The sequence below is a fragment of the Solea senegalensis genome, linkage group LG1 (assembly GCF_019176455.1).
Source record: "Solea senegalensis isolate Sse05_10M linkage group LG1, IFAPA_SoseM_1, whole genome shotgun sequence".
Taxonomy (NCBI): Eukaryota; Metazoa; Chordata; class Actinopteri; order Pleuronectiformes; family Soleidae; genus Solea; species Solea senegalensis.
In genome coordinates this window covers 36,834,583-36,906,671 of record NC_058021.1, presented here as the reverse complement: position 1 = coordinate 36,906,671, position 72,089 = coordinate 36,834,583, and the positions used below count along the sequence as shown (strand labels likewise).

Sequence of the window (72,089 nt, the reverse complement as noted above, 5' to 3'; positions counted from 1 at the left end):
AGTTGTCCGCAGTAAAAGCATCTCCCCTCTCTGTGTCGACGTAGACGCTCCTCTGCGGAGAGATGAGCGCGTCCCAGTTGCATAGGCTCCTGAGGAGGAAGAGGAGAGGCAGGCGGACTGGTTGTTGGGCGTTCGTGGCTTGGCCGATCCTCAGGGCTTCTCCTCCATCCCCAGTGAGGCGATGAACGAGCCCGAAGATGTCCCCGCTCCTGGTCCAGCTCGGTGAGGCGCTTGTCAATCTTTACTGCAAGCGCGATGAGGGAATCCAAATCTTCCGGAAAGTCGATGTTGATCAGCTGGCCCTTCACTGACTCGGAAAGTCCTTGAAAAAATGCATCAGACAGGGCGACAGGGTTCCACTCGCTCTCGGCGGCGATGGTGCGAAAGTTTATGGCATAGTCCGTTACCTTGCGCCTACCTTGCCGTAACTTGAGCAGCGATCTAGCAGCGTCTCTGCCTAGCGCGGTGTGTTGGAATATCTGCTCGAGAGCCCGTGTGAACCTGAAACAGAGACAAGGGTGAGTGATTTCCAAAATAAAACAGGAAGACAAGACATGGAACATGAAGGGAGAAACAAAACAAGATACTTAACGGAGGTGACAGATCATGACATTATGTAGTCATGTCTGTTCTTTCTCGACCCATTTAGATCAAATAGGTGTTGTCCAAACTGCAAGAGAATGTTGTCATTTTGAATCAGCCGAGTGACGTCATCATTGAGCATGGAGGAAATCATGTTCTTCAAGCCCACACCAATCTCACGCACAATGGCAGTTTTAAGGGCACATTTGGATCGAATTCGCCTCTTCCCGCTGCTGGATTACTCACTAGTTTCTTTGTTCGCCGGGCAGATTTTCATGTGCTTCCACAATGTTTTCTTGGCATAAAGTCCTTGACAATGAAAACAATGAATAAATTCAGAGGCATGTCTAAGCTCTCCAGCTCCCTCCCTCACAAAATTGGTGTTGTGGGCAAAGTTTCCGCGTCTTCTAAGAACTTGTCTTTCATTTGAATTCTTTGGATGCTGAAATGCTCGGGCAAACTCTGCTTCATTCCCATGTACAGCTTCCAGGTGTCGTGAAATTTTTGATGTGGGATTGAGGCAAAAGAGACGGTAATTCCTCTTGTTGTATACTCGATGAGTTTCAGAATTTGAGGGAGGCAATACTCTAATTGAGCCACAAATTTTTTGGATTCTGCTTTTCTCAGGAGTGTTTGAGTTGCTCTTTCGTGGACTGGGGGATGAGATCTTTCTCTTCCTTTGAGTGATCAAGTTCATCTTCTTAGGGCTGACTGCAGTGTCTCTATTTTCTGTGCTTCCTGAATCAATATCTTGTTTTGATAGAGATAAAATGGTATATCCCAGGGGCAGCAGTCGCTTTTCCCCAACTGGAGACAGTGGTGTGTTTTCATCAGGCTCAGAGGAACTTCCTGAGTCTGGGATATAGTCACGATCACTATTGTCTGTCACATCGGATCCATCAAGGGATAATTCCATATATGAAAAAAAGAAAAAAAGATTCTGTTAAGTAACATAGATCTTCCTTTACTATACACGAGTGTCATGTACTGTGTTGATGCTTTGGACTTTTATTACAGGAACATTATCTCTTTTAGCTTTGGGATATGACATATAAAGACTACCATTATCAACTTTTATTTAATGAAAAGGCACATAATATATATACATCAAAATGAACATGACTGTAACTACACTGTAGGAAAATACCTGTCTTTGTCTTGAAAATGTCCTTTTTGAGTAATCCACTGAACAATTCCAAGATCTTTGACCATCTGACAATGTAGCACATGTAAGAGGAGTTGTTGTCTTAAAAGAGAAAAAAGGACAAAAAGATAAAAACATTCCATTAAGTAGGGCTGTGCGATGAATCGATTTTAAATCGAAAATGGATTTATTTATTTGGACGGTGTTAAACAAATGAAAATAGATTTTTCAGATTTTTCCTTTTTACTGCGCTCACTCAGCTCCAGTTCCCTCCGCTCCATTCGTCTCCCCCTCCCTCCACTAGTTCTCTGACAATATCAACATGGCAGCGTACGCAGAAAACAGCGCAGAGTGCCATCACAGGAAGAAACGTCCGACACAAGGATCAAACCAATCAGTGCCGAACTGTAAATCAGTTAAAAAGACTTAGGAACGATTGGTGAGCTGTGACTGTATCAGACTGAGTCTCTGCTCCGGAGACCGCCGACACAAGGATCAAGCTGAACACTGCCGAACTGTAAATCAGTTATAAAGACTTAACAATCCTAAAAACGTGGGTTAATATCCAACAATTACCAGGGAAATGTCTAAAATCTCAATATTTAAGCATCACACTGCTGCTGTATTTCAGTCCAGAGTCTGTGCTCCCGCCATGGAGGACGTACTGAACAAATATTTTTAATTAACTGACAGTGAAAACAACTGCTTTACAAGTCACGAGACACTTGTTTGTGTGTGTGTGTGTGTGTGTGTGTGTGTGTGTGTGCGCGCACTTGCTGGTGTGTGTGTGAAGAATGTCATTCATTTGCATAATTAAAATAAGAAATATAATTATTATTTTGTATTTAGTAGTTTTAAAAAAAAATCGATTAAAATGGAAAATCGGATCTGGTATAAAAAATTGGCAAAGTTGTACCAGTTTTTTTTTTTAGTATTTTCTGCATTCACCAGGAGGCGCTGTTTTAAAAATGTACCGTTTCAGCAACATAGTTGTCTTCAGCCACTACCTATCAACAAAGAAGTTTGGTTGGGATCGGACCTTCCATCGCGAAGTTATAAGAGTTTCGTTTTCTTTTGTGAAAAATATGAATTATCTTGTACGCCATGCGACTTATTAAAAAACGTGCGATGATTTAAGCTCCTCAACTGGTCCACGGTGACCTCACCAGGTTTGAAGGTGATCCCATGAAAGCTCTATGATGTGTTTGTTCAAATACCATTGGTGTGAAATGGCCAGAATCGCCTCCGATTTGGCGTGCAATCCAAGATGGTGGCCTTCCTGTATAATTAACAGGGAAGTCGTTGTCGACTTTTTTGACTGTACCCACCTAATGAACGTGTGTACCAAGTTTCATTCATGTACGTTTAACCCGACAGCAGATGACCTAATAAAAAGTTTTTTGCGTCAGTTTGTAGCCCCGCCCACTTTAATTTTTTGACGCACATTCCCCGAAACATTAATATACGTAATTTTACAACAGGTTGCAAAACTTGGTAAGTTTTAGGGTATGTTCAGGGCCTCAAAAACGCGATTCATTTGGAGAAGAAAAATAACTAGTACTGTAGCTGTGTGAGAGTCCGGGAAGACTAAGGTCACTGACTGGGTGTGGTGGGTAATCTTACCCAGAGGGCTGCCATCTATGGCTCTCACCTCAAGGGGGCGTGGGAGTGTGAAAACTCTCAGTCCGAGTCTTCTGACCAGGGAAGAATTCATTATGCTGGCATCTGCACCAGAGTCAATGAATACAGGCAAGAACATAGAACCAGAGTCAGAAATAATCTTTACCTGAGGCTGGTGCAGGGCTGGGTTACTAATTACCAGGCTTCGACTCACTGTGAGCAGTTCTTTTGGCTTTGCTCCGCCCCCCTTAATGTGGCAGGCACTGACTAAGTGTCCCAGTTGTCCGCAGTAAAAGCATCTCCCCTCTCTGTGTCGACGTAGACGCTCCTCTGCGGAGAGATGAGCGCGTCCCAGTTGCATAGGCTCCTGAGGAGGAAGAGGAGAGGCAGGCGGACTGGTTGTTGGGCGTTCGTGGCTTGGCCGATCCTCAGGGCTGCTCCTCCATCCCCGGTGAGGCGATGAACGAGCCCGAAGACGTCCCCGCTCCTGGTCCAGCTCGGTGAGGCGCTTGTCGATCTTTACCGCAAGCGCGATGAGGGAATCCAAATCTTCCGGAAAGTCGATGTTGATCAGCTGGCCCTTCACTGACTCGGAAAGTCCTTGAAAAAATGCATCAGACAGGGCGACAGGGTTCCACTCGCTCTCGGCGGCGATGGTGCGAAAGTTTATGGCATAGTCCGTTACCTTGCGCCTACCTTGCCGTAACTTGAGCAGCGATCTAGCAGCGTCTCTGCCTAGCGCGGTGTGTTGGAATATCTGCTCGAGAGCCCGTGTGAACCTGAAACAGAGACAAGGGTGAGTGATTTCCAAAATAAAACAGGAAGACAAGACATGGAACATGAAGGGAGAAACAAAACAAGATACTTAACGGAGGTGACAGATCATGACATTATGTAGTCATGTCTGTTCTTTCTCGACCCATTTAGATCAAATAGGTGTTGTCCAAACTGCAAGAGAATGTTGTCATTTTGAATCAGCCGAGTGACGTCATCATTGAGCATGGAGGAAATCATGTTCTTCAAGCCCACACCAATCTCACGCACAATGGCAGTTTTAAGGGCACATTTGGATCGAATTCGCCTCTTCCCACTGCTGGATTACTCACTAGTTTCTTTGTTCGCCGGGCAGATTTTCATGTGCTTCCACAATGTTTTCTTGGCATAAAGTCCTTGACAATGAAAACAATGAATAAATTCAGAGGCATGTCTAAGCTCTCCAGCTCCCTCCCTCACAAAATTGGCGTTGTGGGCAAAGTTTCCGCGTCTTCTAAGAACTTGTCTTTCATTTGAATTCTTTGGATGCTGAAATGCTCGGGCAAACTCTGCTTCATTCCCATGTACAGCTTCCAGGTGTCGTGAAATTTTTGATGTGGGATTGAGGCAAAAGAGACGGTAATTCCTCTTGTTGTACACTCGATGAGTTTCAGAATTTGAGGGAGGCAATACTCTAATTGAGCCACAAATTTTTTGGATTATGCTTTTCTCAGGAGTGTTTGAGTTGCTCTTTCGTGGACTGGGGGATGAGATCTTTCTCTTCCTTTGAGTGATCAAGTTCATCTTCTTAGGGCTGACTGCAGTGTCTCTATTTTCTGTGCTTCCTGAATCAATATCTTGTTTTGATAGAGATAAAATGGTATATCCCAGGGGCAGCAGTCGCTTTTCCCCAACTGGAGACAGTGGTGTGTTTTCATCAGGCTCAGAGGAACTTCCTGAGTCTGGGATATAGTCACGATCACTATTGTCTGTCACATCGGATCCATCAAGGGATAATTCCATATATGAAAAAAAGAAAAAAAGATTCTGTTAAGTAACATAGATCTTCCTTTACTATACACGAGTGTCATGTACTTGTTGATGCTTTGGACTTTTATTACAGGAACATTATCTCTTTTAGCTTTGGGATATGACATATAAAGACTACCATTATCAACTTTTATTTAATGAAAAGGCACATAATATATATACATCAAAATGAACATGACTGTAACTACACTGTAGGAAAATACCTGTCTTTGTCTTGAAAATGTCCTTTTTGAGTAATCCACTGAACAATTCCAAGATCTTTGACCATCTGACAATGTAGCACATGTAAGAGGAGTTGTTGTCTTAAAAGAGAAAAAAGGACAAAAAGATAAAAACATTCCATTAAGGAGGGCTGTGCGATGAATCGATTTTAAATCGAAATTGGATTTATTTATTTGGACGGTGTTAAACAAATGAAAATAGATCCCTCAATCCTAGGGAGTGGAAAAGCATCCTTATCAGTCACAGAATTGAACTTCCTACAGTCCACACAAAATCTCCAACTGCCATCTTTCTTTCTCACCATGACGATAGGGGCTGCCCAGGGGCTAGAGCTTTCAGTCATTTTGCAACATACCTGCTAGGAGGGCTCGCATATCTTTATACAGCAGCGGTGGCAAGGGTTGGAAGCATTCTTTTATAGGGGCTGCATCACTTTTGGGGATGGAGTGCTTTACAGTGTCTGTCCTCCCAAAGTCCTCCTCATGTGTGGAGAAAACTCTCTCCCACTTTTTCTGTTAGCTGACTTTGTTCCTCCTGAGCCAGGTCAGTCCGATCAGCCAACACCTTGTCTTCCTGCATCTCGTCATAGACATTCACCAACCTCACCTCCACCATGCCATCCGTACCTGGTATCAGGCTGACATCACAGGCTCCATAGATGTCTGCTTAGTCCTTCTGAAACAACCTGGCCAGCTTCTGGTAGCATCCTATGGTGACAGGGAAATAATGTAAATTGCGGAGGCGGATGTGGAACCGGCCTTGCCTTAGCTTGACCAGTGTCCGAGCAGCAGAAACAGCTCCAGGCTCCTGGAGTGGCTCTACCAGTCCGTAATAATCACGTCCCTGCGTCTCAGCCTTGGCATGGCCCCAGACCACCACCTCACTTGGTTGGCTGGTATGGTGACTCCTCGGCGATAGGCCGGCCAGATGTAGCCCAAGAACCCATCACTTGAGGCTACCACGGTCCTGCGGCACACAGCGAAGGCTGACCTCCAGGCATTCTGAAATCTGGGGTTCTGACAGAAGGACACTGGCTCATTTGGGTTATTAAATACAGCATCCCAGCACGCTCGTACCACATTCATGCCTACAATGAGGGGGTTAGATGAAAACTCCTCTTTTTCAATAAAGACCCCACGCTGCTTTATCTTATGGCCTTCAATGACAAAGTCCATTGTGACATAGCCTAGACAGGGGATACGAAAGCCATTGGCCACTTTAAGTTTAATGATGTCTGGGGGATCTTTAACCGCATACTCCAGGAAGTGCTGAGTAACAATGTGGTCTGTGAGCCCGTGTCCAGCAGTCCTGACATTATAACTCCATCCATCTCCACTTCAACATGGGGGCACTGTCCAATTAAGGCTGCAGCAGGCTCTTTTAACCCCTCCTCCTGTCCTAACCCCACCGCCTGAGCCTCAGTGGTGGGGCAAGTTAGTTTAAAGGTGATGTAGACTGTCTAGTGTTCCTGCAGAAGCGAGCAATGTGGCCTACTTGACGGCAATGTCTACAATAGGCTTACCATCCATTGACCACAAGTTAGAAGACGCAGGCCCTCCATGCTGTCGTTCCGGCTCTCGCTGCCGTGTGTACCTTCTTGCATCCAGTCTTTTAGCTGGTCTTTCAGCTCCGTCATGATCTCCTGTTTAAGCTCTGTTTTCCAATCTGTTTTCTGCGGGTGAGAATGAGGATTATTTGCCCCCCCCACAGCAGTGGGCCACTTGTGTCCACATCCATCCTCTTCTAACAACAAGGCCTCCTGTCGAAGGGCACTTAAGGTCCCATCTGGGTGCTGACAGGCGTACCTCTTCAAGGTCTGAGTTAAAGGTCCTTCCCCCAACCCAAGCAGAAACTGTTCTTTCAAATGGTTGTCAGTGGGGGCTCCGTCTGGGTCGAGTTGCTGCAACTTACCATGGAGCTCCCTTAACCTGAGAACATAAGATTGTACAGGTTCATCCGGCTTCTGCCGGCATCCATAAAACTGTGTTTGGACCATCGACACTGAAGCCCGCCCCCCATACAGACCATAAAGTGCTGTAAAGATTTTTACAGTCGTGTTACACTCTTCCTCCTCTAACACACTGATCTGCCTCTTCGCTTCCCTGGTTAAAGCCCCCATTAAAACACCCACCCGCTGCTGTTCTTTCTGAACATATTGCACCAGCCCTCGTAAGGTTTCTTTCCAATCCCGATATTTAAGTTCTGAATTGGGGCCTCCAAACTTTGGTACCCACAGTGCACCTGGAAACACAGGCATCCTCATCATTTTCAAACGTCTTTAAATCCCAAAAACTAAACAAAATAATGAAACCTATAACACAAAAAACTGACCATGTCACATATAGACTGGCTCGCCGTTGAGAACCCGGGGGGGAGGAGGGGGTCTGGGTGCAGGAAGGAGGGAAGAGACACGGACAGATGTGTTTCAAACACCAAAGACATAAAATAACACATTTCAGTTCTGGAAGCGTTTAAATCCTGTTGGCAGCTTGTTTTCAGTGAGATGAGCCCCTGTGTGTCAGGCGTGTTCTTCATGCAGAGAGTGCTTACAGTTAAGTGTTAGTACTTCAATCACACTTTAAATGAAGCTCAGTTTAAATCTTTAAAGATTTCTAACAATCAAATCATCAGCAGGCAAATCAAGTTCACACAGAGTGACTGCACTATGAGCTGCTGGAGTCAAAGACGGTGTGAGTGGACTCAGTGATGGGATAATTCACCTATAATCAACAATCCTATGAAGGAATGTCTTTGTGAGTAAAACAAAACATCTTATAAGACAGACACACTGAGACCATGCTGCTGTTATTCACACAAGGGCAGGACCAGTGAACTGCTGTTGCTCCCTGTTGGAGGCTATTCTCACAGACCTTCAGAGACTCTACACCCTTGTACCAACCGGCAAACTTACAACATGGCAAAACACCATTAAAACACCGTCTGGATATTTTCTCTTCTTATGAACTAAAAAATTTCAGAATGGAGAAAATATTCACATTTAAGAAGCTGAAAATTGACAGAAAGTCGAAAACATTCACATTAAAGAAGTTGAAAATGTCAGAAAGTAGAAAATATTCACATTTAAGAAGCTGAAGAATATTCACATTTAAAAAGCTGAAAATCGTCGAAAATTCGAAAATATTCACATTTAAGAAGCTGAAAAATGTCAGAAAGTCAAACATTTGAAAATGTCAGAAAGTAGAAAATATTCACATTTAAGAAGCTGAAAATGACAGAAAGTATAAAATATTCACATTGAAGAAGTTGAAAATGTCACAAAGTAGAAAATATTCACATTTAAGAAGCTGAAAAATGAAAGAACGTAGAAAATATTCACATTTACGAAGCTGAAAAATGACAGAAAGTAGAAAACATTCACATTTAAGAAGTTGAAAATGTCAGAAAGTAGAAAATATTCACATTTAAGAAGCTGAAAAATGAAAGAACGTAGAAAATATTCACATTTACGAAGCTGAAAAATGACAGAAAGTAGAAAACATTCACATTTAAGAAGTTGAAAATGTCAGAAAATATGTAAGAAGCTGAAAAATGAAAGAACGTAGACAATATTCATTTAGAAGCTGAAAAATGACAGAAAGTAGAAAATATTCACATTTAAGAAGCTGAAAATGTCAGAAAGTAGAAAATATTCACATTTAAGAAGCTGAAAATGTCAGAAAGTAGAAAATATTCACATTTAAGAAGCTGAAAAATGTCAGAAAGTAGAAAATACTCACATTTAAGAAGCTGAAAAATTACAGAAAGTAGAAAATATTCAACAATTATTTTACATGTAATCACTATGATGTGATATAATTGTCATATAATAAATTAATTTGACCATTTCCTTTTCAGTATGTTGTAATCACTTCCAAAAGAACTTCCAATAGGATTTTTGAAAACCGGAAATAAGACTGCTTGGTTATGGCAGTTTAAGTAAAATTGACAAAATGGAATGAAGGGAGTTCAGGTTACTCCAAAAGTATACAGTAAAAGTACTCCATACTACTAGTATATGAAGTACGCCCCCCACCCCCGCCCCAATTATTTTTGTTGTTTATATTATTTCAAAGGCCTGTAAAATGTGTCATCTGTAAAAAAAAAAACAACCCAGCAAATACTCAAGTAACAATACCATTTCTCGCCAGTAGGTGTCAGAGTGAGGATGATGAATGAGTGACTGCCACCTGAAGTACACAGTTAAGACAGCGCCACACAGATCATGGATGGTTTTTCATGAACGTCTTCACTATATTCACAGATTCACAGTGTTTCTTACACAATAAAATCACTGGCACCACAAGAAGAATGTTGTTATCATTGTGCAAGTTCGACTCCACCCCTGGTTGATTGTACTCAATTCCATTGTATGTCGCTTTGGATAAAAGCGTCTGCTTGATCAGAATCAATGGAACCTGCCAAGTGCTGGAGACACTGACCTCAATGACCAGCAGCTCCTGTGTCCCTGTGACCTAAATGTGAAATGACATGTGGAAAAATAGGTATAATGTTCATCCAGCTTCTATCGCTTTAGGAGGGTCACGGGGCTGACATACGGCACATGAAGCTTCTCAAGTTCTCATGAAGAACTTGGAGAGCTGCACAAATAAAGCGAGTGAACAGGGCTGAAGCTTCGGGATGGACAGAGATGGTGTGATAGAGTTTTATTTTAGGTTGGTAATGAGTTACAAAGATATTCTCAAACGCCTGGCATTGCAAGCGTTGTGTGTGAAGTTGTGTGTGTGCCCACACTGGTCTCTGCAGTCACTGTGGTTTTCTGTGGTGAAGCTCAGTCATGATTCCTTTGCCCTGACACTCCCTCTCTCTCTCTCTCTCTCTCTCACTCTCTTCTGTCTGTCTCTCTCTCTCTCTGACTGTCTGTCACTACCAAGTCAGGACCTGACTCTCTTCACTTTCTCTGTTTACACAGTGACATTCATCAGCAATCAGTGGCTTGTTGCAGTGGCAGGAGAAGGTAAGAGCCTGTAACCATTTTCATGTTCATCGTCATGATCCATGTGCTTGATGTGTCTCTTCAGTCTAAAGTCATACAGTGGGACGTAGACAGAGGCATTTTATTGACTGAGTGACTGTGATGTATTAGTGAACGTGTTGTTTTTTTTGTTCATGTACAGCTGTTATCTGCTGTATATGCACGCATACATGTACCAAAGTAAAGTCTTTTCCATACTTGATGATACCATGGCATGTGTTCGGCTTCTGCCACAAATGAGCAGCCAACAGGACAATGAGAAGACAAGCTAAATACAGCCTAACTAAGTGCATACATCACCCTCTGTGATTATGGCTCAGAAAAGTCCTCTGCCTTTCTTTCTGTGTCTCTTGGCACTTTTAGAGTTTCGCTGTTCGTTGAGTCTGACGCCTGAAATAGCTCGTCTTCCAGTCTACGTACAAGTCAAGTGGAAACGATGGAGGAGGTGGTTTTGAACTGTTGATAGTAAGACACTTAGAGTAAATCAATAGTCTTCAGAGTTAGTCACCGATCATCTGTCACAGTGAACGTGACCCAGACAAGAATGAGCCTTTAATATTTATGTTACACCAGCATGAGTTTACATAGTTTCTCCAACACACGTGGAAGAGGGGACATTCAGGGACAACATGAAACAGTAAATGTTGCTACATTTGTCGCACTGTACCTTTAGATGAAACTATTTTTAAATGAGTTCACTCGGTGCTTAAGTCTAACAGCTCCGTGTCACAGTATAGTGGTGTTTAGATGTGTCGTCCAGCGCTGCACACAGGAAGTGATTTGTTTGATGATGGAGACAGATGGAGGCAACAGTAACACTGTAGCAGTAAAGTGAGACGAGTGACTTTGACAAAGAAGCACCCTCTAAAAGTTTCAGAAGTGAATTCTTGATATACAGCAGTTGGCATCTGTAATGTTGAGTTACTGCCTTCTACTGGAACTTCTTTTCTTTCATTCTTTACTTCCTCCTTTAAACCTGACCTTTCCTGTACCTTCAGGTCACTGCAAATAGATTTTAATACCATAGTGTAATGATAGGAATATAAATCAATGACTGGAACGTGGTAAAAGAGAATCAAAAAGCAACATAATGTCTCATCTTTTAGTTCAATGAGCAAATAACAAACTCTAAACTCCACGTACAGTCAACTGCTCCCACTGTCTGATCTATATATATATTCTGCTAGTGTTTTATTTATAAACACTGTTTACATGTTTTCATGAGAAGGATTTAGCTTTCTGATTATTTTGTCTCCATATTGTCAGTGATGGATGTAGCAGATATGAGCACGTTAGGGACACAGTATGTGGCAATGATAGAATGCCTGTCTCTCTCTCTCTCTGCTGTCATCTCTGCTTCATAAACATCTGTGCACAAGGAATGTTGTGTGAGGCCGGAGCCAGTGGAGGCGGCTGATGTGGTTGTTCACTGCGCTACTGGTTTGCCAAATGTAGAGTGAGGTTTGGAGGAATTCAGGTTTACTGGCCACCTCTATCCACGCTCCGCGTCTCTAATGACTGATGTGCTTTAACATGAAAGAGTGAGGCAGCGAGCAGAGAATGTATAGCTGCATATGAGGAAAGAAAAGAAGTGTGTGTGTGTGCAGTTTGAAGGAGCGCAGCAGACACTTTTAGAAGCAGTGAAGCACACGCATCTTTCTGCAGTGGCATGACGTCTGTCTCTGTTATTTACTGTGGACAACATTTGCTGTTCTGGCATTTATTTCCTCCATGAAGGACATTTGGAGCAGATCTGAGTAAGACAGCGGATACAGGACTTTTCTTTAACATTATGAGATATAGTGTTTTATGTAATGGTGGCGGTACACATTGCAAACTCTGAGCATGTCCTCGAGTAGTGTTACTCATTGTTGTAAATTGTATTTTAACACATTTTAGGTGAACTTCCTTTAATATAACTGTCTTTATGTCCTCAAAACATGGCCCATATGGACCAAGCACCATATACCTGGAATAGTCTGCACAATGTATGTAAACTCTAGACTTTAGTCTAAATCTGGCCAATACATGACAGCTGTGCCGGCAGCGTGTGAAAGATGTGTAGTAGAAAAATACCCTGTACCATAGATGTGCTGTATGAATGTGTGAGTGAATGCATGTGAATAAGTGAATGGCAAAGAACTGTAGTGTAAAGCAGGTTGGAGTGGTCATCAAGACTATAAAAGTGTTATATAAATGTGACCTTTATCATTTTCATCTTGCATTCTGTGGGTACTGCCGTTTTATTTATGTCAACACAGATTAGCTATTAGATTAGATTATAAAATATTTGTCTAGAAATAGATTCATGTTATCATTGTAAAGGATAGACTTTAATCTATAACTCTGATGAAGCTATAACACAGAATTAAACCCTTTTAACTCCATAACTGAACTGAAACAATCTGATCTCTGGTGCATCACTGAAAGCAGTGTTTCCACAACTGTTCCAAATCACCTGCATATATTTCCTCATCTGTTTCCACTGTGAATAAAAACTATGGTCAGTGTCAGAAGAAACCAAAGCATGAGGAAATGAAGTGGTCAGCAGGTTTTACATGGTTGGAAACTGGAAATTGAAGGATAAAGCAGTTTATTACGCGCATGTTTTTTTGTTTTCAGCACTGTGTAATGTTTGTCTGCTAAACAAAGAGAGGGCAATAAATTCTGTGTTAAACCTCAAAGCTAGCAAACGTTATAGTTACACCCATGTTTGACATTTTAAAATATCTGCTCAAACAAGATTTCATTGTCATAAAAGGCTTTTTTTTTTCTGCATCAATGAATGTATTTTTATTCTCTTCAAATGACACATTGTTTCTAGATATCAGACTTCCTGTCATTCATTTTACGTCCAGATTAAACCAGAGCTGCACATTAAGTCTGACGTTAACTGCTCTGTCAAATAGTTATTACTTTTTACATCTAATATGTGCCGCTAGAGGTTTTTTATTTCAAACAATAACAAGTTTGAGTGAGTAGACGTGTTCCATCAGACACACAATACATTAAAGGGGACATATTATACCCTATTTCCCCAATTAAAATAGTTCCCTGGTGTCCTAATGAACATGTCAGTGACATGCTTTGGTCAAAATACCATAAGGATGAAGCACCATAGCAGTTCAATAACCCTGCTAAACCCGCCCCTTTCAGAACGCTCGGTTTTGTGCCTGGTCCCTTTACATGCAAATGAGACACAGGCAAACACACACCCACTTCTTCCTGGGGGTGTGTCGACAGTGGATCGTGAATCATGTCGTCACAATGCGCAGGGAATTCAACATCGCGTGTTTCATCTTCTATACTTACACTAAGGGGGACCACGAAAACATGACTGAGTCTTCGTTTTTCACACTTTGGCAACTGGTAGGGCCCACTCTTTTAATGAATTTAAAGAGTGTTGGAAATGTAAGTTCACTAGGCAACAAAATATTATATATATTATTCATGCCATTTTAAATATTTAATGCAGAAATGTTTCAGAAACCTTCCTCCAATTCCCCATTTAACACCACATGAATGTTATCCATTCCACCCTCAGCTCAGCACATGTGTCACAGTGTCAGAGACAAAACAGTCAAATGACAAATAAAAGAAGAGAATAAATAAATGTAGTTGTAAAAGAAAAGCGTAATAATTCCCCTGTGCTGACGCAGCTCTTGCTCTGGCCTCTGTATTTAAGCAGACTCCACCCTTGGCCACAGGGTGGAGGACTGATGCAAAACCAAGCAAAAAAATAATAATGTAATTAATATACTAACCAGTGATGAAAAAAAAGTAAATATATGTCATTTGGAAATACTGTGTATATAAAAGTATGGTTGTTTTTTTATGTAGCCTGACTTGAATGACTAAAGAAAATAACACATGACACAACATGTAGGAATAAACAACATTTTCAAACGTCTTTCACGTACAGTTTTAATTTTGGGTTAAAAGGAATGAAGGAAGAGTAGGTTATGTAGAAATGTCTTTTCAGTTTGGTGATACAGGATAAATCTGACTGTGTCTCTGTAGATTCAACAATCACACATTGATTGTTGAATCGCCGTCGACGTTCAGGGGTGTCAACAATGCAGTCTCGATCACCCACCTTCTTTTTGACTTAGTAAAGGCCGCTCTATGGTGCCTGCAGATAAGAGTCAGGAATAGGCAATAAAACCAGCACTTTATGACCGGGACTAAAACTCCTGCTTTTTGCATCCTTGACAAACCATCTCTTCATTTTGCCCTGTGCAACGGTCATGTTTTGCTTTGCCAATTCACAAGCACGGTGAAGTTTGAAACGAAACTTTGACACATAGTCGAGCAGATTTCGAGGTTTGCTATCACCCAGCCACTTCTCCTGCTAGAGTCTAAGGGGCCCTCTCACAGTGTGTGCAAACACCAGCTCGGCGGGACTAAAGCCGAGGGATTCTTGTACCGCCTCACAAGCAGCAAAGAGGAGGAGATGGAAACCCTCGTCCCAGTCCCTGTCAAACTCAAGGAAGTAGGTGCGCAACATAGACTTCAATGTCCTATGGAAACGCTCAATGGCTCCCTGACTCTCTGGGTGATGAGCGCTCAAACACAAATGTGTGATGTTAAGTTGTTTCATAACTTGTGCAACAATACGCAACATAAAATTAGTTCCCTGGTCAGATTGTACAATTTTGGGAAGGCCGAACACAGAGAAGAACTTGACCAAGGCTTTAACAACAGCTGTAATAGAACACACAGCCCTCCACCAGCCCTCCACCGACTGGTGGAGGGCTGCAGTGATAGTTGACTTTGTGGAACTTTCTCCCATCTCCCTACTGCATCTCTGGAGCTCAGCCACAGTGATCTTTGGGTTCTTCTTTACCTCTCTCACCAAGGCTCTTCTCCCACGATTGCTCAGTTTGGCTGGACGGCCAGGTCTAGGAAGAGTTCTGGTCGTCCTAAACTTCTTCCATTTAAGAATTATGGAGGCCACTTGGAGGAACCTTGAGTGCTGCAGAAATTATTTTGTAACCTTGGCCTGATCTGTGCCTTGCCACAATTCTGTCTCTGAGCTCCTTGGGCAGTTTCTTCGACCTCATGATTCTCATTTGCTCTGACATGCACTGTGAGCTGTAAGGTCTTATATAGACAGGTGTGTGTCTTTCCTAATCAAGTCCAATCAGTTTAATTAAACACAGCTGGACTCCAATGAAGGAGCAGAACCATCTCAAGGACAATCAGAAGAAATGGACAGCATGTGAGTTAAATATGAGTGTCACAGCAAAGGGTCTGAATACTTATGACCATGTGATATTTCAGTTTTTCTTTTTTAATACATTTGCAAAAATGTCTACATTTCTGTTTTTTTTCTGTCAAGTGGTGCTGAGTGAACATTAATGAGAAATAAAATGAACATTTTTGATTTTAGAAAATGGCTGCAATGAAACAAAGCGTGAAACATTTCAAGGGTTCTGAATACTTTCCGTACCCACTGTAACTGTGGTGTCCACTTACACGTGAGCATGTTACCTTAGCCTCCAGTTTTTGGCGCTTGGCCATTGCCCGCGTCACGGCACAGACAGAAAACGCTTCAATGCCAAATCGTCAGAGTTTTCTGGCAGAGGAACAGCAATTACCTTACATTAGAGTCACCCCCTCGATTGGGAGTTGCGCACGGAGCCCCACCTTAACGCACCCCTTGACCAAATCTGACTCAAGATAGATGTTACGAAGTGGCAGGCCCACATATCGCATATCAAAACCTCAAAACAAGCACATCTGATTTAACAGCAGATTTATCTGAAAATGGCAACACATGCTCCAAGATTACAGATTGGTGTTGGACGCAGTGTCCCTGATGATATGAACTGGTACCTGTGACCAATTCTCTTGCAATAACTGCAAGTTGGTCTCTCCTTGACACCCTCCCCACTGTCTGACTTTTCAGGCTTCTCTTCACCCTCCCGTTTAACCAGAACAGTCTGAGTGAGAAGAGATAGATTTGAGTGAGGAATGTTAGATTTGTGCCATGAGGAGTAAGAACTACACTCTGACGCAGGAGTCCTCTCAAAACTGTCCCTGTGGGTGAGCACATACTCATCTGCAAGGACAGTTGCAGCTGCGAGTGTCAAAGCATTTTGCTCATTAATATAGGTTCTGATATCTGATAAACAGTTTTTAAACTCTTCTCGCAGGATGAGCTCACGTAACTATTCAAACTCTGTTACTTTAGATGAATGACGCCAGCGGTCAAACAGAGCCTCTTTCTCCCAACCAAACTCAGAAAAACTTTTTATAACGGTGAACCTTTTGCCTATAGGCTTCAGGCACCAATTGAAATGCTCCAAGCACGGCAGCCTTGACTTTGTCATAATCAAGACTGTCAGCTGGTGACAACGACGTATATGCCTCCTGGGCTTTCCCAGTTAACACACATTGCAATAGTAACAATAGTAATAATAACTTTTTGGGCCATTTCAAAGTGTCAGCCGTGCGCTGGAACAGAACAAAATGTTTATCAACATCAAAATCAGCTTGTGCACCACTGCCATGGTGCGGGGGAGGGGCCTGGTTTAGCTCTAGCTTTTTTAAGCGTATTTCTCGTTTAGTCTGCTCTTCCAATTCCATCTGTTTAAACTTGAACTCCTGCTCTTTAAGCCTGGCTGCTGCCTCCCTCCCACTAGCTTTGTCCTGCAACTCTAGCCGCCGCAGCTCTAGCTCCAATTCCAACTTCCTAATGCTTTGATCAGGAAAGGGCTTTTATTGGCGAAGCGGCCATGCCAGGGTCGGGCAAAAGATAGACCAATCAATTTAAATAAGGTGGACAAAATAAATCCAAACCTTCAAAATTCCAAATGTGCACACCAGCAAAATTTACCAAATTTCAATTAAAGTTACCTGGAGATGCCGGCCAAACTCAGCAAAATGGAGGGGGGACCAGGCCGCCCCCTATAAGGACGTGTGAAGCTAGCCACCCACCTGACAAAACCAAATTATGAATTAAAACTAAGCGAAAAAGTAGGACTGCTGGGTGTCAGTCTCGTGAGCAACTGAACTTGCTGGCTTTTATAGCAGCAGTAATTGGGCGGTAGCGATTCTGGATCTGCTGCAGGTGTATCAGCCTGAGTGAGCCAGCCTGGTAAGGAAGGAAAGACATGGAGGTTTATTCACAGCACAGTGATTAAATGAATATCTGAGTGAGTGAGTGAGTGAGTGAGTGATTGATAGCTTACCCTGCCACTGGTATTATTTGCAGTGAGTTCACGTTTCCTCAGCTCATGTGTGTCTTTATGTTTTTATTCAAAGCAGTTTGTGTTACATGTGTGATTAGTGCTATACAAATTAAGTTTGATGAACTCATTCATTCATTATTTGTATTTAGATAGAATTCTAGGTCACACAGAATCACTGTTCTTTGCTTCGGGCTGTTAGTAAAACTTGAACGTACTGTATGTTACATGTGGTTTGGTGAAACTGTGACCAATAAAGTTTCCACTCTACTGTTACAGTAACTGCTATCAGCCCTTTTAAAAAGACTTCCCCACAAAGAACCACGGCTTTCCCACATGTTGGAGAAGACGCAGTGGTTTCATGTAGAACATGATCCACAACTAACTACACTTTATCCACTTCAAGTAAACTGGTGACACACACTGACCACATTCTTCATACTGTGTGCACATGAATGTAGGATAGTGAGATGTCTTCGTTCATTCATACATTTTTGACATTTGACATTATGTTACGATGCATTTTTCCGTCTCATACTTCAGCTTTAATTATTATTATATTAATTTGTACTGAACACGTCAGGTTTTACCAGCTTAATTTATTTTGATAATTTTTCACAGTGAAGTCTGTTGTTCAGCTGAAAGAAAATCAATGTTCATTGTTAAACCCACAGAGAGGCTGAGCGGACATTTACACAAAGACTGTGGTGACTGTTCTCTCTGCAGCTAACTGATCCTTCCCTGTCATTTCTGTCCTGTCCCCTCCCAGCATGCTCATGTTGTTATTTTCTCCAGCTCAGTCTTGTGGCTGTGGAACCAAAATGAACACAGAACACACCACACACACACAACATCAAAATAAAGTTATTTGAAAGGAGCAACAGAAAATGTACATATAGCACTTCCTGCCTTAATGATGCAGCACTGGCCAAGGTACTGTTGAAAACAAGCTCTGTCAAGCAAAACTATCAAACCTAACTGTGGGAAGGTTTGCGTATATACAGCAGCGGAGCAGAGGTGGGCGGAGACAAGAAGCGTTCTTTTCGTCAAACTGCAGAACGCCCTGGACATTTCTGAGTAGAGTAGAATTCACTTCTGAACTTTTAGAGCACGCTTCTTTGTCAAAGTCACTCGTCTCACATTACTCTTGCAATGTTGCTGTTGCCTCCATCTGACGACACAAGATCGAAACACCACTATACTGTGACACAGAGATAGATGTGTGGAGCTGTAAATCAGCACTGACTGACAATAGTTTAAATGTAAAGGTTCAGTGCAACAAATGTGTACCTGCTGTTTTTTTAGTTCCTACTCTGACGAGGTGATTGTTCTTATTTTCTTCAATTAAAGAAGAATAATAGGCAGCTCTAGCGTTGTGTAGGGCTTTTTCGTAAGCTACAAAACCATCTTTCCAGGCTATATAAAATTCCTCTAGGTTACTGGAATGCCATTTTCTTTCTAATCTATGTAACGCCTGCTTAAGAGCGTGAGTATTGTTGAGTTAAACCATGGTGCTCGTCTCATCTGGTTCACCAACACAATCTAATGTAGTACACAGTGAACAAGATTATCTATGAGGGCGGGACTTCAGATGTACAGACATATGGCACCGAGTTAAATAAAGGTTGCACTGTCTCTTTGAATGTATTAATATTATTATCAGACAGGCATCGAGTGTAGCTGTATTTATGTTATGTTCTTATTTATGTTATTGTAATTCATTATTGTACAATTAAATGTGAGTAAATAATGATCAGTAAGGAGAGGGTTTTGAGGAACTATGTTTAAGTTATCAATATCAATACCAAGTTAAAGCAAGATCGAGGGTGTGACCAAGGCAATGAGTTGGTTTATTAACGTGTTGAATAAAACCAATTGATTCCAACAGTGAATTAAATGTGCAGCTAAGACTATCACGGTCAACATCTACATGAATGTTGAAATCCCCTACAATTATGATTTTATCTGTTTTAAGCACTAACTCAGATAAGAACTCAGAGAACTCTGATAGGAACTCTGAATAAGGTGCAGGTGGATGATAAACTGTGACTATCATAATTGGTTTCTGTGATTTACAACTAGGATGAACTATATTAAGAATAAGGCTTTCAAACAATGAATATCCTGGTTTGGGCTTGGGATTGATTAATAATCTAGTATTAAAAATGGCTGCTACACCTCCTCCTTGGCCAGAGCTTCCAGGAATATGGGTGTTAGCATGAGTGGGTGGAGTTGACTCATTTAGACTAACGTAATCTCCATGTAACCAAGTTTAAATCAATACAATTGTCAGAAATTAGATCATTTGTTGAAAAAGATTTTGAGGAGAGTGAACTTATATTTAATAGTCCACATTAAAAAGTGGTATTATTTGACTCTGTTTTATTGTCGGTATTAATCTTGTCTCTTATCCCCAATTTGGGGGACTTTGACGGAGTTTACGCAACTTATTTTTCGTTAAGGATCATCTGGTCTACAAAGCTGTAAAAACCTCTTTAAAATGTGACAAACACAGCTCAAATAACACCTAAATGAATAACTACATGTCAAATTTCGTAAATACCGATGCATCAAAAAATTATTGCAGACAACAGAAGAACTGTAAAAATGCTCTTACCTTTGATGTTTCTCCGTGAAAAGTTTATCTTTCACCGCCAACAAAGCACTCCCCGGTTAGACTGATTCCCTGTGATAAAATCAAGCGCTCCCTGGCGTCTCTAGGTGACGTCATTAAGTTTTTAGAAGCATTACCCTATCCTAAGGCAGCAGCCAGCCACGCGCTCGGTTGCCTCTCATTGGCGAACAAAGCTGTCAATCAAACTTCGGAGACGACAGAGTCCTTCTATTGGCTTTAAGGAAGCCGTTCTCTCGCTGAGATACAGGCCTGAGAAGAGAGACATGTCAGCTGGTGTGTGTTTTTTGAATGGAAAACATATTAAAGTCTGCAGGAACTTTGAAACAACGCCAGAAATTGATTTATTGAACATTAATAGTTATATTAAAGTGAAGAAAGTAGTTAAATACATGGTTTGAATCCAAATTGCACAGATGTTTCAAAATGTCCTTGTCTGTAATTTTTGCACTAAAATCACTCTAATTTTGTTCTGCTTCACTTGATCAAAGTCAAACTTTGCAGAGATTATGTTCACATGCTGTACTTTGACGTGAGTGAGTTTAGAGCTTATTCATTATTATTCCAGAGAGATATTCATCTTTATTTGGGGTTTTTTTTTCAGGCAAAGCTGAACTATTTTAATTTTGTTGGTGTTCTATCTTCATTTACTCTTCACCGCTAATACTTACACTGATATTTACACATCTCAACAAGTCCCACAAATTCAAAAAAAAAGCCTTTACTATGACACCAAAAGTATTAAAATAGGCCTTGTGGTTGCAGAGATATACTCATTTTATTATGACTATGAAATATGCGTAGGCATAGGCATAAACAGGCTCAGTTGACAAGAGGTTAAATTAGAATGTCTAACTCCTCTTCTGTTTGTTATTGATTGATTTACTTTATTTACTTTAGTTTTTTCTTTAGTAGGTCGGGGGACAGACACACAGAAACAGTCTCTATGGAGTTTTTAATTGGTGACTGCTCAAAAAGAAGCACAGAGAAGCATGAAAGACTACAACTCTGTGTCCTTGTCCCTCTGGATTGTCATGGGTTTAAAATATCCTGGATACATCTAGATAAGAGAGCTGCTCTGGACGCCGTCTCTCCTCATGAGACCATGTTTCCCCCAGAAGGTTTGCCAGTTATCTATAAAACCAACTGTAGATCAAGGTTAAAAAGACTTAAAAATCCTGAAAACATGCGTTCATCTCCAACATTTAGCAAAGCAATTGTGTTGAACAGAGGAGTCTGTTGGATCTAGAGACAACAATGCTGAAAGCCGGCCTTCGTCACCACGTTCACTGGTATTCTAGCATCATTTATTTATACATGTTACATTGTTGTTAGAAAAAAGAATCTCACACAGACCATGCATGAATACATGTGATTCAAACCTGTGAATTATTTGTGTTTCAGCCAGGTCACACTGGACACACACACATCCACACCAAGCCATGTTGCTCTGGTCAGTCTGGAGTGCAGTTTTACTTCTGACCTCAGTGGAGGCTGCAGAGGAGGACGATGATGTCAGAGCAGGTAGGAAAGACAAGTGTGTAGAACACATTGAATACTTTACAGTCTTAACTGCAACCTGTCTCTCTCTCTCTCTCTCACTGAGATGGTGGAGTGTGTGTGGAGCTGAGAGTGTGTTTGAGGTTTTTTTGTGAGAAATTCCTTGAATTGACTTTTTCGTTTTATGTGGTTTTTATGTGTCTTGTGTTGTTAACAAAGTGTAGTTGTGTGTGTGTGTGTGTGTGTGTGGTTGGGTGGGTGAGAGGGAGTTTATGTGTGTGTGTTTGTGCTAACTCAGCACCATGCCGGTGTCTGCGGCCTCAGCGTCTAACTCGCCGTCATGCCGTTAAGCTGGTGCCCTCAGTGCTGTGGAGTGTGGAGGAGGCCGGCCTGGCTGTGGATGAGGTGGTGGGATATGAGTCTGTGAAATCGTTTTGTTTTTAGATGCTATGGCTAAGGTTAGCGAGGTGGTGGAGAACGGTGTGGTCATTCAGGACACTTTCACTCCTGTTCTCCCTCTCGTTAGCCCGGCAGGTAATTCGTCATCTCTAACGCTCCTCCGTTCATCAAAAATGAAACTCTGATCAGAGAACTGTCCCGCTATGGTCAGACAGTGTCACAGATACAGATGGTGTCACTGGGCTGTAAATCAGCCAGTAGACAGGTTTTCTATTAGGGATGCAACGATACCACTTTTTTCAAACCGATGTGATACCGATACTTGGATCTGAGTACCTGTCGATACCGAGTACCGATCCAATACCACAAAAAAAATGCAATTTACACACAGTCAGTCTCACACAGTTACACACACAGGTACACATTTACAGTCACACACACACACACACACACAGGTACACACACACACACAGGTACACACTTACAGTCACACACAGTCACAGTTACACAGTCACAGTTACACAGTCACAGTTACACAGTCAAAGTCACACATAGTCTCACACACAGTCACAGTCACACACAGTCATAGTCACACACAGTCAGTCTCACACAGTCATAGTCACACACAGTTACAGTTACACACAGTAGCGTGGTGATACTGTAGAGTGGGTTTTCCTCCACATCAGTGAATCTCTTCTTGACAGCTGCAGCCAAGGTTCCCTTCATTGCTTTGATCCCATGGTCCTCATCAAACTCCATTGTTAGAAATATGGGCAGCACAGTGACTGCTGGAATGACATCTGCGGCCATGGCATCTGAAGGGCTAACTCTCCGAGTTAATTCCTCAAACGGACACAGAACAGATAGCACCTTCTCCAACAGTGTCCACTGGTGAGCTGTCAGAGTATCAGGGAGTCCACATTCAGACACGAATATTACCTGATTCCCGTTTCTGCTCAATCAATGACTGTATCATATAATAGGTGCTATTCCAGAGGGTCTATACGTCTTGCTGGAGCCGCTTCGCAGGCTGATTGATCTCTAATTGAATGTCCTCGAGGCGGGAGTTGGCCAGAGTAGAATGTTTAAAATGCCCAACTATTTTGCAGCCAACTGCCACCGCATCAGTGACACTCCTCTGTGACAGAAGGCCCTTGTGAACCACCAGCTGGAGAGTGTGAGCAGTACAAGGTAGGCTGGACGGAGGTCTTCGGTATGTCCCAGGTCTGGAGCATGCTATCGAAAGCACCTGCCATGGTATGGCTGGTGTGCGAGCCCCGGAACGACTTTGCATGTAGTGTGACTTGATGACAAACAAACCCCTCATCAATCCACTGCGCAGTGACGGGCGCACACTGCTTGTCCAAATGTCCGTAGTGAAACTTAAGGCTGAAACCTCATTCACCAGGTTGTGCACGTGTTTTTAATTCGTCAAAAGGTTTTGGCACCATAATGTCCGTGATGTAGGGGTGACTGGGAATCTCGCTCGAGTGTGCTGAGAGGACGGCGAAATCCTACGTTTTCCACTACTGACAGTGGCTGGTCTTTTTTTTGAAGCCACCAGTCACACTTGCCTAACCACACTGTTCCTGATTAGCTCGACATCTCCCCTAGCTGCCAATCTAAAAAGTACAACAACAATTACAAGCCATACTCTGATCGCCATTGCATGTAATAAATTGGTATCGGTTCATGGTATCGGTTAACTTTAACGAGTATGAGTACGAGTATATTATCGGGCCGATACCGGTATCGTTTACATGATCTTGAAAGACCCCACCCATGATCTGAACCTGTCTTTTTTCTTTGAAAGCTGATAATTATTTGTACATGGTATTTGCAACGTCGGAAACCATGAAATGTTTTGGCTGTGGAGGGGAGGGTCATCTGATTCAGATCGGTCCTGTCCTGGGAGAGGTGAGGTGAAGCAGCAGGCAGCAGCCGGAGTGGTCTGGAGCTGCCACTGACGGGGACCCGCCGCAGGCTTCTCAATCCGGGTCCAGGGATGCTGCTGGCGGGGAGCTGCTGGTGGTGGCTCGGTCCGGCAAGGCAAGGATCCGCCACGGCTCCAAATGTCAGAGGGCCCTGCTGGTGGGTCTTTGCCAGCTGCTGGTCTGGAGCCTCTCTGGTCACAGGAGGCTGACAACCTGGAAGTAAGAGACCCAGGGGAGTCCCCCGTCATGTTTGAAATGACACAGACAGGTGAGGAGCACGGTGTTGGGGTCCTCAGAGAAAACACGGTGATTGATGAAGAAATGTTTAGTGATGATGATTTAAAAATCTCACAGAAAAGAAACCGCACCAGATCAGGGAATAACATCACAAAAATCAGCAGGAGAGATTTAAAGCTCAATCAGGATGGAGACAGTGACTTTGTCCCATCACAGGAGTCACAGTGTCTCTACACTGCTAGTCAAATTAAACGGTTTTTAGAGCAGACTAAAGGGCAAAAGACTGTGGTGGAGGAGCATTTTTCCCTGATCTGAACCTGTTCCTGAGGTCAGCCAGGTTTCTCACCAGGAAGTCTGGGATGGCAGAAGATGTCCTGTCTGTTCAGGAGATTTTTAGATTCAAAAAAGACATCAGTAAAGTGGTAAAATCTGCTCCTCTTTTATTATGAGTTGGTGTATTTTTTTTCTACTTTATTATCTATTTACTAGTTACTTTAGTTTCAGTGTTTTTCCACTTGATTGCACATTTGATAATTTCACCCATTGAATCATCTATAATATCCTCATTATGGTCCAGAGCAGCCTCTGCCACTCTGGTCACTGTCTGTCCTCTGACTGCAGAGGACTCAGTCTGGACACTCTGTCCATCAGGGCTTTCCCCTGTCTGTGTGTGTGCTGCGTCACTCTGTGCCTCTGTGTGTGTCTGTGGTGTGTGTGTGTGTGGTGTGTGTCTGTGGTGTCTGTGGTATGTGTGTCTGTGTTCGTGGTGTGTGTGTCTGTGGTATGTGTGTCTGTGTCTGTGGTGTGTGTGTCTGTGTCTGTGGTGTGTGTTGCGCAGGGACCACTGGCTCTGACCGGCGGCATCGCCGACATCCGGACACTGTCTAACGGCATGTCAGCAAGTCAGCTTCTCCAGCCCGGAGACTCCAGGTGCTGCCATTACCTGCAGGACTGCAGTGCCGGCGGCAGCCACCGCCAAACACAAATAACTCTAAAACTATAAACTCTAATTAAATCAAAATCAGTGGTCACAAAAGAACTAAATATCAACAAAAAGACACCAAGCAGCAAAAAAGAAGAGTGGAAAGAGTTTAGGAAAACTTTGAAAAACACTCACCCTGAACACGCTCTCAGCCGTGCTCACTCCCAACATTCCCTCAGAGAGAGAGAGAGAAACATAGAGACATTTTTTGATTTTTAAGACACAAGTTTATTTACAAGTTTAAACAGCCTCACACTGTGAGACAGAGACACTTTTCATGTCCCTGATCTCCTCCTCTAACTCCTCCAGCCTCACTTTGTGTTTTTTCAACTAAAAAAATACACATATATACAAACACATAGACATATACACAAACACATACACATATATACAAACACATACACATATATACAAACACATATACATATACACAAACACATACACATATACACATACACAAACACATCACTTTTTCAGCACTTTCTCAAACAACAGGTCATCATCTTCCATCTTCCACCAGGACATCCTGATAGCACCACATGTTTTTGATCTCCTGACAATTTAAAAAAACTAAAATCCAGCCTGATCCTGGCCCTGATCAGCTCCACACACACTGGAACAGGAGAGATGGTTTCCCCCCCCACCCTCCTCTTTCTGCTCACATACACTGCCATCTTGGCGTGACCCAGCACAAAGTTCAGGAGCTGGCTCTCCTCCTTCTTCTGGCGAGTGTATTTAAAACCACAGATAAAAACCTCAGTAAACCAGTAAAAACACTCTGCAGGAACAGAAACAGTGCAGACAAACCATAACACACAGTGAAACACAGTCCCTCTCTCATCTGTCCTCCACCTCCACATTCACCAAAGAAATAAAAGAGTTCAGTGCAACAGTCCCATGGAGGATCCTCCACTGTAAGTCACCGTGTCTCTTTGTCAGTGGAGGTTTGTACATAGACCTCCAGGCCGGTCCTGACCTCTCCAGGCCAAAGTGACTCCTCCAGGGAGTGTCGATGTGCCCACTCAGTCTCTGTTCAAAGTTTTTACCATCAGGTGGTTGAAGGTCTTTCCTGAGGCCTCCTGCAGGTCTTGTCCCCCAGGAAGACTCCCAGATACCTCAGCCCACAATGAGATCATCAGCATAAGCAGACATTTTAAAAGACACCCGACAACTGGGGAGGGACACCCCTGTCAGTTTGTGTTGTAACTGATTCAGCAGAGGTTCGATGGCGATGGAGTATAGCATACCAGAGAGAGAGCAGCCCTGCCTCACCCCCCTTCCCATGTTAAAAGCAGCACTCAGCCTGCCATTCATTTTCAGCACACAATGCCGCTGTAGAGAGCCCTGATCTTGGCAATGAACTCAGGGTTGAAGCCAAACCCGGCTGAAGTCCGCCAAAGGTACTGGTGTTCAACCCGGTCAAACGCCTTTTCCTGGTCTGTTGAAATCAGGCCAGTATCACAACCCAATTCACTGGAAACTGACAGAACATCGCGAATCAAAGTGACATTGTCACTTCTGAGCCTGCTGGGAACACAACAGGTCTGGTCAGGGTGGATGATGGATACCATCACCTCTCTTGATCTGAAGGCCAGAGCTTTAGAAAGGATTTTATAATCTGTGCATAGCAGCGACACTGGCCTCTAGTTCTTAATCAGCAAACCTTCATCTTCTCCTGCAGCGTTAAAACTGCCCCCAGCTCCGAATTTTAGAAAAAAACTTTAGAGTTTTCCTGAGGGAGACCATAGAAACCGACAGTAAACTTTCTGATTTCAGACAAGTCTCAGATCTCAGAGCCACTATACGTACATAAACAGTGAATGATCTTCCTCTGTCCATTTTTATGCTCCATCCCAAAGAGGAATCAAGATGAGGCATCCATCTGAGCCACATTTTGAAACCTGGACCTGACCAGAGCCCTCTGTGCTGACACACCCAGCAGGTTGGCTATGGCTGACCTTTTGTGTTTGAGGGAGTTCTGGAGCCTTTTCTCCAGAAGCTGAGGTCTGGTCTGTCTGGTCTGTCCTTTCTTGGCTTTAAGGGCTGTTTTAAATTGTCAGCATACGCTGATGACGTCATTCTGTCTGTGAGGACTCAGGATGACATCGATAGTCTCACCCAAACTGCCGCTGACTTCGGGAAACTCTCCTCTGCGAGAATTAACTGGGAGAAATGTGAAGCTGTGGCAGTGGGGGAGGAGCTAGAGAAGAAGCTGGTTCTACTGGGGGCTTAGTGTGGAGAAGGGGAGGACTTAAGTATCTTGGTGGCCATCTTGGAGATGCTGCCTCTACCTCCTAGAACTGGGACCTTTTTATTGAACAGGTTGAAGGTCGTCTTAAGAGGTGGAGATGGATTTTACCCAAGATGTCCTTCAAAGGTCAAGTCCTCATCATGAACAACCTTGTGTCCTCCATGCTGAGGTACCGGCTGATGTGTCTGGACCCGCCAGAGAGGCTGCTATAATTTGCAAATAAAGGAGACTTAAAAATCAAAATCTCTCTCTCTCTGTCTCTCTCTCTGTCTCACTCTGTGTGTGTGTGTAGGCTGCAGCACTGCTGTTAATGACCTGGTGTACATCGTCGACGGCTCATGGAGCGTCGGCTTTGCTGACTTTGACACGGCAAAGCAGTGGCTCATCAACATCACCAGCCAGTTTGACATCAGCTCCCTCTACACACAGGTTAATGCCATCACTATTATAGTTGTATTTAGTCTGCAGACATCTGTATGGAGCACACGTTATACTTATTTCGTGGCCACAAAATAAAATTTTGTGCACACGTTATAGCTTTTTTTTGTTTGGATGTGATTTACTGTATGTCTTGCTTTCAATGAAGTTTAAATGAATGTAATGTATAGAACCTGATTAACCATGGGCTGTTGTTTCATGGAAAAAAACAATAACTGTGCAGTTTTAACTTTAATTTCATTTTAATCCAAGTGACCTTTTTTTTCCAGACGTATATATGATTGAAAGCCTTTTCCTGTGCATGTGCAGGTGTGTGTGATCCAGTACAGTGACACACCTCGTCTGGAGATTCCACTTGGGAAACACCAGAGTGGAGCAGAGCTGATCCAGGCCATGCAGAGCATCACTTACCTGGGAGGAAACACACAGGTGAGCCTGCAGTGACTGCCCGAGAAACACAATGTTGTGCAAACAAAGTCTTTATATGTAATGATCACAGTTTCATTTCATATGTCACGTTATTTACAAAACACCATGTATGTGTGTGTGATTGTGCTGCACCTCAGACCCGACACTTCTGTAACTTTTCCTGAGACAGTTTGAGTCATTCTACATTCTGTTTGCAGCTGTTTGACCTCTTGACCTCTTTGCCTCTGACACTCAATCTAAAACAAAGCACTTCCTGTGTGCAGCATGGGATTGTCACCATGCAAATTAAGATTGTAACACTGGTAAACTGAGAAACACAGTGACAGAAACATGGTCTGCATTGGTTCCTTTTTGTCAAAATGAAATGATTATTATCAGTATAATGATTACACTGTGCAGAGATATAATACCATCATTGGACAGATGTTCTCATCGCTCTTGTCGACTGGTGCAGTGACACGTGACATTTGCTCTTAAAACATACAATAAAATGTCCTGTAAAGTCTTCACTACATAGAAAACGTCACTATGTCTAAAAACAAGAAGGTAATGAAATTGTTTGGTCGTGGACAGACAGACAGACAGACCACAGTCCAGCACAGCAGGTGCATCTGCAGCAACATAACCACACAGCAGCACATAAACATGTCTGTATACCACACACTCCTTCCTCTTTATAGTTTACACTTTTTATACTTTGGTAAACCAACCTTTTTAGTGTGGATATATTTCATTTAATTTTCCCTCTGTGCTGCAGTGGTCGGTGGATGAGAACTGTTGAACAGAGCAGTTCACACATATGATCCTGGTGTTTTTTTTACTTTTAGACGGGAAGGGCCATCAAGTTTGCCGTGGACCACGTCTTCTCCTCGTCGCAGCGAGTCAGCCAAGTGAAGAACCGCATCGCTGTGGTGGTCACTGACGGCAAATCTCAGGACGACGTGGTAAATGTCACAGTAAAACATCCCAGTGTGTGATAACGCTGTTGTTGTTGTATGACTGTTTCTCACTGTGTTTGTGTAGGTAGATGCCAGTATGGAGGCTCGAGCTCAGGGCATCACTGTATTTGCTGTTGGAGTTGGAAGTGAGATCACCACTTCAGAGCTGGTGTCCATCGCTAATAAACCCTCGTCCACCTACGTCCTGTATGCTGAGGATTACACCACCATCGACCGCATCCGCGACTCTATGAAGCAGAAGCTCTGTGAAGGTCAGAACAACCAAATCCACCATTTAACTTGTCATTTATTCAAGTGCCAGCATAATATCAAACATAAATGACTACTACTTAAAATAAGGTTTACTCTTAAACTGTGAAAAATAAGCTGCTATGGTTGTTTTGTAGACATACTGATGTCCTTGGTTAAGACACACATTACTTAACGGATACAGTATAAATGTGTGTGTGTGAATGTGTGTGAACTGGTGAATGTAGTAATATTGTTTCCTTGTTTCCTCTTTATCTTCCTTCTGTGTGTGTGTGTGTGTGTGTCCTCATTCAATAAAGACCAATTCAACACCAAATCAAAGAAGTTGATCCTTTTTTGTCACTTTTTCTTTGTAATGTTTGATGATTTCTGACGTTTGCTGTCTTTTTCAGAGTCCGTGTGTCCGACCAGAATCCCGGTGGCGTCTCGTGATGAGAAAGGCTTTGAGCTGATGTTGGGTCTGAAGATTCAAATGAAGGCTCAGAAGATCGCAGGCTCTCTGGTTTCTGAGACAGCGTATGATCTGACTGCGTCCACTGACATCACTGAAAACACCAGGTACTTCTTCACAAGCTGATATTTCATTTCTTCGATTATTGGTGATATTAATTATTTAACTTCATGTTTATACCAGGGAGATTTTCCCAGAAGGCCTCCCTCCATCCTACGTATTTGTAGCCACCCTGCGATTAAAGGGCTCTTCTGCCAAACTGCCTTTTGACCTTTGGAGGGTGCTATCAAAGGACGGCGAGATCCAGGCTGCGGTGACACTCGATGGGAAAGACAAAAGCGTCTCCTTCACCACCACTAATATACATGCCAAAGAGCAAAGAGTTGACTTTAAAACTGGATTTCAGGTCAGTGTTAGAGAGTTTGCATGATGGTTTCATCCTTTTTTATTTATTTAATATTCTGAAGAAGATTCAATCTCTCTGTCTGTTAGTTTGCATAAAATAAGTCAAAAATAAACACAATGGCATATTTATGTTCACATGTTACATGACATTTAGCAGACGCTTTTATCCAAAGCGACTTACATCAGACAAAGTATGTATTACCCTGAATCACCTCACAGTACAGAAAATACAGAAAATAGTAGAAAAGAAAAACTGATGACGGTCTACAGGTCGTTGAGTTTGTATTTGGTGAAGGTCTGTGATGCCGCTCGCCGGCGCTGTCCCTAAATACACCACTTCTGTTAGTGGTGTACTTCAGACTCCGGTTAAATATAGAGTTTTACCTGGTAGTTGTTGGAGATTAAACCACGTTTTTAGGATTGTGAAGTAGTGATCTACAGTTTTGGCTGTTCGGCTTGATTTGTGTGTGGGACGTCTCTTCCTGTGACCGGACTCTGGCCAGTCAGCGGCCGGCAGTCTGACCAATCATCGCATAGTACCTACTTAAGCATGCTTGGAACCTCACCGGAGCAGGTAGTTTCCACTATGCTAGTGGAAACAGTAGACAAAAAGCAGTAGACAAAAATATGATGAACCTTGACATACATTTCATCAAAGAAATGTTTACATTATTCACATGATTACATGGTTTCTAAGTATTTTATGACCTTTCTTGCAGAACTTCATGTCTGGGAATCAGATTTTCAAAGGTACTCGGGTATGGGGATTGTATGTGTTTTGGGTATAATGAAGAGCGTACAGTCGTGTACAGTCGGTGCCACAGTCTGACATTTCCCTGCAAAGCCACTGAAAGCTTGTATTGTACGGTGAGTGTTGCTGATTCCAGTGAATGAACCTGACTGGGACGACTTGCATTGAGCCAAGTTAGTAGTAGTTTTAACATCACAGCCTGTTCACTTCAATTCACAGTGAAGCTGGTGAAGATGTTATGGGATGGAAGTCAGTATTAGGCTCAAAGCAAATGTTTCCTGCTCTAAACCACAGTATTTACCTTGTGGAAAGTAACTGCAGGATGTGTAGAACTTGGAGAACGTACCTCTGTTTCCATGGCAGCTCCAGTTAATAATACATCCTGTTGGACACGCAGAGTTAGTTTTTCCAAAAGACTCCCACCCCCCTCATCCTAACACACACCTAGACTGCAGAGAGGAGAAAGCTGTAATTATGTGTAATCTGTGTGTGATTTGATTTGGTTTGATGTGGCACAAGCTCTAAGCCTGTGATTTGTCGTTTGGAAATGACGGCTGTGGCGTAGTCACAGTCACAGAATAGCTGCTCTGTGTCTGTTTGCTTTGAGACAAAAAACACAGCTCTTGGTCCTAATGTGTCGCTGGTCCTAAGTGTTTGTGGAGCATTTAGGGAAAATACACTCTTGGCTTAAATTGACAAAATGAGATTAAATGAAACGCATGACGACTGCCAACAGAAACCAAGGATGAAGATTTGACAAGTTAATAATACTTTTCACATCCAGGTTTGCTGATGAATGGAAGCTTGAACAAAGACGTGTTTCAGGCTCATACATGAAAGAAAGGTTCAGTAAATGTTAGCTGTGACTGTAAAAAGTGTTTGATGTGTCGAACTGTGCCTTCTTTTAGAAACTGTACGATGGAAAATGGCATCAGCTGAAACTCCTGGTGAGGCCTCACCAGGTCACCAGTTACCTTGACGATCAAATGACACAGGAAGTCAAGCTGGAACCGGTGGAGCCCATTTATGTCAATGGGGAGACACAGGTGGCAAAGAAGAGAGGCGGTGATATCACTGTGCCTGTGAGTACGAACCCAAAAATGAATTCTTTCTGTTCTGTCTGATGAGTCAAACTCAGGATAAAAAGCCGTTATCCCAAAGTCAGAATGCGGATGAATGTACTGCAGTTTTCACATTGTTGTGACACAGGTGGAGATTCAGAAGCTGCGTCTGTACTGTGATCCTCATCAGAGTGAGAGAGAAACAGCCTGTGAGATCTACTCTGTGGTAACAGCTCCACTGTCTACAAACAGCACACTTTCAAATAAAACATCTGTTTGCTGCTGCAGATACGAGGTTACTCTGATCTTAACATGACTTTGTTCTCTTTCTTAGGATGATGAAAGGGTGAGTGCACTTTCTATAATCTTTCCCCCACATTTTAATGTGACTTAACTTTGGAGTTAATAGAAAGGTTAAGTTTACACACTGTTTCCTCAGTGTCCTCTGAACCGGACAGTCACACTGGAGGGGGAAGACTGTAACTGTGTCGTTGGCCCGCCGGGACGCATGGTAACACATTTATTAAGATGTAACCTGTTATTATTCTGTCTCTGGTTGTTCTTTGGTGTAACATTATCCTTCATCTGAAGACAAACTCTGTCAACTATCAGACCTGACTGAGGGAGCGTTTGTGTGTATACAGCAGCAGAGCAGGCGTGGGTTTATCCCATCAGACTGCAGAACAGCAGTAAAACTCCAACCTGTTTGCAGTCGCCTCACTTTTCTAGCTCAGTGTTGCTGTTGCTTCCGTCTGTTTAGACGATGAAACTCTTCCTGTGTGCAGCGCGGGAATGTAGCCATGACATCTTATCACTCAAAGATCTGATCACTTTAATCAACATTGTGTGAACTCATTTGACAATGCTGTGAAATAGTTACACACTACAGGTTTAACAAACGCTCAAGGACACTTTTTATCTATATGAAACAAGCAATAATAAAAAAAAAGGAGTAGCACTTGTCAAGAGGTGAATATGTTGTGGGAGGAGTTTCAGACGGAGACGCTGTTGCTTTAAGTCCTGTATTTGTTCTGTTGAAGAGCTGAGGTGCAGTGGAGGAGCTTCTGCGTGAAGCTGTGGAGACCTTAGTTTAGTTTGACTTTGATGCTTTGTAGAACGGGAGCTAGTGTAGTTTCTGGTGATGTGGTCATGAGTGTGGGAGTGGGTGAGAAGATTTGCAGCGTAGTTCTGACACACATTGATATACAGTAATACACTCCACTGTCACAACAGGACACAGATGTTCACTGATGAGCCACAACATAAATGCAAGTTACTAGTTTTACTGTGTGGGTCTATCAGTGTGTGTGTGTGTGTGTGTGTGTGAACACTATACAGCAGTCGTGTCAAATGAATATGTTTGTGTGTTTATAATCATTTTACAGGGATTCAGAGGAGAGAAAGGAAGGGAAGGACCTCCAGGACCTGATGGTAAGCCTGTAAGTGCTGATGTTTCATCTCTTCACATTGTTGCCAACATTTTGTACATGACACACTCAGTGAAAGTTGTGTCTGTGTGCAGGGTAAGGCCGGGACTCCTGGAGAACCTGGTCCTGCTGGATTACCAGGCTTGAAGGTAACAAATCTGCACTTCACACTTGTAAACGTATTAGTGTTATAATGTAATATTCAGCTGCAGACCTGTCTTTCACACTCTAAAAACTTTAGCTGTACTCAAAAAATTGAGTAGATATAACTAAAAGCCTAAGTCAATGCAATAGTAATTCTTTTTCAAAACTACTTGAAAAAATGAGTAGCTATAATTAAAATACTTGGTAGATGTAACTCTCATTTAACAAAACGAATGTGCTACATTTCCTACAAGTTTTTAAGTAAATTTAATTCATAATGGACTTCCAATTATCAAAATAAATCTGACATATTTACTTCAATTTTGAAAATTTATTTCAGCACATTACATTAGCAATATCAGTCAGTCATCATCTACCGCTTTATCCTCAACCAGAGGGTCGCGGGGGGTGCCGTGCCAATCTCAGCTACATCGGGCGATAGGCGGGGTACACCCTGGACAGTTTCGCAGGGCCACACAGATAGAGACAAACAACCATTCACTCTCACACTCACTCCTATGGTCAATTTAGAGTGTCCAATTTACCTAATCCCCACATTGCATGTTTTTGGACTGTGGGAGGAAGCCGGAGAACCCGGAGAGAACCCACGCACACACGGGGAGAACATGCAAACTCCATGCAGAAAGGCCCTTGTTCCAACCGGGGCTCGAACCTGGGTCTTCTCGCTGCAAGGCATATGTATAGGTATATGTATATATACATATATATGTATATATACATATATATATATAAATAAATATATAAATAAATATATAAAAGTGAAACAGAGAGAAAAGAGGAAAGGCAAGAGTCTGGGACTAAGAGTAGGGACTTTGAATATTGGGACAATGACGGGAAAAGCTCGAGAGTTGATTGACATGATGCAGAGAAGGAAGGTGGATATACTGTGTGTCCATTCTTTAGAGGGTGTATGGACACACAATATTAACAGATTAATATAATGGTTTTTATTGCAGTGTGTTGCTGTGTTACGGTAGTGACAAATTTTAGGAGTTGAAAAACATTTCAAGAACAGGCAGACATTAATATATGAAATTTGACTGCGCCTTTACTAGATATGTACCATAGAAATATGGTACAATATATGTATGGACAAGGTTTTTGGAAAAAAACAACTTTTGAAAATGTGTTTCCAACTCTGGACTTTGCACGAATTCGGTAGAATGGCCCACATAGACAGGTGTGTGCCTTTCCTAATCAAGTCCAATCAGTTTAATTAAACACAGCTGGACTCCAATGAAGGAGCAGAACCATCTCAAGGACAATCAGAAGAAATGGACAGCATGTGAGTTAAATATGAGTGTCACAGCAAAGAGTCGCACTGGACTATAAGTCACATTTTTTGGGGGAAATTTATTTTATAAAATCAGATGTGAGAGGGACCTCATTTAATAGAGTTCTATTTTCTATACAGCTGAGGTAATGAACACATTTAATGCTCCTGAAAAAAAACACAATAACAATTATGTATAATAAAAATAATAAAAACCTTTTCTGTTTTGTCTTTGTTCAGCTTCTCTCTGTGCTGCTACTAAACATGTAATAATTCAAATGATTTTAATAGGAATATTACTAATATAATCCAATAATTTGACTTATTACATGTTTAGTTAGTGATATTCCTATTATAAAAGTATACATATATCTCATGCCATTCTGTATCCATATATTGATTTAACATAAATACCTTGTGTGTGTGTATGTATTCATTGCACCTTTCTGTTCTGTTTAATGTTATTTGAAGCCCATGGTTATAATTATTCATAATTATGCATAATAACTACATCTCTGATGTTTATAACAAACCAAACTGTTTGAAAATCGGTAGAAAATTGAGGAAGTTATGGTTATTTAAAAAGTCCATGTACCACTACAACACATGTTATGGCTGAGCGAGCTGTGGCAAGATGGCCAACAGTGAAGTGCTAAAGTGCTAAGGTATTAAACTGCTTGTGTTATTGCACATTGTCCTATTGCACAAGTTTATACAGTGGTGATGTAAGGCACATCGCCAGATTGGACAGATATTATTGCACTAGGTTAGGAAAAAGAGAAATAATATTTCATAACAATTGGTAAGTGGTTACTTACTAGGACTTCCAAGGTGTTCTCCAGGTGGTTCTTGTCTTTTGTTGCTTGTCATTCATATTTTTTGTCCCACATAAAAATATGAATTATATCTGAAAAGTATAATCTGTCAGTCAAATTTATTTTCATGCAACTAATATTTAACTTAAACAATTCCATATGTGATCCTGTGTGATTTAATTAAGTTAGTATAGCTTTTATTTATTGTGAAATTTACTGAGCCTCTGAAAATGTTTTGCACCTGCAATCCTTACAGTTCCAGTGTGTCACATTTGGGAGAACATGAATAAACCACATGGTCATCTTCAGGAGATAGTTGCAGCAGTTGGACTTGCTTGAGTTCAGTTGAAGATATTTCACCTCTCATCTAAGAGGCTTCTTCAGTTCCCAGATGAGAGTTAAATGACCTGGATGACTGAGAACAGAATCCAGATTTCTCAGATGTAAGTTTGTATCAGTGTAAACGCTTTATGTGTTCCAGGGTGATGTTGGCCCTCCAGGACTGAGAGGGGAGGCTGGTCGATTAGGTGAAATGGTAAGTTAATAAAGCAGCAGTTGTATCTGCACTGTGGCTTCTCTGATCTGCTGCCAGTCCTGTCTTCATGTTCTGATGATTCTACTGCATTTTACTGGTGTTTGTCAGGGAGACAGAGGGGAGCCAGGCTCACCGGGAGAACCAGGGCCTCCAGGACCTAAGGTGAAATTAATTAATAACCACTGCTTCATTCCTCAGGTTCCTCTCCTGTACCCACGTCTCACCGCTGTACTTTAATCAAACAGATTTTTCAAATAAACCTTAGTCACATGACTGTGGTGACTGCATCATTTGTGTACCATGGACTCCTGTATTAAAAATGGACATAACCTTTCAGTAACAAAAGTTAAGCCAAGGTAGGATGGCGTCGTAATTAGTAAAAAGAGAGTAGGTAAAAAACCCCAGCTTCCTACAAAGGTTTCCATGTCAGACTGTGTGAAAATGAGTTTCTACTTCTCACTTTACTAGTTACTGGTCTCGATCACCAGTTTCAGTTTCTTCAGTAGAACATGACGTCAGTTTAGATCTGAAAAACTGACCTGACTCTGGTCAAACCACAAATCTGGAGGCTTCACAGCAGCAGTTTTTCAACCAGAAGATTTCATCCATTCATAAACAGACTGACATGTTTACCTGCATCTATTTTCTACTGATGACTACTCTCCTGGACATGCTAGAGCTAACTACAGCTAACTAGAGCGAGAGTAACTTGTGTCTCGTTGAGTGTAGCAGCATTATCTCAGTTGGAGAAAGTGTTCACCTGAAGAGCTTAGGTGTGTAAACTCAATAACCCTGAAATCTACGGTACTTGGCAGAGGAAATGCAGGCAGCTCTGGCCACAGTGTCCTGTCCCCATGACTCTCAGTCAAACTTACATAATGATAAATCCCATAATTATGTGTTGTGAAAGAGCATACACATTCTGAATTGTGCCTCTTCTCCTGGTGGCCAAAGTAACAGAAGATAATTATTCACAGTAATAATTATAATAGTGACAATCTGGATCCAAATGTCAAGCAATTCTTATTTGATATCCATGTTTTACACAGGGTCCTCCTGGAGCGATGGGTGAACCAGGACCTCCTGGAGAGACTGGATCAGTGGTAAGAAGAAGTTTATGACGTGTTCTTTGAAGATGTATGATGTATGCGAACAGCCTCAACACATATAAGCTCAAGCTCTACAGGAAATGGAAAGAAAACATAAATACAGTTTGTTACATGGTCACGTTCAATGATAGGATTTCCAAGTGAGACAATGTTGAATATGTTTTCACCTTGTATCTTTGTTTTCCAACCAGGGAGGACCAGGACTTCAAGGCTCCAGTGGATTACTTGGACCAACAGGAGCAAAGGTCAGTGTTAGAAATAAATTAAACATAATAACAAAATAAAGACGTTTGAAGAAGTTTGAGCTGCTTGATTTAGATTCAGTGAAGAAATGTTGGCCAGTCACAATTGTCATGCTTAATAAAGTTAGAGTTACAGCAAATAGACTAAAACATGCTAAAAACCTCAGTGTGGGTCTTTGTGCCATATAAAATCAGCAGTAATCTGAATTTGTGCACACATGATATGACATAACATAATTCTTCAACATAATTAGATTTGTTGGCTATGCTGTCATGTCAGACGCACGTGAGTGAATATTTTCTCATGTCAGACGTCTCATGTCAGACATGAGTGAATCTTTTCTCATGTCAGGCTTGAGTGAATCTTTTCTCATGTCAGACGTCTCATGTCAGACGTGAGTGAATCTTTTCTCATGTCAAACGTCTCATGTCAGACGTGAGTGAATCTTTTCTCATGTCAGATTTGAGTGAATCTTTTCTCATGTCAGATGTGAGTGAATATTTTCTCATGTCAGACGTGAGTGAATCTTTCTCATGTCAGGCGTGAGTGAATCTTTTCTCATGTCAGGCGTCTCATGTCAGACTTGAGTGAATCTTTTCTCATGTCATACGTCTCATGTCTGACTTGAGTGAATCTTTTCTCATGTCAGACTTGAGTGAATCTTTTCTCATGTCAGACGTCTCATGTCAGACTTGAGTGAATCTTTTCTCATGTCAGACATCTCATGTCAGACTTGAGTGAATCTTTCTCATGTCAGACATCTCATGTCAGACTTGAGTGAATCTTTTCTCATGTCAGAGTTGAGTGAATCTTTTCTCATGTCAGACGTCTCATGTCAGATGTGAGTGAATCTCTTCTCATGTCACACGTCTCATGTTAGACGTGAGTGAATCTTTTTCTCATGTTAGACGTGAGTGAATCTTTTTCTCATGTTAGACGTGAGTGATAAGATATCAGTGTTACATCACTCAGTTAATACAGGTTAATACCAGTGCATCAGTGTCTGAGACCATGTGCAGTATTTGTGATGTCCCACTGTGTGGACTGAAAAAGTAGCTGAATGAAAGAGCACATGCTGACATCTGCAAACATACGGGCACGCCCACCATGTGTGTGTGTGTGTCTGTGTGTGTGTGTGATGCTATTTTCAGCCTCCTCTGAAGTTGTTTGACTCGCAGCCACGCTGCTCACTAATTTAGGACGTTTCCTGTTATCATAATAAACTACTTTCCCCCGAGAATCGGGAGGCAACTGCAGGGTGGTGGTACACATGCACCACACACAGTTGGTGTCCATGTGTGGACTTGTCCTGTATGTGTGTGGAGAGCCAGTTACTGTACATTTAAATGACACAAACAGGAACCAAATGTCAACCAACATCAAACCAAAGTGTTTCCAGTGAGGTTGAAGCAGCAGTTGGAAGAAATGTTTGTTATTGAGTTTCATCCACAGGTTTTTAAATTGTGGGACTCTTGAGTCTCAGTCCTGAGCGTCTTTCATCACATGAGCACAGACAGACACACTTTTGTCATTCAGGACAGACGATGTGACATAATCTCCCACTAGTTTTGTAGACTTGTTATTTTTGCCTCTGTTGGAATAACAGTCTGACTGTGGAAGTAATTATCATGGAACAGCCAATATAAGCACATTTTCTCTTACATTGGTCAGAGCTGATGACACTGATGAATTCAAAAGTTCTGTCTTTTTAATTAATACAATTTATCTTTAAATGTCATGCTGATGGAGTCTTTAATATCAGACATCTGAAGACTCTGATATTTAGGGAAATAGAGCATTAAAGACCCAGAAATATCTGAAAAGCCACATCTCTCAGCTCGGGGATCCCAGGGCGTTCCCATGCAGGCCAGATGGGATGTGTTCCCAACAGCATGTTCAAGGTCTTATCTGGGGGTCTCCTCCCAGTTGGTTGTGTCAAGAAAACCACTACAGGGAGTCCAGCAGAAAATCTGAGATTCATGACCACCATCTATGAGGGGCCGTATAGGCCATAATTCCTTTTTTACCTCACACATACACAATTTTACCTCTTACATTCACTTTTTTAGCTCTCACATTCACTAGTTATGGCTCTCACATCCACAATTTTACCTCTCACATACACAAAACACCTTTCACATACAATCTTTTAGCTCTCACATTCACTATTTTCCATTCACTTTTGTAGCTTTTACATTCACTTTTTTTAGCTCTCAAATTCGCTTTTTTAGCTCTCACATTCACTTTTTTTAGCTCTCATATTCACTATTTAATTCATAATAATAATAATATAATAATAATAATATAATATAATAATAATTCATGTTGTATTTTTACCTTTTTTTAGCAGGTTCACAAGTTGTAAAATATCACATATATATATATATATATATATATATATATAGTATATAGTATATACAGTGTGAAAGAGGCTGAAGTGACCAGTGCATGAGTCTCTGCAGACACTGAATGAGGAAATGATATCTTTATCCTGACACTGAGGTCAGTTCCAGAGACACTTGAACCCCAGCGTCTGTCTCCTCTGCTCAGAGACTCTGTTGTGTGTTCTTGTCTTTCTTTCCTCGCTCTCTTTATCTTTCATTGACTTTTCTTTCAAATCCTCAGCACAGATTAATCTGAGCTCCGGTCTGAACTCAAAGACTCTCTTCAGTGTTAAAGAGTATTTGGCAGGCTGAAGTGGCAGATTGCTTGGCTTCCATGAAAGGACAGTGTCAGAGAACTTGTCTATTTTCTCTTGTTCTAGACGTCCACAGATTGATGTCATCTTGTCATTTATTGGGCAGTGGTGGGCGTCTGGGCTGTGTAATTATGAGGTCTGCTGCTCTTACGGGTTTATGTGTGCAGTGTGGTGAGACACTTCAAAGGAGAACACATGCAGTGGACAGTTAATTCACTTGTTTCTTCACTGCCAACATCGAGAGCGCTGCACTTCACTGTGTGTGTGTTTCCTCACAGGGTATAACTTTAACCAGAGTTAAAGGAATACTTCACCAATTTGCTTGTGGCTTTGTATTGCTAGAATAGCAGTAGTATTTTAAAAAAAAAATTGTGCTAACCTCCCTCAGTATTATAACATATTATACTCAACTGTATTTACACCAAATCTGATTGTTTTGTTTTTTTTTTTAGCCAAGATTATGCCGCAATAAGTATATTTATGTTCCCAACCTTCAACTTTGAAAATGTCCAGTTTATTCCCATATTTTCCTGTTAATTCCCATGGAATGTTTCTAACTTTGAAAATTCCCGGAATTTTCAACCCTAGTTATTCCCTTGCTGTACACACATACAGGCAGACAGTCCATAGAGAAAATCAGTGATTTTAACATCACACACACAGGAGTTGTTGATCCACTGCTGCCTCCAGTTCAAATGTCTTATTTTGTCACTTCAGTGTTTGAAATCCTTTGTTCAGATTGACCTCAGTGACACAAAGTGACCACACTTCACACGAGGCCTGTGTCCCCGCAGCTAAAATCACTGATTTTCTCTGTGGACTTTGGTGTGTGAGAGTGAGCAGTACAAGATTTCCAGTATCAATTATGAACCAACATTTAAAAGTTAATAGAAATACAACAGTGGCATTGTCTTCAAGTGTTAATTATGAGGTTCAGATGAGTTCTGCAAAGACTACATGTGTAGTCAGGTTGCTCATGTGTCCACAGCTTGTTTCATGTGGTCATTGGCTCAGTCAATGTATTATCGTGGTGCAAACTGGAACCTGTTCACATCCCACTCACAATGAGATTTAAACTTTATATGCATTTTGTGTTGTGGCTTCGAGTGTGTTTGTTTGTTGCAGTTATTTTTTATTGTAACAACTGTGAGGTCTCCGCCCACAGGACTCACCACACCACAAACTGTCCCTGCGTCAGCACTGCACCACTACGACTCACTCACTCACCACATTCCACACACAAACACTCTCCATCAACTTACATCAGACTCATTCAGCACAGCAAACAGATTTATTATATATTATTTTTCTCTTCTCTAATCAGCAAATGGAAACCAGCAAATAACAGCAAATAAATGATTAGTCAGCTGATGTTTCAGTGATCATCGTCACTGGTTACAGTGCATTGAATGTGTCAAAGTGCTCTGCATTAGTTTGTTTCCTCCTGCATAAGTTTGTGTTTCCTCCTGCATTAGTGTGTTTCCTCCTGCATTAGTGTTTCCTCCTTCATTAGTTTGTGTTTCCTCCTGCATTAGTTTGTGTTTCCTCCTGCATTAATTTATTTCCTCCTGCATTAGTTTGTGTTTCCTCCTGCATTAGTTTGTGTTTCCACCTGCATTAGTTTGTGTTTCCTCCTGCATTATTACAAGCCTGTATGTCTACTTGCCTTAAGTCAGCACATATCACCACACACACATCACATCTGAATCACATCAATCAAAAAACAAAATTTTTTGATTGAAAAAAATCATGTTTCCAGGGGAGCTCATGTCTCATTAAGGGGGACTGAGACCTCCCTGACTCCCCCGTAGTTCACACCATGGTTACTTCATCAGCCTACCCAAGGACTTTCTGTGATATAAGCGCTTTTATGATGAATATAGGATGGATGTGGACAACACTGTGACTCTGTGTGTTACTGTAGGCTAATCATCACTGTAGACACTCTCTGATTCTGTAGAATTGTTGTGAAATGTTCCTGTCATAGATCACGTCATGATGAAGATTATAGCTAACACTTTAACTTCACTGTAGTTTATATTTACACGTGGAAATATAGTCATGAAATAGTGTTGTTCAAAATGTTTTAATGTGAAATAGCGTCAAACAAGTGAGTCAGTTTGAACATGGACACTTTTATAATGATAGGTAAGTAATAAGTAATGTTTGATCCATATTCTCATCTTCAGTTTGTGTGTCGTCAAGTTACAGCTGAATAAATATCAAATCCAATGTAAGATAATGGTAGGACTGCAGCATTTATCATCATTAATGAAAGTAAAGTCTGTTAAATGATGAATGAGTGCATTACACTGTATAAAATGTAAAAGTGTTCATTTACTGACACTCTTCATATAAATGTCATGGTCACTGACTTGTGTTCATATTTCTGCTTGACTGGATTAAAATGGAGGCTGTGCTCTTTGTTTACCTGTTGCCACGGTGAATCGTAGTATCAGCGCTCCATTGATGATGGCTTTTTTCATTCCCAACGCACACGCTGAACCCAGAGTGAACATACTCAAAGATGATTGAACTGATGCTAATCAACTGTTCTGGAACCCAAAACTCAGAGTTTGACAGCTCAGAGTTGGTCAAGCTAGAGTTCAAAAATACATTTTGCAAAAAATAATATACAACAATAAATACAGTTTGTTGTTAAAAAATCTTGGTATGAAAACCCAACCAGCCCCCAATATAATCTAAGTATCATAAATATTTCCACAGTAACAACGTTCATTTTGGTGTCAGTGTTCAGTGAAAGATGGAGAATATGAGCGAAAACTGAGGAGGAAAAGAGCAGCAGTGTGTCACCATCATAACATCTATCATATAATGTTCTTCTTCTTCACTGATGATGATGATGATTGTGCACTGTGTGTCTTCTACAATTAACCCTGCATTAGATGATGATCAAATGACAGATATGACCTCAATATAAAAGTGTAAGATGAAACATGCTGACATGTGTTTTGTGTCCTTAGGGACAGAAAGGAGATCCTGGGTCTGCTGGTCCTGCTGGAGCTCCAGGTTCCCCGGTAAGCTTTAGTATTTGTTTGTCATCCGTATTACAGAAGGCTGCAGATTATCATTTTATTTTATGTCATACCTCGACACTAAAACACAAATCTATGATGAATTTACAGTGACTATAAAGGTCAGAAAGTGACAAATATAACAGCTGCACATGAACATAAAGACTGCACAGAAAACATGTTTTCTGTTAACTCTGTTTAGTATTATGTGGAAACAGCTACTTTTATTACTGCTGCTATAAAGATTTGAAGGGCAGACGAAAGACAACATAAACACGAGACCTCACATTCACACACATACACACACACTAGCAGCAGAACAGCAGTCAATGAATTTGTCACAATTTTTCACATGAAGTCGTCCAGAGACAGAATAATCATAGAATAACATACATGTTGAAGCTGCCTTCTACTTTCAGATTGTCACGTCTGTCAGAGTCAGACTGCTAAAGTCATCACTAACACATTTTACACATCCTGTTGTGTGCTGGATATTTTTCTCCCTCCCTTCCTAATCAAGCTGTGTAAACACTGACACTGAAGCTAAAGTGAGACAGCAGCTTCTGTTACTGTAAATACTTTGACTGGTCCACATTGTCTCTATTGTTATTGCTTGTAACGATGCTTACAAACATTCAATGAGTCCAGACACTGCAGACACGACCAACACACACTGTCTGCTCAAGAGTTTGGCTCCACTTTAAATAATAATAATAATGATAAATTTAATTTAAGAAAAAGAAAAACACATAAAATCAACTCAATAAAATAGGGCAGTGACGGTAAAAGCAGGGAGGCAGTCCGGAACAGGTGAGTTTTAAGTCTTGATTGTTCAGATGGGGAGAGGTGGCGAAATGTGATGTAGGTGCTGATGAGTTATGGATTTTCTGGTTGAAGTAGTCCATTACGGAGTTGCAGGTTTCCGTGGAATATTGGTTTCTGTGGTGATATTGCTCATAATAGAGAAGAGTGTTTTTGAGTCTCCTTCATTGGAGAGGATGAGGCCGGAGTAGTAACTGGTTTTGGTTTGTGAGATTATTGTGTGATATGGGTGGTGTACATGTCCTTGTGGATGGTGAAAGCAGTTCTTTTGAGTAATCACTCAAGCTGTTGGTTTTTGGATTTGGAGTTATACTGGTTTATACAGTAGAACAGTATTTGTGAAGAGGGAGCTTATGTACCACTGGCACTTTACAAACATCAGTTTACAAACTTCACTTTACAAACATCACTTTACAAACTTCACTTTACAATCAGTTTACAAACTTCACTTTACAAACATCAGTTTACAAACTTCAGTTTACAAATATCACTTTACAAACTTCAGTTTACACACTTCACTTTACAAACATCACTTTACAGACTTCACTTTACAAACGTCACTTTACGAAAGGCAAACAAAAAGGCTGTTCATGTAAAGATATTCAAATAAATATATTCTGATGTGGTTATTTCATTACTTTTATTCACACTTACCATATGGTTATCGTATTTACTAGCAGATTTATCTCAGTTGTATTTACAGAAAATCAGAAAAGAGTTTTTTTAGATGTGTTTGTTTCAGGTACAGTAATCTCAGCGTGACATGGTCATGAAAATTACATCGCAATTTTTTTGTGATTTTGATCAAAATTGGTGTGACTGATAATCTTAATTTTCAAAGAAAGAAAGAGAAAGAAAGAAACATCCAGTCATGATGATTCCGCAGTTTATTGGATATTTTAATTTTAATTATTATTTTAATTTGAATATTGCATTTAAGTCTTAAACATGCTGTGTCTGATCGACAGTGCAAACTCCTACATGTTTAAAAATATAAATGTTATAAAACTACATGAAGCTCAGACATAAAACCTGTTGACTGGAGTTGTTTTACAGAACCAGAACTATTAAATGTGTTTTATAATGTTCACATTTTACAATTATAGTGTTTTTTGGATTTGTTTTTTTAAATAAAACCTTTTGTTTTTCTTCTTAAATTGTAAAAGCTGTATTTTAACATACGGTAAATAACTGCTAGATATTGAAAGTTATTCTGGAAAAAATGGGCAAAAGCCCTTACAAGATATTTTCTGGCTTTTCTATGGTTAAAGACATTTTTGAGGCTTATGCGTTCAAGGGTTAAAGTAAAGTAGTGACAGTAAATATGTGCACTAAACTGGACTACAACTGTGCATGACAAGACTGAAAAGTTAATGTAACATTTGTAATCATATGTTTAACGTTTATGTTTGACTTCTGTCTCTGTGTCTGTGTCAGGGAGCTCCTGGTGCAGTGGGCCCTCGAGGACCTGCAGTAAGACCTGACCTAAAGTTCACATGTGTCAAAACTCACCTGCATCACTTTAGTTCACGTCTTCCTCATTGTCGTTTCAGGGAGATTCAGGGTCGCCTGGACCTCAGGGACTTCCTGGAACAAAGGTAACTTTTACTTTGCCTTTCATCATAAAACTTAACAGCAGTTATTGTCACACCGGAAAGCATGTGTGTGTATATGTGTGTGTGTGTGTGAGAGAGTGATTTTTTTTTTTTTACCTCACTGAGACAAAGTTTTTATGTCAGTGACACAAAGTGACCACACGAGGCAGCAGTAGACCAGCAGCTCCTGTGTCCCCGCCAGCTAAATCACTGATTTTCTCTATGGACTTTGGTGTGTGAGAGCAGTGGCGATTTTGGTCTGGAAATTCTGGTGGGGCCATGCAGGAAAATCTTATAATGCAATCCAGAAATAGCACATATTACTCTCATACCCTCACAACAACAATACAGTAGCAAGTGAGAGAGGGGACCACAGCACCTTTGACACAACATTGCAGCTGAATAAAGCCATCACACAAACAATGACATATATTATTATATCAATAGCACCACCAAATGGCAGTGTTCAAAATCTCACAATATCAAATACTCAAGAAACAACAACGTGACAACAATAACAACAATGCGCGACTCATGGCAACACACACACACACACACACACACGTATCGCCAGTTACACATTACAGAAATGCCACTATAATTCAAACAATATGTAAAGTACATTATCAATTACAAGTTACAAGTACATTGTAAATTAGACTGACCGCTCACTTCTTGAAGAGGAATGACGCTCTACAGTCCTTCATGTGCACAAACCAGTGCCGCCCTTGCTTCAAATCAACCAATGAGAAACGCTCTGGGTCCCTGAACTTCTGACCCCACTGCTGAAAGTGAAGCGTGCGCTGTACACGCGCAAGTGCACACTTTCAGTTCAGCAATACACAACACTGCAGATGCTGGGAGGATATCTCGGCCGGGCCACACTGACCAGAAACAGAGGACACGCAGCATCCGGCACAACCAACTATTCACATACAACTACATGATGTGTCTTCAGAGGAAACTGCGTTCATCAAATGAAAACTGCGGACGTTTCATTGGGGACAACGTTGAATTTGTTATTAACTTGTGCTCCACAACATTTTTGACACAAAAAATAAAATCTTATAATCCTTCCCTGCTCAGCAGTGCCCTCTGGTGGGGCACGGCCCTTAATGCACGCTGTGTGAGAGTGAGCAGAACAAGATATTCAGTATCAATTATTAACCAACATTTAAAAGTTAATAGAAATAGATACAACCATGACATTGTCTTCAAGTGTAAATCATGAGGTTCAGATGAGTTCAGACTGATTCAGACTGAGGTTCCGAGAGGTTCAGACTGGTTCAGCTCGCTTCACAGCACCAGGAGAATGCAACCCTGATGATATTAATGTGTCCATATCACATACATTCACAGCTCAGAAAAGCTGAACTATGACTTCAAAGCATAATATTCCCTGTGGTTCCTTGTGCACAGAAACACGCCACTTTTCTCATTTGTCTTTGAGCGATGTGGAGAAAGGTCTGCCTCTGCAGTGGCCTCATAATGACATCATTTATTTGGCTGCAGCTCAGCATATGAGTCCAGCTGATTTATTTTGCAAAACCATTAAGGTGGTAAGTGCTTGTTAATTTACAGCAAAAGTCAGATAAGTGTGTGTGTGGGGTCATGACCTCACACTTCGTCAGGGCAAACCCATCTGGTGAACACACACACACATACACTCAGCAGACTGGACACCCTGGTAATCGCTCTGCCGCCCTCTTGTGGTCAAGTTTAGGCAGTACATTTACAGGAAGTGAGGACCAGTGAATCATAGAAGGGGCATTTAATAAATAAAAAGTACAATTCAGATATGTTTAAAATACATAAGTTTTAAGCACCTTTGAATTTAATGTTTCCCTCTGAAGTTAAGAAAGTTAAAAATTAGTGACTGTGTGACTGTGACTGTGTGACTGTTTGACTGCCTGTTTTTGACTGACTGTGTGACTGATTGTTTGACTGTGGGACTGTTTGTGACTGTGATGGTTTGTGACTGTGTGACGTGTGTGTGACTGATTGTTTGACTGTGTGACTGTTTTTGACTGTGAGACTGTTTGACTGTGAGACTGTTTTTGACTGTGAGACTTTGTGACTGTGGGACTGTTGGGACTTTGATGGTTTGTGACTGTGTGACTTTGTGACAGTTTGTGACTGTGTGACTGTGTGACTGTTTGTGACTGTGTGACTGTTTGTGACTGTTTGTGACTGTTTGACTGTGTGACTGTGAGACTTTGTGACTGTGAGACTTTGTGACTTTGTGACTGTGTGATGGTTTGTGTTTGACTGTTTGTCACTGTGTGACTATTTGTGACTGTGTGACTGTGTGACTTTGTGACTGTGTGACTGTTTGTGACGGTTTGTGACGGTTTGTGACTGTGTGACTGTGACGGTTTGTGAATGTGTGCCTCAGGACATGTTGGTGTTTGAAGATAATTTAGCTGATCATCATAAATTCAAAGGTTTTTTTGAATGCTGTTAAAATAAGTATTAGAGAAAATCAAGTGTGTGTGCATGTCTGTGTGTGTGTGTGTGCGTGCGTGCGTGCGCGCATGCCCGTGCGTGTGTGTGTGTGTGTGTGTGGACCTGAGCCATCTCATTTCTCCCTCAGTGCCTCCTGACTAAGCTGTCATGCACTCTGCCACATTCAGCCTAAAGCACTGCGTCCTTCTCTTTCATCTCATTCTCCCTCTCTTTCATTTCCTTCCTCTCTCACCCCTCTCCTCTCCTCCAAAATCTCTCTCTCTGTCCAGGGAATCCAGGGGCCCGAGGGGCCGCCGGGACCGATCGGCCAAGATGGTCCCAAGGTCTGTTTGTTGAACGTTCTAATGAGTTATTATGCTAATGAGCTGTGCTTATGCTGGTCCCTCCTTTAAATTATAGTTGTTTCTAAATATGAGACAAATATCATGGCTGCCAAGGACACTTTATATGTGGACTGTTTCTGTATGTGTGTTTTTCTCCTTCAAAGATCTAATTTCACTTGTCTTTTATGCATAACTGAGTTTTTACTATATTTGCAAATTAGACTAGGAGTCATTGCAGACGGTTACTAATATTACATGAGGAGGACTGGTTTAAACAGCATCACAGCATCAGAGACTAACATTCTGACTTCAACAAAGAATGAAACACTGAATGAACCTTTATGTGTAAGAATCTGTGCTTTTGTCTTTCCAACCACTGTGTGTTCCCATTTCCCCGACCTTGAAACCTACATTTCCTGTCTCTTTGGAATTTGTATTCTCATCACAGCACAAAGATGGAAGGAGGGTCTTGAGTGGTGGGAGATCATCGTGTGATATATTTATGTATATATGTATATGTATATGTATATACATACTTTGTATACACACATATGTACATATATATGTATATATATACATATATGTGTGTATATATATGTATATATATATATATGTTTATATATATATATATATATATATATATATATATATATATATATATACCTATATACATGCAGCTGGCATGTTAAGTGAGTGAATGATGTGATAGAGCCGTGGCTGTTTAACAGGGAACAGAGCGACTGTGTGAGTGTCTGAGAGGATAATGATTAGTCGTCTCAGTTTGATTTATATTCCTCTGCACTCATGCACCTCTCAGACACGCTGCTCCTGTATGAATGCAAACAGCAGCTACGCTTTGATGTGACCTCTGTGACCCCTGCGTGATCTTCTCTGTGATTGTCAAACACAGAAGCAACACTTGTTAGAGATTAGACTGAGGACTCGACACGAGGCCCTCTCAAGTATTGACAGACAAGTGTGTGTGTTATGCAGGGGAAGTGTGGAGATCCAGGAGTTACTGGTTCATTCGGTCCACCAGGTGAGAGGGTGAGTAAATCAGATGTTTGTTAAGCGCATTCACTTTATCTTTACCTTCTTCTCTTTTGTTTCTGTTTGTTGTCTTTGTTCAGTGTTTTATTCTGTGGTCCAACACAATAACTTTGTATGAGAGTTAATCCTCTCATATTTGAAACAGACTCAAGGGTGAACTGATTATATTTCAATAACAAAAAGTATGTTTCCACCCCCTGTGAGATTGTCTTTAAAGAATAACACAAACAAACTTGATCTTAAAAGTGACGCTGGTGCAGCCACAGTGCGACACACTGTCACTGTCAACTGAAGTAATAAATACAATAAAATAAATCATTTTAAATTTGGCGCAAATGTCTTTTAAACTAATTCTGTCTAACAGAGAGATAAAGATGTGAACATGTTAACTAGGTCAAGAGTTTACTAGATGAGGCATTCGTTTCATTGTTTTCACTGAGCACCAGCCTCTGTGTCTAAGGCTGGGTCTCAGTATTCAGCACCTCAGTCAACCATACTCCAAAAAAACATTTATTTATTTAAAAAATAATTTAAAATAAAATCAGGAACAGAAACCAAAGAGCCGGTGCGCCAAAGCAGCAGCAGCAGGGTGTGCGGCCAGTGGCGCAGCGGGGAAACGCAAATGCCGCTGTTCACCTCACAGGTGCTGAAAAGTCGCCTGCTGCTCACCGTCTACCAGGGCAAAACACATGCAGATTACCAGTGGCAGTGTTTTGTAATATCCTCGACCTGCTGCAATAAATGCCTCAGTTCTTAAAAAAATGCGTTGATGACACAGAGAAACTTCATCATGCGCCTCGCAACTGAACTGCGTTCTGTTTTAAGTTTAAAGAAATAATTAATTTCTATTGAGTTATAAATGAAAAAAATCCTCATCACCTGTATTCAAATTAAACATCTATTTATTTTCACTTTGTACTTTGATTATGGAAATTATATGTAAATGAATTATGAACGGTCAAAATGACCACTTTGGTATTTGGTATTTCTCTACATTATTTCTGCTGGTTTGAGTGTTAATGATAAATTGATTAGAAATATTAGAAGTGGTGGGGTCAAAATTGTTGATCATAAATAGTGCAGGGGACGTATATGACGCCTATGGTCCCACATGTGGTGACGTGGGCATTTAATAATTGTAAATGATGGTCATAACATTTATACCATGGATATTATTTTAAACAGAGGTTTGTTGTAAGTGGGCATGTGCTTGTTGTTGTTCAGCACTGTTTTCTGTATGTGTTCCGGGACCTGTGTCCTCTAATCATCCCTGCCCTGTCAACTTTACGTTCCGGCACCTTATGATTTACAAATGACTCACTGGTTGAAGGCTATACCTGGTCATATTGCTGTTGGTTATGTTTAACGTGATGATTACATGCTGCGCGAATAGACTATAGAATAATAAAAAATATAAGTACCGTAGGCTAATAATTGTGCCCCCCATGCATTTCATATGCCCCCGTTAAAACTAAGGTCTGGCAACGGGTCTGACATGGACTGCTTGAATTGTGAAGCAAAGCAGCTGTTAAACTCAAAAGTCGTCATCATAAAGTAAATAATTATTTGTACATTGAGACGAGCGTGCTCACAGGCGTCCGCTACGTTCACACGTGGCAGTGGTGTGTGTGTAAGCGTATACTTGTGTGTGTGAGAGAATGATTGTGCATCTTAGTGTGTGCGTAAGAGTATGATGTTATGTGTGAAACCAAGTATGATTTACTGCCTAAAGGGCCTCTCATAGTGACTGCTTGCGTGTCTTTCCACATCATCAGTATGTTTATGATTCAGACAGGGAGAGAGAGAGACAGAGATAATCTGCTCCACACCTGATATAATTATAATCCAGGGTTTTCTCTCATACATACAGTACATACAGCTGCTAAAATAGTTATTTGTAAAATGTATTATTTGTGTTTTCATGTATTCACATTCAACACAGACACTAAAACTACATTGAGAGGAGTCATAATCTACAGATGTTTTCTCTGAGAAGCACACGCGTCACTGAACACTCATCTGTTAAACACATGATGGAATATCGGCAGCCGCAGTAGCAACAACAGCAGCAGCGGTAACAAAAACAGCAGCAACAGCAGCAGCAGCAGTAACAAAAACAGCAGCAACAACAGCAGCAGCAACAACAGCTGCAGTAGTAACAACAGCAGCAGCAGTAACAGCAGCTGCAGTAGTAACGGCAGCAAAAACAACAGCAGCAGCAGTAACAGCAATAGCAGCAGTAACAACAGCAGCAGCAGTAACAGCAGTAACAACAGCAGCAGCAACAACAGCAGCAGCACTAACAAAACAGCAGCAGCAGTAACAAACAGCAGCAGCAGACAGCAGTAACAGCAGCAGCACTAACAAAAACAGCAGCAACAGCAGCAGCTGCAGTAACAAAAACAGCGGCAGTAACAGCAACAGCAGTAGGAGCAGCAGTAACAGCAGCTGCAGTAGTAACAACAGCAGCCGCAGTAACAGCAGCTGCAGTAGTAACAACAGCAGCAGCAGTAACAGCAGCCAGTAGCAACAACAGCAGCAGCGTAACAAAACAGCAGCAACAGCAGCAGCAGCAGCACTAACAAAACAGCAGCAACAACAGCAGCAGCACTAACAAAACAGCAGCAACAGCAGCAGCAGCAGTAGCAAAAACAGTAACAAAACAGCACTAGGAGCAGTAAACAGCGCTGCAGTAATAACAGCAGCGAGTAACAGCAGCGCAGTAGTACAGCAGCAGTAACAGCAGCAGCAGAAACAACAGCAGCAGCAGTAACAGCAATAGCAGCAGTAACAACAGCAGCAGCAGCAGCAGTAACAGCAGCAGCAGCAGCAGTAACAACAGCAGCAGCAACAACAGCAGCAGCACTAACAAAACAGCAGCAACACAGCAGCAGTAACAAAAACAGCGGCAGTAACAGCAATAGCAGCAGTAACAACAGCAGCAGCAGAAACAACAGCAGCAGCAGTAACAGCAGCAGCAGTAACAACAGCAGCAGCAGCAGTAACAGCAGCAGCAGCAGTAACAACAGCAGCAGTAACAGGGTGTGATCACACTTCACGTTCTTACTTCATGTGTGACAGACACACTTGTGATGACACCTGTTGGTAATTGACTCAATGATGAACATGTGTGTCAACAATAATAATAAGAAGAATCAGAAACATGCACACATTTGCCAGAAGATGACACTTTATAGTTTGCTTCCAAATAAAGTCACAATCGACTCTGTGGTTTAATGATCAGTTAATAAACCCAGTCCATCAAAGATCCATAACCTTTGACCTTTCCAGGGCTTGGCAGGGGAGCCAGGTGTTCCAGGTCTGCAAGGTGTCATGGGGCTGCCAGGGTTCAAAGGTCACAAGGTCAGGAATTCTTCAAGAAATCAATGCTCTTTAAGAGTAATGTTGAATACTGGTTGACTGGTTTACTTTTGTATCTATGAGTATGACTATGAGTAAAGAGTGATTTACATGTTTTACTGAAGCATGTGTCGACAGCTTAGCTTTAAACTCACTACATCCCAGATGACAGGATTCCTCTGTATGATGCTGAAGCTTGTCCTTCACATGTGTACACACACACACACACAGACACACACACACACAGCAGTGTGTTTGTGCTGTGTTTGATTTTCAGGACACTTTGTCTCACTGCCAGTGTCGAGACATTCTCTAATATTCACTGTTGTTTTTTTTAGGGTGACAAAGGAGATGATGGAGCCCAAGGAAACCAGGTATCATCTTTGTTAAGATATACAATCTTTTGTTTGGAATATATTTCACAACAGAACACAAATGTCATTTTTGTCACTTAACCTTTCATGCATAGTGGTCACTACAGACGACCAGCTATTCAATAGCTATTTTCCTGCATGTGTGTGAGTGTCGATGGTAGAATTCACACTGCTGGCCAGGTAGTGCAAGTGCAACAAAACATTCTCTGGGTCATGGTTAGGGTAAACAGAAGCTCCATGAAAAATACATGTTTAAAACAATGAAGTTCAGAATTGTTTCTTCCATGGCCAAAGAAATCTTGTCAAAGTCACAGACACACAGGTCAAAATATTGTAAGACCCCTTTAATCACAAAGGTCATAAGGTCGACCTGAGCATGTGATTAATGATCTAAGAGCAGATGTACAAATACTTAAAGTATGTCAAATGTATGAAACTGACCATACACTTAGTTCTGTTTAATCAGTCTAAGCAGGTATGAATAATAATAACAATAAACTTTATTTGTGTTAAAGCTGAGGTCAGCACAACGTAGAGCAGGCGTGTCCAAACTTGTTTTTAACGAGGACCAGATTTGCCTTCAGACCTGCATTTAACAGTCATACTCACTCACAAATGCACTGTTTTACATCATTTTATTTTCATTGCCACAATTGTCTTTTTTTTTTTTAATGGCAATGTGACCAAATCTAAGCCACGCAGGAGTGAAGAAATGAAAGAAGTCTGTCTTTCTTTCACATCTGTAATCACATATCAAAGTTGCATAATAGGAGGTGAATGCTGTCATAGCAGGACTCTGGTTTTAACCTGAGCTTATGGAAATGAAACATTAATAACATTATAAAACCAAATTTGTGACCTATAACATCTGACTGAGGGCCGGGATTGGCCCGCGGCCCGGACTTTGAACATACCTGAGACTGGAGCAGATTTCTGCAGCTCCTCTGGTTTGTGTCTCCCGGCCTGGGGTCACCTGACCTGTGGCAGTAGACAGACCAATCACAGAGCTGCTCACAGAGAGAGGGCTCTCTCCTATTGGTTGTTCTTCCTAAGCAGTTGCATGTTTAGTCCCTGCTGTACATTCCCATACACTGGCCTGATGTCAACTGTCCAGTTTGACAATTTATGATGTGAGTGAGTGAATAGTTTTTAAGTTCCAAAAGTGCTTCCAAACAATTTAAGTTGAACTTATTTGAAAGTGACTAACTTTATCTAATTACACAGAGTTAATGATCAAAGAGGAGCTGATTTAATATAATTAATTATGGAATTTTTTACCCCTATTGATCTTAGTAGGAACTTCCCATGTGGATTTATGAACAGTTGGTGCAACACATATATATCCACTGTAAGACTGTGCTCTCTGCTAACCACTGATGAGAGTTAAAAAAGTGTCTGAAGATGTGTGCACACGCCATTCAAGTGATTCAGCAAAGCTAAATGTGTCATGTTGCAGTGATTTACATCAGCCACTGTGAACACAGCCTAAATCACAACGTGAACAATCAAAGCAGGCGATGAATGCTCTGATCCAGTTGCTTCCTTGTACACGCACTGATGAAAAGCAGTGTAAAAGCCCAGAGGAGCAGTGGCTTACAGGGCTGTGGGCTGCACTTACAAAAGCCACACACCACATCAAACGTCAGCTTTGTTAAAGGTCAGCGTTTCAGCCATTTTCTATTCCCTCACTCCTCAGCTTTCTCTTATTGGCTGCTCGTGGTAATCATGACCTTTTCTCCTGCTCACACACTCACACAATGAAGACATGGACCAGCACACATCACTACACTGACACACACACACACACTCGGTGTCATCCTCACACACACACTCAGTGTCATCCTCACACACACACACACACACACACACACACACACACACAGAGTCATCCACACACACGTAAACAAACTCACATAAACCGTCAGTTAATCTTGGTGTGTGTGTGTGTATGTGTATGTGTGTGCGTGTGTGTGTGTGTGTGTCTTTGCAGGGACACCGAGGCAGAGAAGGAGATCCAGGGATTCCCGGTGTACCGGTGAGTGTTGGTCCTTTCTGCTTCCACTAGGTGGCAGCGAAGCACATGTTTCCAAAGCCACAGTGCGCTGCTTCTTCACTAACACATTACTGAACTAGTAAAGTGGCACATGTTTTACATCAATGTACATTAGTCATTTAATTTCTCTGGCTGTTTTCAGTAAAGCAGGGTTTCCTGATCACTAGGTCAGGGGCTGGGGTCACATGACCAGTGAGCTCTGGGCTGTTGAAAACAGAAAAACATGGTGGACATTCATAATATTCTATGTGGAAAAATCAATATCTCAAATTAAGCTTTTCAAATGTGTTTTCATGACACTTTATATAATAATATATAATATATAACTAAGAATGTGTTTGTTAGATAGACAAATGCAAGTCACAGTAGAAGCCATTACATTCAAGAGAGACAGAAAGCTGTTCTTTATTTGCACACTTCCTCTTTCAAACAGGAAATGCAGGCTCTGGCTCATTTGTTGTAGAAGCAGGGAACTCGCTCTGTTACAAAGAACAATTCTTATTTTGAAGCCATTATACTCATATAATAACATACTTTTGAGTATAGCATAATAGTTATACTATATACTATTATAGTTTTAAGCTTTAACCTTTAAGAAGATAGATTTGAAAACAGTGCCATAGTCTCTGTTCTAAAGCACTTAAAGGAATGATTATTTTCCAGTGATGACAAAGAATTTCAATAATATGGATGGAAATCTAACTCTGGAATGATTTGATCTCAGAGGTGAAATAGCAGAGAAGATGATCACCAATGTTAATAAATGGCAATAAACAAACACAATGATATAACGAGCTGTGCAGTGTGTGAGCCAAGATTTTCAATTGATGCTTTTAAGTGAAACAATACGAGACGAGCATCATCGATCAGTGAGTATCTATTACTGAGGGATTGATCTGTAGATCCTGGGATAGAGACAGCACAGTGGATCTGTGTGTGTGTGTGTGTGTGTGTGTGCTGGAGAATCTATATTGCATCACATGGAGACAGAATTGTGTCTCCTTGTCTGATACACTTGAGTCTGATGAAGCGTTTTCCATTTCTCAAGTAAGCAGCTTGATGTTCACACTCCTTCCATGTGACACATCCTCAAAACTAAAAGCGTCAGCAGTGAATCACACGTGTGTCACCACTCATGAATGAATGAATGAATGAATGAATATGGCATGTTTTGGTCTTCTAAACTCTAATCTGAAGAAGACAGGGTGTTTTCTACCTCCCAACCACATGTCCTCGCATTAATGCAGGTTTAAGTTGTACACAACGATCACTGTCACTGCTCGTCTTTGAAAAAGACAACAAAATCACAAGGGAAAAGAGGACAGCAGCTGTTGTTCTGACTGAGCTCTGTCGAAAACACTGTCAGGTGAGGCAGCCTATGTTGACAATATTTTAGGAAAGTCCATGCACACCAAAGTCCATGCAGAAATCAGCTAATATAGCTGACGGACACAGGAGCTGCTGATGTACTGCTGCACATTTGAAGTCACTGATGTTTTCAGCTGTGGATCAACAACTCCTGTGTGATGTAAATTAAAATCCCTGATTTTCTCTTTGGTGCGGGGAGTGAGGGATTTTTAAAAAACACATAAACTTGGAAATAATATTATTATTTGTATATATTATATTACTAGTTTAGCCTCTAAAATGGCACATGGATGTGCTGTATGAAAGTGTGAGTGTGAATGAGTAAATGTCAAAACTATAACATGAAGCAGTTTTGAGTGAAAATCTCTGTATAAATAGAGAGCAGGTTTTCACTGAGACTGTGTGTCTCCTCTGCAGGGGGCAGGCACACCTCACTCAGCATCTCACAAAACAACACTTTAAAAACCTGAATTATTCCTTTAAGCTGTCCCTTTTTGAGTGGCGCTGACAGTGTTTATGTGTGTCATGTACATGTCGATGTTCTTCATCAGTTCATGGAAGAAACAAGGACAGAAAAAAAAGACGAGGAACCAAAAACTAACAAACATAAGTGACATTAGATTAACATGCTGAAACTGAATTAAAGAAAAAGACTCTGATGAACCACTGAAAGAACTAAGATCTGCTGATGTTGTGTTAAATGTGTAAAATGTTTGATAGCCCTGCCGTTGTGACAGAGAGGATGTGTTGTGCATCAGCTATGCAGAACAGTGAGCGTCTCAGCCTTTGATATGTGAGCAGAACTTTCCTCTTCTTTTCCCTCCCCACCCTTCTTACTCGCTTTCTCTTTCTTCCATCAGGGCGAAGTCGGACCCAGGGGGAGGAACGGAGAGGTTTGTCGAATTAGACTTTGCGGTATTAGATATAATCCATTCTGTCTTATTCTGCACCACAGCGAGAAGCTCTGTCAAGCCTGCGCGGCTGCTACAGAAAACTACCTCCAGGCTGGGGGAAGTCTGGTCCCCCAGGCAGAAATATACATCACAAAAGCAGTCTTTCTCCAAAGGCGCTCACGTCTTAAACATCACACACTTACACTACTGTCTGCAGAATCACAATTTATGGGGATGAATCCTCGCTCACTTGTACTGGTGCTGCACCAATTGGAAGATATGAATTAATCCACCGTATTAACATGCCTGATAAATCATTAAAACAAATGAAGAAGTAAGAAAAACAAGAGCGTTGTACAGATTTTCCCCTCAGTTACTCATGTTATACACATTTTCATGCTGAACGGACCAAATGAAACGGGTTAACGGCAGATATTGAAGCTATAGCTGATGAAAGCTGCTCACGGATTCATCATGTGCCACAGATGTTCTCACTCACTTGTTTTGATCAGTTTGCACTTTAGACAATAAAGAGAAAAGGTTTGCGGTTTGAAGGCTGACAGCACCAGTTTGATCTCGAAGCTAATCTCTGTTGGCATCCACAGCTCCACCGACACTGAATGTAGTTGTGAATAAACATTATTGAATAAGGGTCAAGGAAAGTTATGGTAGATTATTATGCAAAACAAAGAATTAAAAACATTTTCAACTGTAGTTTTCATAATTGACCTGAATGAAGTGAAAGGATGTAAATCATTACTTGCCGTTATAGAAGACTGATGGTCACAGACTCTCAATCCCCTTTCTTTTTTTTTTATTATATTAATTCATTCATATAACATACAACATTTACAATGTACCCACCACCAAGTCATGTAAAGCAGCCAACCGCTGAGCTCCTTAACCTTTAACACATTAAAGGGATATTTAGTGTTATTTTGAGGTTCAGTCAGTGTGTTACACACAGAACAAAGTGTTCAGGAGAAAGGGAACTTCAAAAAAATAATAAATCAATATCTTTCATATATTATTTAGATATATTTTTTATATTTTTATATTATTGTAGATATATAACCCAAACTTCTTATCAGATTACAACACTCATTGTCACAACAGTCTGAAAATGACAAATGCAGTCTGAAAATGTGCCTAATCTCTGAAAATGTGCCTAATCTCTGAAAATGGGCCTAATCTCTGAAAATAGGACTAATCACTGAAGATGGGCCTAATCTCTGAAAATAGACCTAATCTCTGAAAATGTCCCTATTCTCTGAAAATAGGCCCAATCTCTGAAAATGTCGATAATTTCTGGAAATAGGCCTACTCTCTGAAAATGTCCCTATTCTCTGAAAATAGGCTTAATCTCTGAAAATGTTCTTAATCTCTGAAAAAAGGCCCAAACTCTTAAAATAGGCCCAATCTCTGAAAATGTCCCTATTCTCTGAAAATAGGCCCAATCTATGAAAATGTCCCTAATCTATGAAAATGTCCATAATCTCTGAAAATGGGCCTTATCTCTGAACATGTCCCTAATCTCTGAAAATAGGCCTACTCTCTGAAAATGTGGTAAATGCATACAGTATCTGTTTTTATTTTCAGTCATGTTTACCCTCTCCTCTCCTCACAGATTGTTTTACTGTTTATGTAACACAATGACTGCATTAGAAACTCACCTAACTATCCCTTTAAAGCTCCATAAAACCCTAATGTTGTTAGTCATCACACACTAATCAGCATGTGATTGGCAGTTTGCGTATGGAACATATGCAAAAATGTAGCTGTTTATTTCCACCATACTGGTCCAAGTCCATCCACAACAGCCAATCAGAAAGCAGCACAGGGAGACAGTGGCTGAAACCCAATCAGGAAACACATCAGCAGTTCATCAGAGAGAAGAAGAGGGAGAAATAAAAATGTAACATTCATAAATGTGACAGACACATGAAACTATGCTTAATTAAGCCTGGATTCACACATCGTTTTATGGTTTATTTTTACAGTACTGATAACCGGTGTATGCACCATAGTGTGTGTAGCAGATGCTACCGTGCAACACTGTCACATGACGTGACATGTTGTATGTGAAGGATAATGTAATGTGTGAGTCAACAGTGGTTATAGTGTACGTCACAGCAAACTTAGATTATCCCAGAGATTCGCACGACTCTGGACAGAGCAGATGTGGGCGTCATGAGAGAACATGATCTGATCATTTACTGCAAATTAGGCCCCACTTTCACCTTTATTTGCCTGTAATGTAAGTTTTCTTGTCTTTCCTCCTGCTTCTTCAGAAAGGAGTGCCTGGTGACCTGGGTCCCAGGGGTGTGGAAGGAAAGAAAGGGGACATGGGCCACACGGGCCAAATGGGTGCTGTTGGGCCCAGGGGATATCCTGGCCAAGATGGGTTGCCAGGCCAACCAGGTCAGCCAGGATATCCAGGGAAACCAGTGAGTGTGACCATGCTCTGTCGTGGATTAACAAAAAAGAGAAAAGTAGCTGAGTTGAAAGATACAATCAGTGATTTCCTCTCTGGACTGGGAGAGTTGTGTTTCGGTGTCAGTTTGTGTGGGCTACTGTATCTGAAGACAACGAGGGGAGTGTGGAGATGTTGTAATTCTGCAGGCGTACTCAATCACAGTGGATTCAGCTGAAGAGAGTAAATGTGATCTTGTGTTGCAGGGCAAGCCTCCCTCAGATGAACATCTTCTAAAGCTCTGCTCCGATGTCCTGCGTAGTAAGTATCTGATTTGATGTCACGTTGCTGAGAAGTGGAGAGAGAAACCAGAGCATGAGATCAGTCTGTGTGAGTTGCAGACGGTATGAGACAGGTGCAGAGTTCACACACTGCTTTACTTTTATGAGAACAATCCAAAGTTAAACTTGTGGTTAAAATGTTGGATCAATTCTATTAACTCACCCGTTACCCGTGCAAGTATTGTTAATGAATATAAACTCAAAAAGTAACCAAACACTAGTCGTGTCAGTGTTTATGAGGGTTTATTGGTCCAAACTGAAGACACTTCCCAAAGCTTGCTACAGACAGACATCCTTTATGTGTGAAGACCACCATTAGACACACTGGACCTTTGAGAATGTACATTTTCACTATTTTAAAGACCTCCTGACTTAAATGTAAATGAATTCGTTTTGAAATGATAGATTAACATAGATAGTTTGACATGAGTATGACAGCATCTTGTGGTTGTGCCCTGCAGACCAACTCCCAGCACTGCTTCAGTCTCTGGCCCCCACAGCTCACTGTGAACCCTGCCAGAACATGAAAGGTCCCGCGGGCCAGCCTGGAGCACCAGGCCCCAAAGGATCCATGGGAACTCCAGGCTACCCTGGCAGGAGCGGCAGGAGCGGCTACCCCGGTCCTCCTGGAATTCAGGGCCCTGCAGGGGTCAAAGGTGATATGACACATGTACATGACTATGTTCAGGGATTAACCAACACTTAAAGACAGAGAAACTGTGTGTAAAGGAAACTGTGACAAAACCCTTTCATGGAACAAGAGTGCGGACAAAATTTACTGTGGCTTTTATCAACGATCAAAATCAAAACAATGTCAACGGCTAACAAATTGGATGTGTGGATGTTCACCGTTCCCCATAAAACAAGATCATTAAACAAGTGAACATCAGAGAGAGCCAGCAGAGCAAAGACAACAAACACTGAACGCATCTCAAATTTATCACCACTTGAGTGCAGCGCGGGCTAATCAGCTGTGAACGATGCCAAACTGTACCACGCTGCTCCTGTGTTCCAAAACAGAGAGAGGACAGTGAAATCTATAATCCCTAAAATCCATACAATCTTCTTCCTCAACACAACATATGATAGGCATGTCACACTATAATGTTACATTATCAATTGTATGAATACAGACAGATTATGAACTACTCTTCCCCTGGCGCAGATGGATAAGGACTTCCCTATTTGTTCAAGAGGGCTCCTCCCCCAGAAAAGTTTGAATCTGATAGATGTGATTTCCTATATTCTGGTGCATTTTTGAGAGCTGGAAAGGGCAATACATAAATGTGTTCACATTCATAGTCTTTGCTTTTTGACTTATTATGGTAGTGACCCCTTGACCTCTTGGGCCCGGTCGGCTCATTCATTAATCCATCCTTGCTCACATGCCAACAATGTTTTGGGGCTTTTCTCCAGACTTGTGGCCCTTGGTAGAAACCTGTATTAATATAGTCGCTATTTTCACCAAACCAGACACCTTTTAACCTTAGCGGGCACTTAGATCACACATTTATTTTAAACTTTCATATTCAAAGTGAAGCACTAAGTATGGTTTAATGAAGTTAAATTGAAAAATATATTCATTCATTCAATTATGTCACTTGTTAATATGTTTAAAAACAAACGAACAAAAAGTAACAAAAAACTTTATTGGGGGCCCCCTTGTGGCCAGGAGGCCCTTACTTCCCTAATGCCTCGGGCCAGCCCTGGTAGTCATCATGGAGTGGTGGGATTTTTCGAGGGGCGGGGCATGGTGCGATTTCAAAAGGAAAACTTATGCGGTAACAGAGACAATGAAAGAGTGATCTTTTTTTTTACCGTAGGTGACGGAAAAGAAGAAGAAGAGGCTGGTATGAGGGGCCGTATAGGCCATAATCCAAACTCACCTCTCGCATATACTACTGAAACCTCTTGCATATACTAGTGAAACCTCTCACATATACCAGTGAAACCTCTCACATAGACTAGTGAAACCTCTCACATATACTAGTGAAACCTCTCATATACTACTGAAACCTCTTGCATATACTAGTGAAACCTCTCATATACCAGTGAAACCTCTCACATAGACTAGTGAAACCTCTGCATAGACTACTGAAACCTCTTGCATATACTAGTGAAACCTCTCACATAGACTAGTGAAACCTCTCACATAGACTAGTGAAACCTCTCACATATACGAAACCTCTCACATACTAGTGAAACCTCTAGAGACTAGTGAAACCTCTCACATAGACTAGTGAAACCTCTCTATACTAGTGAAACCTCTCACATAGACTAGTGAAACCTCTCACATAGACTAGTGAAACCTCTCACATAGACTACTGAAACCTCTCACATATACTACTGAAACCTCGCGCATAGACTAGTGAAACCCACCTGTTATAGTGTTATATACAGCCATGTTATTGGGTAGGTGGTGGTGGTGGGTGGAGCAACAGATCAAAACACAGCAACACACATGTAATATTATTATTATGAATATTATGGCTGCACGATTGTTATCAGTGAAGCCAACCTTTGTTTTCTCAATCTCTGGTGACACATTTCATGACTTAATATGATGCGTTTCTTACAGAAGCCCCTTTAAATAAACTGCTACAGACGCAGACGTGGGTCAGGACACAGCCTTTACTCCCCTGCAGCTCTGACACTTAACGTTGTGTCCTCAGGTGACGTGGGACCAAGAGGACTGAAAGGCAGCAAAGGAGAGGGTCACAGTGGAGCAGCAGGACCACCTGGACAGCCCGGTATGGAAAAACCTTCTCTCTCACAATGATTGAGACAGTTGTTTGTGGTCTTACATTTGTATGACATGTGTTTGATGTGAGGGCAGCTTACAAGTCATTACAGATCATTCAGTCATCACACATGTCATTTATGATGCAACATTCTGTTGTGCTGCTTCACAGAAAGAAACCTGTGTTACACCAGTAACAGCTCTGATCCTTTACTTTCTAGACACACATTCCTTCACTTTTGTCATTTCCCTGCAGGAATCCAGGGTCCCCGTGGCTTTGATGGAATCGGACATCCAGGTAACCAGGGAATTCCCGGAAAACCAGGATCACCGGGACACCCTGGTAAACGGGGCAACCCGGGGCTTCCAGGGATGTGTGATGTGTCCATGTGTTATCAGACGTACAACCTCAGGGAACACTACAGCAAAGGACCTAATGTCTGAGGATGCAGCACGGATCTGGACTTAAATCCCTGCGTGGTTTTAAGGGAAGTGATTTACTGTATTATGGATTTACAGAGATGTGTGTGGGACTGTTGACTCTTTTATGAAAGGCTGCACCGGAGGCCATTGATTCATGATGATGGAATTCATGGTCAGAGCAGCCTCACGTTTAAACAGCGGCTTTAAACAGAGAATGATAAACACCAAAGTGGCTGAAGCTGAATTCTGCTGCATTATTTTCATTTTATTTGGTCAAACATTACAAATTATCTACCTCCTGTTTTACCTGACTTTTACTTAAAGGACCAATGTGTAGGATTTAATGATGTCTAGGGTTTGTTGGACTGCAATTTTCATCATTTTGTGATTTAAAGGTGCAGACCTGTTAGCTCTAATGTAGCATTAAAGAACACGGCCAGTGTTTGTTATGTCCATTCAGGGCTTCCGTACATCAGTTCATATAAATTTGTTCTTTAACATTGTTAATAATGTTTGTTGATAGATCCCTCCCTAAATCCTACACAGTGGACCTTAAATGATGCAGAAGGTTTTGTTCATGAGACAAAATGAGACAGTGCAGGCTGGTTTCAACACACAAACCAGACTACAGTGAATTCTAATAAGAGGTCAATGTGTGGTAAAATAAAGCTTATAATAATATAATAATAAAGTCATCATGTAAATTAGACAGAGTCTGAAGGAAGTCTGAGTCCACGTGTTTACAGAGCAGCAGTGGTGGAGAATGACAGGACGTTCTGAACTAGGATCCATTTCTATAAAAAACACATTCACATCTTTTGAAAAGGTTTAAAGAACGTTCAGGTTTTTTTTGTCATGTTTACATGAAGAAAAGTTGAAGTCACAAGGATTTATTTTATTTCAAATCCATTCCATCACCAGAGGTTTCACTGTGTCAGACAGTTTACATTTCATTTCAGTGTGCGTCGTTACCTCATCTGCAGATACTGATATTATCTCTATTTTAACCATACTCTATTTAAATACTAGATAATAGTTTCATGGTTTATTCCATTTTTTTTACAGCAGTAGCAGTAACAGCAGTAGCAGCAGTAACAGCAGTAGTAGCAGAAGCAACAGCAGCAGTAACAGCAGCAGCAGCAGCAGCAGCAGCAGTAACAGGAGCAGTAGCAGTAACAGCAGCAGTAACAGCAGCAGCAGTAGCAACAGCAACAGTAGCAGAAGCAACAGCAGCAGCAGAACAGCAGCAGTAACAGTAACAGCAGTAGCAGCATTAACAGCAGCAGCAGTAGTAACAGCAGCAGTAGCAGTAACAGCAGCAGCAGCAGTAGCAGCAGTAACAGCAGCAGCAGCAGTAGTTGCTACAACAAATTAAAAACTATCAAACTCACCTGACGCCTCGTGTTTTAAAGGGAAAGTTTTGTTTTTTTGTGGTTGTATGAGGTACACACATACAGTAGCTGTGTATGCCCCCTGCTGGCCTGTGCTGGGAAACACACAATAAAGCTCCTTTTTTACTGATGGTCCCTCGGCACGTCACAGCAAGGTTTAGGTTGTGTTTCCATTACAATATAGTACCTACTCAAAGTGGGTGTCATCACTGCACGCCTGCAGTCTGTGCTCTGAAGCCTACAACCAGCTGGTGTCCTCCATACAAGCTGCCGTAGTCTGTGCACCGTGCGCATCACGTAAATTGTGTCATCAATGCACAATGTGTGCGCAGCCCAGATTTTAGAACTCTGCACAAAGAGCACATTTGGAACCTGTGGACAGCACATGTCATTTAGCAGACGCTTTTATCCAAAGCGACTTACAAGGGAATTGAGTTACAACCTGCCAGGGGTGGAGTTGAACCGGTGACCATGATGTCTCTGCACACAGGGGTACCGGTCTTAACCACTGAACCACTCCACCCCCCATGCACTAACATTTCACGTGAAGTTCAGCATGTACTTACTGAACTTCAGCCTCACTGGTAGGGGGAGTACTAAGCCCCACCCACAGAAGAAGTAGTGGCCAAAGATAGTCTTCCAAGCCTCAACCTGGCGGCCCTCGAACCGACTGACACATCGACTCCCTGCCCGACGGACCTTTGAGCTGATGAGCCGGACGTGTCCGAGTAAGCCGTAGCATCGCTCTCTTCTTCTTTGGTAGGAATGCAGTTCAGACTTGTACCGCCACCCGATGGTAAAGTGGGATACTATAAGACCCTGGGTCTGTGATATGCGACGTGACGAGCGATGCATGTGCACGAATTATACCAGGGCCTTTTTTATTTGTATATACAGTTAATGTTTGCCTGCTTTGGTCTACAGCATGTTCCTGCTGGAACTGGAACACAGGAGCTGCCTCGTTCTATCCCGTATGAAAGATTCAAATTGCCAAAGTCACAAAATGCACTTTTGATTTGATGGATGTAGCAGTAGCAGATAAATGTGTCTGTCCTTTTGTCCTTGCTGGCAGCCATGTTGTCAGTAAGAGCTGTCAGGCGTGTGCAGGGGACCAGCAGGGGGCGCACACAACTTACACAGCTCATGACCTCACTCAACCACACTTATCAAAAAGTAAACTTGTAATAAATGCTGTGTGCATTCATCTCTTTCATTCTATTACAGACTTTAGCCCCCAGTTTTATATTCTGATAATGAGCTTGCCAGCTTTTCTTTTCTTCTCACAATAGCTCAGACCTTTAGTCTGAGGCCTGAGCTCCGTGGATATAGCGTTGTGTATTGTACACATCTGGATGTCTGTGCTGTCACACACTGCAAAACTCATCAACAACCTCATTCAACTACAGGTGATGCTGCTACACGACTCATGCATATAATACAGGAATAAACAGGAACTCTGAACTCAGTCTATGTTGAAGGCGTTTTCACAAAACTCTGTCAAAGACCTGGAAGACTTTCAAATATGCAGAGAAACAAAGAGATAAACATGCTTTTCTCTTTCTTCACAGACTGTCAATGTTTCTGCTGGTGAAAACAGGCTCATTAATAAGACACCAGTCATTTCAGATGTGAATGTTCTGTCTTCTTTTAAATGAAAACATGATTTTATAAATATTAATATCATCGAAATGTTTTATGAATATATCACACACCTTTGCTCTGTTGCCAGATTAGCTCATCTTGAATCCACAGCTTTAGTTTGCAGCCACTGTTTTATTTAAAGTGTTATTTAAAAGTTTTTATTGACACATTTTATTTAGATTATGATTCATCTTTACTTTTTCAACATTTTAATGTACTTTTACTTTATGATGTGTATTTGATTTTGTTTGATCTCATTTCAAAGACTCTGGTAAAGCAGTTTAGAGGAGCGTAAACTCATGAGAACACACATGAAACCAAACCTGGATCATCGCCACATCTAACTCTGTATAATATGCAGAATTATAACTTCTGGAACATATTTGTAAATGTGCAGAGGATGAAGACTCACTGAATTCTGAAGTTTAAAAGGATGGTTCACTTTTATTTTGCAGTGTTAATAAGTTCATAAGCTGAAAAGTGCAGTTTGTGTTGTTTTGAAGTGTTGACTCTCCCACACCAAAGAAAAAGAACAACAGCAGTGATTTAAGATCAGGACAAGTGTTACTTCCTGTCTGGGAGTTTGAAATTGACCTCAGTGACACAAACAGAGCAGCTGTGTCCCTGTGATTTTCTCTGTGGACTTTGGTGTGAGAGAGTGAAAGGTTTGAATGACTCATATAGCCACACTTCCAAAAACCTGAACCTGAATCACTTTAAGGTCATTTAACAGAAACAGATATTTCTGTGTTGCTGCTGCAGCGTTACTGTCACGTTACTTCTGCTTCTGCCACTGACTGAGTCCATGCAATGTCTCTGTACACTGCCCGTCTCTACATGGGACACTTTTTTTGTATCTATCTCTTAAACTTTGTTTTCTTTGATGACATGATTTTGTCACAGTTGCTATTCTGAGTTTTGGGATGTAAAACACAAGACTTCTTTTGTAGGAGTTGTTTGCATCTCCTGTCATTTAAATATATTCTAATCTAAAAGTAAATATTATCTTTATCATCCGTAAATGTTGTGTACATATTATAAGACTGGAAAATACATTACACATGTTACAACGCTTTTGTATGAAAATAAACTTGACTACTTTTACTGATTTCATGGCATTTTTCATTATGTTTCCCATCTCGAGGTTAAAAAGTAAACATACACATTCATTTAAAAGCAGCTGATGAAGGTCTTTCATTGAGACTTTTGTTTTCAGACTGAGTTTAATTTGACTGCAGCAGAAAAGAATTAAAATATCTGAAACTCAGTCAAATATTTTTATTAAAACATAATGTAGCACATATACACAGTGACCTCTCTGGGGATGGATATTCATGAGTTCTCTTTCAGAATAATACTTGCTACTGTAATTATGTTTTGCTTCATCATTTATTCAGTGAATCTTCTTCACACTGATAAGACATCTGCACACTGCTCCTCTCTGTTGTAGAATATTCTGGTTTACTTTCATGGTACACTTGAACTTCTTTACATAAACAAGTGTGTTACTTCACTGGCCTCTAATTGAGCAGAGGAGATAGAGACTGGGGTTTAATTTACATGATCTGTGCATCGTCTCACAGTAATACTTATGTTTTAGATTGCTTTAAAAAAAGAGATTAAAGGAACAGATGAACACTTTGTGTTTGTGCAGCTCCTTTTTATGCAGTGAATTTAGTTACGAGAGTAATAAACGCACTGAGACCAGGACTGTGAGACCAGCAATGTGAGACCAGGACTGTGACACCAGGACTGTGACACCAGGAATGCCTCACAGTCCTAGCTAATACCAACCTATATCTAATCTTCCCTTTGTTTCTAAAATCTTAGAAAAGGCAGTTGCTAATCAATGATGTGAATATTTGCGCATTAATAGCCTGTTTGAAGATTTTCAGTCAGGTTTTAGATTAAACCATAGCATAGCACTAGTTAAAGTTAGTAACTCAAATAATGGTCTAGTCTCTTTACTTGTCCTGTTAGATCTTAGTGCTGCATTTGACACCATTGATCATAATATTCTACTGCAGAGATGCAGACTGTTAGGATCACAGGTGCTGCCCTCTGCTGGTTTAAATCATACTTATCTGTTAGATTCCAGTTTGTTCATTTTAATGACAAAGCCTCACTACAAACAAAAGTTAATTGTGGAGTTCCACAAGGCTCAGTGCTTGGGCCTATACTTTTTACCTTATATATGCTTCCTCTAGGGAACATTATTAGGAAGCACACTTTCATTGTTATGCAGATGACACACAGCTATATTTATCAATGAGGCCGGATGAAATAAATCAGGTTGTTTAACTCCAGGAATGTCTCAGAGACATTAAGTCCTGCATGACCTGTAACTTTCTACTTTAAACTTTTATACTCGGCCCTAAACACCTCAGAGAAAAACTTTCTGATCACATTGTCACTTTAGATGCATCACCCTGGCTTCCAGTTCCACTGTGAGGAACCTTGGAGTTACTTTTGACCAGGAAATGTCTTTTGATTCACACATAAAACTAATTTCCAGAACTGCCTTCTTCCACCTTCGGAACATTATGAAAATTAGAAACATTCTGTCTTTACAGGATGCTGAAAAACTAGTTCATGCTTTTGTTACATCTAGATTAGATTACTGTAACTCCTTATTATTAGGATGTTCCAACAAGTCTGTTAGAACCCTTCAGTTAATTCAAAATGTGAGTTCTGACAGGAACTAGAAAGAGAGACCATGTAACTCCAGTGTTAGCTTCTCTACACTGGCTCCCCGTACAGTTTAGAATTAAATTTAAAATCCTCCTCCTCACGTACAAAGCACTTAATGGTCAGGCCCCTTCACACCTGAAAGACCTCGTCTTACCCTATCACCCTAACAGACCACTTAGGTCACAGAATACAGGTTTACTTGTGGTTCCCAGAGTTTGTAAGAGCAGAATGGGAGGCAGAGCCTTCAGTTACCAGGCTCCTCTCCTGTGGAACCAGCTCCTAATGACAACAAATATTTTTAATTAGGACGTGTCAGAATGGTCAATTATGAGCTCTGTTTGACCTCTTCTTAAAAATGTGTGTGTTTGCTGACTTTATCCGGCACATTAGCTTCATATATAAAATCCTCTGGGGCTGGAAGTTTGTGTAAAACACTGTGCTCCACTGTGCAGCCACCAACAGCACACTTGTCCCTCCGCGTTGACATAATACCGCTCTTCCTCCCTCGCCTGCACTCTCGCATTTTATAGGGACAAGGTGGAGCTAAGGTGGAGCTCTCAAAGTAAACTTTCTGGTGGGGCGGTAACATTTGCGGTGAAATGCGCATGCTGCCGTCATAAGCGCAGGGAATTCAACATTGTGTGTTTTATCGCCTATACTTACACTAAGGGGGACCACGAAAACATGACTGAGTATTCCTTTTTCCACACTTTGGCGACTGGTAGGGCCTCCAGAGTCCCAAATATAAGTATTGAAATGGTTAAAAAGTTGATTTTGCATAATATGTTCCGTTTAATGAATCGTTTACAAACTGGAGTTGAAAGAAGTGAGTGAGACCTTTAATCAGTGAGAGGTCGAAGCTCGTTTTACCGTAAACTTGGATTAAAACAAACATATTGTAGCAACTCACAGTGCCGCCCCCTGGTGGGTATTCAATATATTCTTACTTCACCAAAGAAACAGGAGACAATGTCCAGTTTTGGCATTTTTGGTGGTAGATGCAGTGATGGTGATGATGATGGTTTACAATGAGAGTGACTTTGTTTGTGCTGCTCAGTGTTTGAACTCAGTGTTACTCATGATCTGATTGGCTGACGCTGGTGTCGCCGAACATCAGCGTAAAACTAAGCCATGGACCCTGCTCCTTTAAAAGTTTCAGGTGTGTGTGTGTGGCTGACTCAGCAGACTCCTTCTGTATGATACCTGCCTCTGAGTGTATTTATGTAAGCCATTCCTATTTGGTGCTCGCCGTCTCTCTGGGCACTTTCCTATCTTGAGCATTTGACGTCTTGCATAATTCACATCCCTTCATCCTTTCAGGTCAAATTTGGACACAGGTTGACACAGTTTGCAGTTTGACTGCAGTTTGAAAAGCAGCTTTAAAGCTTCTTAATGCGGCACAATGCTGTTAAAGACAGCAGCTTTGGAGAGCAGATAGCAGCAGCTGCCTCATACAGCATGGATACCTGAGTGTGTCAGGACCCTGAAACCTGACAAGTCACTTTTAACCTGAATAGAAACACAGAATTTGAAGATGTCTTGAAATAATCTCATTGCTATGCTTGAAAGAGCTGGAAATGTTTGCACATCAGTAAAAGCTGGACATGAATGAGGTGAGATGGAAAAGAGGACGTTTAGAAATCATGCGACTGAAATGTCTCTCCCACTTCCACGTTTGGCTATATTGGGAAAATAATGATAACACAAGAAGTAAATATTACAACAATAACAGATTCAAGCAGCAATGAAATGCCAACATATCATCAAGTTGTTATTCGTCTGTGGTGACACGGACTTTGGCGCCACCTGCTGCTTATTTTGGTGACAGATCACAACATTAGCTTAGCAGTTGAAGGAAAAGCACATAAATGAGCGGCTTCTTTTAGCAAATCTTTGAAAACTTGGTTAAAATGTGTTTTGTCAGATCACTGATGAATAAATGTAGAAAAGTGTTGAGGTAAAAAACACAGACTGCAGCCTGGATCATTATTCCACCATCTAAAGTTCTTTATTTTAGAATATAGAACTACATTAGTTATGCTGAGTACTGAGTTTTTATTATATATAAAACTGTATTTTTCCTCACTGTTTAAATCTGAGTTCTACAAAGAACAAAGCAAGAGCGGCACCAGGCCACAGAGGAAGGTTCTGGTTCAGACCGACTCATCATCAGCACCTGCGTGGACATGGACATGGACATGATGATGGGGGAACTGCACTCAGACCTTTTGAGGAAACCCTGATCATACAAGTTATTGAGACTGTGTTGTAGGAGAAGCAAAGCAGCAGAACACAAAGCTGTGCAGGCTGATGAATGTTGTGAGCAGTAAAATAAATGAACATTCTGTGCCAAGTCAACCCAGTGTCTGTCAACGGGTAAAAACAAACAGAAACACGTTCGTGTCACAAACAGAGTTTTTACTCACTGTTCTGGACTCAACAACAGACCGTGTGTCATGTGCAGGCCAGGCTTGGCTTAGTTAAATATATCCCAGTCCATCCTCTCTCTACTGCCAATAACACACAGACACAGAGCAGCAGCTGCATCAGAGCGAGAGGAAGAGTGAGGACCAAGTCAAACTTAAAGTCATTACATTACATTACATGTCA

The 72,089-nt window shown here is 41.3% G+C and overlaps 1 protein-coding gene across 1 annotated transcript; it reads left to right on the top strand.

Annotated features, from left to right (window-relative positions):
• Positions 1-21,601: 21,601 nt before the first annotated feature.
• On the top strand, positions 21,602-64,593 carry si:dkey-225n22.4 (collagen alpha-1(XXI) chain). Its single transcript, XM_044025646.1, has 31 exons — positions 21,602-21,713; positions 27,785-27,921; positions 28,240-28,359; positions 29,187-29,303; positions 29,383-29,569; positions 29,960-30,125; positions 30,202-30,424; positions 32,083-32,256; positions 32,384-32,461; positions 32,570-32,581; positions 32,675-32,746; positions 33,621-33,674; positions 33,758-33,811; positions 36,397-36,450; positions 36,559-36,612; positions 37,500-37,553; positions 37,751-37,804; positions 43,485-43,538; positions 45,795-45,830; positions 45,911-45,955; positions 48,688-48,741; positions 49,735-49,788; positions 53,083-53,154; positions 53,490-53,525; positions 55,516-55,560; positions 57,807-57,839; positions 60,131-60,286; positions 60,519-60,573; positions 61,055-61,249; positions 63,266-63,343; positions 63,590-64,593. The coding sequence occupies exons 1-31, from the start codon at positions 21,632-21,634 to the stop codon at positions 63,775-63,777; spliced, it is 2,793 nt and encodes a 930-aa protein (XP_043881581.1). The 5' UTR covers positions 21,602-21,631; the 3' UTR covers positions 63,778-64,593.
• Positions 64,594-72,089: the final 7,496 nt, after the last annotated feature.

Coding starts and splice junctions, on each gene's coding strand:
- si:dkey-225n22.4 (XM_044025646.1), top strand. CDS start 21,632: ATGTTGCTCTGGTCAGTCTGGAGTGCAGTTTTACTTCTGACCTCAGTG. Junction 32,257..32,383: donor GCGGTGATATCACTGTGCCT/GTGAGTACGAAC, acceptor GTTGTGACACAG/GTGGAGATTCAGAAGCTGCG. Junction 55,561..57,806: donor CAGGGATTCCCGGTGTACCG/GTGAGTGTTGGT, acceptor TTCTTCCATCAG/GGCGAAGTCGGACCCAGGGG.